Below are 72,089 nucleotides of genomic sequence, written 5' to 3' on the forward strand. Positions count from 1 at the left end.
GCAAAGTGGAGTTGAAGGTACTCACCAGATGGAAGGGCCTTGGGACGTTTTTTAATTTTTCAATGAAAGCATCGATCTGAGCGGCTACTTCTGGTTGCAACGCCTACAAAACAAGAAGTAGTAATGGGAGGAAATAAACTGCAAATGCAACACACAAAATTTGAATTGTAGTGACACAAGTTTACAGGTGTCATAGGAATAAACTGAGTGTACCTAGGGATACCAGGTATGCGCAGAATTATGAAAATCAATTTGCTTTATGTAAACTTGCTTTGAAAAATAGAAAACAAAACAACAAAAACAAAAACAAAAACAAAAACAAACAATTTTACCTTGCTAGTTCTTACTGGATTTAGAGAGAAATCATATGCCTACACTGTCAAAAACAATATACGAACAAATACAAAACATTGAATTTCTACAATAAGAGTAATTTTGTGCACCATTGGCCAGAACAAACAGAACTCAACATCTCTCACTGAGCATAAATTCTTCAAAACCTCCATTAAAATGAATGTTTATAAATCACTTTTATACAGCTGTCGCAATCTCTGACAAATTAGTTGCTCAGCACTTTGCAAAGTAAACAAAACATTACAAACTAGAGAAGCACTCTGAGAGCGCAGACCTCCGCCAAGCATGCAAATCATTTTCACCACTGATCTTGTTCTTCCGTAGAGATATCAGTGATTTCCACCCATACGTACTGCATTGTGTGCTGAAAGTTGCCAGATTTCCCAATATAGAAGCCTTTGTTACGTCATAAACCCTCAGCTGCACGGCGCGCCTCATCCCAGCAGAAACTAGAGCACGCACTTTAGTGCGCGCAGGCAAACCTCAAATACGCGCAACCTGAACTCCCAAGTTCATTGACCCTACCTGCCAAAATATCAAAAATCCTTCATAAATTCCCCAACAATTCTCGGATCAATGCTAAAAGTTAATTGTTTGGTACTTGTGTCATTCTCAAACTTTCTTGCAAGTTTCATTCCAATTCGTTCACTACTTTTTGAGTTATTTTGCACACAGACAAACTAACTAACTAACAAACCAACGGTAACGAAAACATAACCTCCTCCCTTGGCGGTGGTAAATATACTTCAAAGTATATTTCATATAGCGTGACCGTCGTAAAGTTGTTGTAGTTGTTGTTGCTGATGTTGGTGATGGTGGTGGTGGTTGTTGTTGTTGTTGCTGTTGTCGTCATCGTCGTCATCGTCCTCATCGTTGTTGTTGTATTACTGGATCTAGGATGAAAAAGTGAGTTTTACTTACCCTCCTGACTGGCTGGTCTTGCTCAAGACCTGCAGCTGCTCTCTGCAGTAGTCCCTCCACTGTTGTTAGGGCTGAAAGGGTTAAAGGAACACAACAGCACATTTGATTTATATCTGATCTGGGTCTAGGAATCTAAAGAAATACTACAGAAATTTAAATAGCAGCATGAAAATCAATTATTCCTCCTCACCTACAAAGCAATCTACTGTTACTAGCAATCTACTGTTACTATAGTTATTGCTGGTACTAGAACTACAATCATATAGCTTCCACTTCTATTTCACTACTACTATAATTGTTACTAATTTCTACTACTACTGCTGCTGCTGCTGCTGCTGCTACTACTACTACTACTACTACTACTACTACCAATACTACTACTACTACTACTACTACCAATACTACTACTACTTCTACTACTACTCCTTATCACATTCCTTTTGACTTTTACTATAGTATTAGTAGTTTTACTATGTATGTTACCATTGCCACTACTAATACTATAACTACTTCCGCTACAGTTACTTTCCTTTCTACTACTACTATCATGTCTACACCTACTATGATAAACTGCTTCTATCTCTTCAACTTTTTCTCTCTTTTATTCATTCTTTTTCCCTGTTTTGCAAGGTTGTACAAATCATACCACATCTTTGCCCAACTCTCTTTTTATTTGAGTCTTGGCATGGTAGCTGTACATGTTACATGTACATGTAAAGCCCACATTAGAACATTATTTTCTTCATTTACCTATTATGAGCATACACAATGCTGACCAACATAGGGCCTACCACTTCACATGATGGATAAGTGTTCCCTAAAAGTGCATGATATTTGGGACTTTTTGTATACTATTCTGCCAATTTGCACATTCTAAGTGTGTAACACGAGCATGTGATATTAAACGAAACTAAGCCATTCCCACAAAGCTCTCCTAATAATCTTGCTTTGTCACCAAAATTGTCATGATGCATTGAAAAGTGAAGTTGAGGTCATATCTGAGATGGTATCTACATAAAGCACTTACTCCCTTTCTGCGTGAAGGCTGGTATCTCAAAACCCAACTCAGGGATCTCGGCAGTGGCTGAATCTGTCTTCACAACTTGCCTGTCCATGTCCTGTGGGTCAAATGAAAACATCAAATCAGCAGTAGAGGTCATAACTAAGTACTTGACAAAAGCATAGTATGAGAATAATACCATTTGATTGAATTTTCCTTGTCAATGTACTACATACAAGGCACTGCAATTATGACAAACTGTGAATAAGAGGTGATTTTAGTGCAATTTCATCAATTTGTAAAAGGTGATTTTACACTTGTTTGTTAGTGTATTAAAGACAATTCAAACATGTGGATGAGCAAGGGATAAATCAACGAGTAATTGCACAGAATTTCCCCTTACCAAATTCAGAGTTCACTCCTCAATTATTAATTTGCATGAAAAACTCTCAAGTCTGATCTTATCGCAGGTACCTGAAGACTAAAACAAACTGTATAACCCTAATCAGGCTAGGGGGGGGGGGGGGGCGGAATCCGCCCCCCCCCCTCGACGTTTCGTGCAATATCTTCGCAGCGCGATAAGCTCCCGCTGCGATGTTTCATGACTTTCTTATCGCGCAACTTTTGAGACCAAAATTGTTGCGCCCGCGCGTACCATTTTGACGCGACGCCCGTTCGAAAAAAATTTGTCAACCCCAAAATTGCTCCAAAACGTGATTTTGTGTACAAATCCAGTGCAAATTGTTTTTTTCAATTAATTCACATAAAGATTCATATCTTGACTTAGAATGGACGAAATTAATCTATTTTAGCATAATACAGCTTTGAAAAATGTCTGTGACAAATTTTGGCCAAAAAACAAACAAAAACAAAAGGTCGAAAAACAAGGAAATACATTTATAAGAAATTCAAAAAACAATCAAATACGTAAGAAATTAATTTCGATACAGATTTTTTTTCATCCTATGCCTCAGGAGAATGATACAAGAAACATTTTTAAAAGAAATTAGCTTAATTAGAGCATTAATAAGTGATGTAGAGCCCAAAACTGATTTTATGCATAAATTACAATAATTAATTAATATAAAATATAAGAAAAATTTTTCGGAGTAAGCAACCATACATTTTGATAGTATACATCGCGGGCGTCGCGTGTGCCGATTTTCGGTGCGATCACGCGTTCCATAGGCGAGATCTGAAGGGGGCGGAATCCCCCCCCCCCCCTCCCGATATAGAATAGCCAAAAAAGCCCAGCCTGATTAGGGTTAAGAGAGCACTTATCTGCAGCTAATTCAGGGAACTGCGCAAAAGAAAACGGCAATCCAGATTGAACACATCTACTCCACATGTTGTCAGTAAAGTATTTTTGTTCTCTTTTTCAGAATGAGAACCCTCCCCTTTCCACCCAAAAATATATCATAACTTCATATGAGATAGATCATTGAGTAATACCCTTATTCAACAGAAATTTCTTCTCATCACTCACTCGTCGGAAGTAAAGTTTGTTGCTTCCAGCCACCCACCGAAGTGTATCGGGTCACAGTCTGATGAATCCGACTTGTGTTGGTGGACAATCGGGTCAGTCTCAGACCTGTCTTGCGTGATCCTCACGGGACGATCTTGCCTCATCGGATCACACCCGGCATGCCTGACACTGACCAGACAGTCAACCATAACAAGTCGGATTCATCAGACTGCCATCCAACACACTTCGGTGGGTGGCCGGAAGCAACAAACTTTGCTTTTGATCAGTGACCGATGAGAAAAGAAAAATATCTGTGGAATGGGGGTATGACAGGAAAGTAGGGTGTGAATTTTGCCCATTCCCCACCTCCACTGTCTTAATCTCCACATCGAAGGTACAGCCCTGGGGTTGCAGACTGCTGGCGGGCTGGATCTCGTTGTTGCTGTAGTTGCAGTGATCGCATTCAAAGGAGCTGATCACGACAGACTTGAAGAACGGAATCTTGGTGAGGAGGAGGCGGGTCATGCCCTACCAACGAAAAAAAAAAGAAAAAAGATGATGGATGAACATTTTGAGTCATTGGAGGATTTGTACAGCAAGACACTACAAATGACATTCTATTTGTAGTTAAAGAAAATGAACTCTCCCTTTTCCTTATATGACTGATCAATAATCCCATTGAAATGTGAATAAAATGCTCTCCATAACATATCACTCACATCTCCATCATGGTAACCATCTGAAAGCACTTGTTGGATGCCATTTGAATGAAATTGAAGAATTATCAAAATTTTGTATTATTTTTTTTCAGGGCCATATAAGATCTGCAAACTTTCGCTGTGTGTCCTAATAAAAGTTTTGATTGTAACAATTTCACTGTAAATATGAACTTCATTTGCATCAATCGCACAGGTACGAATACTGACTCAGAATGATAAGAATACAGTGTAACAATGACTAACTTAATAAATGGCTTTTGATACAATAAACACCTTAATCCATCGAGGACGAGTACCGAGTATACTCGGGCAAGTGTCAGATGGGAAATGCATGTTGCAGCACAATCAACACATTCTCAAGGGGTTAAGCATGGGTCTTAAACTACGTATGGTGCCAAATGATATTTCAATCGAAGCTATCATAGAATGTAGAAAAACATTTTCTTGCAAATATAATTGCTGTTATTCACAATGAAATGATTAGACATGGAGATATATTCTGACACAACACTAAAATTTTCCTAACATGTTAGAGGTTTTACAGCTCTCTGTCTGCATTTCAATCCATCTCCACACAAAAACTCCTTGCATCACCATTGGGGAAAAATGGAAAGACTTCATCATGTCCACCCCCCCACCAAAAAAAAAAAAAAAAAAATGTCATACCACTCTACATTACACCACCCTTGTTAGCTGAAACGAAGATGCATCATGTGCAAACACACACTTCGGCCTTTGGCAAGTGGTGGGGACAGCATGCATCTGTGCATTAGCTAACAATGGAAGGGTTCGGTAGAGTGGCATGGCAAAATAAGTGGGGTAGGGACTTCGGAAGTTTTATACAGTATGAAAACACATTGTTTTTTGACCTTTGAACTCACATTTTCATGACAATTCATGCACAGACTCTCGATCTCTGTCGTTTCGAGCTCGTCGTAGTTCTCGGCGGAGAGGTCTTTGAGCACCATCCGGTCGTTCCCACCCTCCTTTTCCGCCATGACTCTGGGTTGGGCCAGAGAATCTCCAGTGATGTTGAAGAAAGGCCTTGACGAAGGAACGGGCCTACAGACAGAGCCCACTGCTTTGTTGTTCTGTTACAGGACCAGTCCTCTACTTCCGTGTCACTCTAAGATGTGATGTAACTTGTGATGATGTGATGATACCTGTGTCATTTCAAGACTCTCAAAGAGTGACAAAAACACACGTTACGGTCTTTTAAAATGTATTGTTATATCGCCTCTTCTTCTGAGTCTTGAACATGTTCAGAGACTCCAACCCCAAGCACCTTCTGATCTGGAGATTCTCCCGCCCGAAACCCCTAGCAAACGGGAGACTCCAAGTTGATGTGTGCGAAGTGCGAAGTTCCTAGGATTCTAGATGTTCTCTGGTGCATGGTGCTATCTAAGGCTTATTTTTTCAACATACGATAGAAATAAGTAAGAAATCCTTTCCACCGGGAGACACAGAGCCAGGGCGGGAGAAATCAAATCTCAAACGGGAGAACGGAAGATTGTGCAAAAATGGGCTTTCGGCGGGAGATCTCCCGTCGAAAACGGGAGAGTTGGAGTCTCTGCATGTTGAACCAACCGCAAGATAAGCGCAGCAAGCTTGCTTGCACAGCACACACAGCAGCACAGCACATAAGTGGACGCACACTTACAAATCAATCAGCTTGCGAAGAACACATGTCATGAACTCACCAATTTACGTCAAGTAACGGTTAGAAGACTCCACCTTTGACCACTTTAAGAATGATTGCACGCGAGAGCTCCGCAAAGGAATAGGAATAATTTGTCCCATTAACAGGAGCAGTTTGTGTAAGATATCAGATGAGCTAGGCATGCACGCAGAGCCTAACTTCGCACTTGTATACTACTTACTAAGTACGTAGTATATAGCAGCGGACTGCAGATCGAATCTGGCCGGTGCAGCGACGGGGGCGGCGCGGCGAGAGTTGACCGTGCGTGTGGCGTTTTGAGTGGAGCGAGCCGCCGTGCACGCAGAGCAGCATGGATCGGATGTACAGATATACAGAGGTGAAATTACGGGACTGGTGATCAACATCCTTGGTTATCGAATGTATGCTCACGTGTGGATGGAAAGGGCACATTAGACTAAGAAATTGAGTACAGTCTGAATGAGAGACGTTTCTCGAAGAACACGAGATCCCAAGTGGATGGCAACTCCAAATCCTGTGACGTAAGTTGTGCAATAATCTCGGGTTCAATTAAAGGGATAACACAGTTTCTATTGATATGGGGCTTAAGGTTTCCAACTTTTTAATGATGATTTTGTAGATAATGAAAAACCTCTCATGAAAAAAGAACATATAATTCTAAGAGGAATCAAAAGTCTATTTGGTGGAAATTGGCTTTGAAATTTGATTTGATTTTTCTTGATTTGATTTATTGTCCAATAGGGAAATTCGTTTTTCATACGGTTTGACAGTACAGGTACATAGATATGACAATATGCATATATACATACACATTTCGATAATTCATAAACAGAAATTGTAACACGTAAAGTAGATGCAGTGACGATCAAGTGAACATAATAACACTGTACATGATATGAATTTCATGATAATTTTCAATATCATGTATTCATTATGTCATGTCCTATGTACTCGTACCTGTTTGTATATGTGTGTGTGTGCGTGTGTGTGTGTGTGTGTGTGTGTGTGTGTGTGTTTGTGCATGTGTATATACAAATATACATGTGTTTATAGGTGATGTTTGTCCGGGTGTAATATAAACCAAATTAATACATTTTGATGAATGTCCCATGCAATCTGATTAAATTAAAACATTAAGTTACAGTTATGTTTTAAAACTATACTTGAAAGACAAACCACCTAACCTGTGCATTAAACAGATGATGGGAACGAAAGATCGCTTGAAAGTAGTTTTCTATATACGTGCTTGGTGCACATATATAGGCGTATACCTGAGCGGTTCATTGAAATTCTCGTTTAGTGGATGGGTTGGGTCCTGAAAAACCTGTCTCAGTTTGGAGAAGACTCTTTCTGAATAAATGGCTGAGATATCCAGAACAACGCGATCCTATAAAGACGAGACCTACCTTTCAATAGCATCGCCTTGTTTTACTCTGTTTTTTGATATCTTACAGAAAGTCAATAGCTGAATTTTCACCTCCACCAATACTTATTCATCCTTTTTTGCAACGGGAAAGCTTAATTTCCTTTATACAACTTATCTTTGAATGCCTTTTATTTTAAATAATTTTCTGCAGCACTCTCGTAATCTTTATTCTTTGCTGTATATCGTACAATATACAGTATGCCTATCACAGGCAGAAAGCTATCACAACTTCGAGTACTAGTTTTCAAGATGTAGGACCTACTTATCTTGAATTGTATCAAGCCATGCATGTGCTTCTCTTGATCTAATAAATGATATTGCTGAAAATGGAGGGGACTGCTGAAAAGCAGGGCTTGTAGAATGCAGTCCCGTCATAGAGAAAAACATATATATAATTGCAACAAAAGGAAAACAATACTATTTCCCTATAGGCAGTGTAGTAGAAAAAAAACACAGAGTATACACACATACATGCACACATTACCAACGCACATTAACAAACACAAGGCGGCTCTCTTGTAAGGAAAGATTGATGAGAGGAAAAGGTGGGTCATAAACAGGGCACTAGAGGCACAGAGGCATTATTATTATTTTGTTGTTGTTGTTGTTGTTGTTGTTGTTGTTGTTGTTGTTGTTTTATCGTACGGGGGACTTCACAGGTCAGCTTTGCTTGTTTTTCTCTCCATATACATCTTCTGAATTCATATACTTATATAATAGTACATATATATGCATATATATATATATATATATATATAAATATATATATATAACTACCATATGCCTATAATGACCTCATATGGATTATCATATTCCTGTTATAACACATATACTACAGCATAACATTGTTGGTAATGACTCTGTTATGTCAATACACACTAACATTATGTTCAACATGAAAAGCTTAAAATAAGAAGTACAAAATGGCTCAACACTCAGTCACAAAATTGATCATGTTCATAAAATATGAGATATTTATGTGATTTCTCGCATAGTAAAGGTCCTTTACTGATTTTACTTGAAATCAATAAGTAATATCGATATTATAATGCGACACGCAAACAATTCATGCAAATTAGCTGACGTAATGATGCTACAGACCTATACAACCCTCCCAACGGTTTCTGCAAAACAACATGTTAACGTTTTGTCTCCAAAATCCCGTGACCTACTTATAATGTCATCATCCTGTTGTTAATGAAACAAAGAAGATACAATTATTTTTTTTCTATGAACAATCTCACCTAGAAAATATTCACAGCCGAGCTACGAATGTGTAGGTGTATATAGGTCTATCCTGTTCTAACGAATTGCATTTAGTTTGCTAAGAGTCATGTGATAAGATAGACAATAATGTATTATTGTATTTAATTAAGAAAGACGCGAATGAGCATTATGATTACCCGGTACTCATCTATTTTACACTGATATCAATGATAACAAACATTTTCCGTGGTTTACATTCGTATCCATTTTGAACTGATCTACAAAGCAAGAAACGATCAAGAAACATGGATGATAGACTCGACACCAAAGTGTAGGCCTAAGTATAAAGGTGGCATTGTAATAACCAAAAACAAGATTAAAACAATAACAAAACGCACCCATCAAAGTTTCACCAAGTTTTAGTGAAGCCCAGTCTAATAACAAAGTACACTACATGATTATTGTATTTGGGCACCACAAAGGCACAACCACCAAGATCTTTGCAGTTATAAGATTTTTTTCTCTCTCTCTCCTCATAAAACCAATGCAACTTTAGTCACCAGCGGGCCGAAAAAGAATGAACGTTCAGAGCGCCCACACATGGACATGGTGGATGATTCAATGAACTTTTTTGACTGATCATGTGCGGCACAGACTATTATATTGGCTATTATACAGACAATCCTGCTACCCCTCCAATCCTCCCTTATTTTTTTTTTCTTCTTTCCTTCTCGGCCAAACGGGTCGACTTACCGAATTTAAACAACTTCTCTTCATACCTTCGATGAGATCGTCCTGACATTAATTGACTTGCTCATCTAGTAGCATTGGCATCCAGGGCACCGTAGTAGTCTCCATGGACCCTTTTTCTTCGGTGCAGCACTTATTTTTGGGGGATCGCGCCCTCACTCGGCTTAACGCGGTCCAGAACTAGACTATACGGAAGCGGGGGAGCAGAGGGGCACTTGAACCCCCCCCCCCCCCCATGTGCTCCTTTGTAACTTACAATTAATCAATCATTTTAATGACCAACTGAACAGTAAAGGCACTTTTCTTGTCTATAAATTGTCAATTTCCTAACTGAAAATGCAAAATTTTAGCCTCTAACCTTGCACTTTCAGTTTCACTTATAATGAAAAGTAAATTTAGTGTGTAGATGACAGCCTCACGTCCTTGGACGAGTGTGCCCTCTGTATGCGTAAACCCTTTCATTTTTTTTCTATGTTTTTTTTTTTTGGCAATATAAGAACATCTTTCATTGAGCGAACAATGCGTAAAGCTTTTGATGAATACATATTTTCAGACTTAAACCAAATGGCAATGTGAAAGTGGCTCACCAATACATGCTGGCGCTGCATGACTAAGCCTATGCACGCAATGCACCCAGCGGCTCATCCGCACATTAAGATTATTGTAGAGGTTATGGCCAATCCCAAGGTGGTGAACGAATAGCACTTTAGTAACTTTACCACGAACATTTCCAACAGTTTCGGCTCATTAATAATGAATTATTGTTAGAGGCACCCAGTAGTGTACATACGGTCCAGGGAAACGAAACTTTACTATGATTCTGAGCTCTCGCTCGCGTCGTTCGCGCTATTGTGTATAAATGGAAAAAAAATTAAACAAGTTTCTGAAAGGTTATTGAATGACAATTGTTACTTCTGTTATTCTGAGTCAATAATAGCGAAATATGAATTCAGTTGATCAGTAAAAGTGTATACATTCCAAATCGCTCGCTCGCTCTGCCCGTACTTATAGTAAAAAAAAGTTTTCATAAGTTATGATCATAGTCCTTTGCAGTGATTTCTTACTATGTTTAATTCCCTTTAAATTTACTTTTAAATGCTCTGTAAACGCGACTATTATGCTCAGTGTTTACAAAAAGTCCCTACCGTGGGAGGGGGGGGGGGGGGTATCCCCCTTCCCAAACCCTCCCCCTACTTGGTGGATCTCACACCGTCACATAATGTGACATTATATAGTTATAATCATAGTCCTTCGCAGTGATTTTTTTACAATGTTTAATTCCATAGACATTATTTTAAATGCTCTATAAAGGCGACTTTTATACTACGTTTTTAGAAAAAGCCCCTATACCACGGGGGGGGGGGGGGGTTATCGTCCTTCCCACACCTCCTACACTCCACCCCATCCCCTCCCTCACCTAGGATCTTACACCGTCAAATAAAATTAAATGCACACCCTTATAAGTTAGAATCATAGTCCATTGCAGTGCTTGGGATTGGTGGGGGTGTCCCCCATCCCACACCCTCTTCCCGCTTGGCTCCCTCGCCGAGGACCTCACACCGTCACATGTAATGTGCCCCCGTCGAAATTTTGCCCCCCCCCCAGAAAAAAAAAATTACAACAACAACCAAAATAAAACAAAACAGGAAACAAATGAAAGTGTTCTGGCGCTCTTGTTGGCATCATACACTACAAGCCATTGAGTTCTTGGCGGATATCACTGAAGAGATAATCATTTTTACAATCATTAAATTGGCAGCTCTGGAATTCAGCAGATAATTATCTTTATGTCGGAGATAGGTCACTAGTGAATAGAACTGGTTGAATGCGTTTAATCGGCCACGGAATTGAAGATAATCGAAAAATATAATGCATAGCCACTTTAAGAATCAGTGACGGTGGAGAAGCTGTAGAAAATTCTTCAACCAAAACGAACCAGGGATACTAAGAAGGTGATCTCTTCCCACCTACCTGGTACAATGCAATGAATAGCAGATGGATCAAATGGAAGAATCTTCTTCTCCATCTCTATGAAAGGTGAGCGAAATAAATTCCTTGCATGCTTCCTCATCAAACAGTGACTATTTCCTCGGTTCATCTACAGGCAGATCAGTGGCTGTGCGTAATTTGCAGGCTTTGCCAGCTCATTGCTGGTTCTGAAATATCTTAATTCCTCACAGCAAAGATATACACTAGTCATGGAACTGTGTTTTTTTTAATGAAAATATTATCGTACCCTGATCCATGTACGGACATACCAAGTCCCTTGCCTCAGGGGTCTATCTCACGCTTCTAACGCGTTGTCTGATTTACAGCCAGGTCTCGCAAAAACAGGGATTTCAAACCACACAAAAAAAGTTAACTTGAGAGAAAATAATCATTATGACAAATTCAATTTTTGTTATACTGTCTTGTGCTTATACAGAAATGCGATTTTTCATTACACCGTCAAGCCCCCAAGAATAACAGATGATTGATCCATGTTCACCGCTTAATATTACGTAATTAGTTGAACATTCTTCAATTTGGATGAAACGTAGAGAACTGAAGTTGTAGAAATCAGTCAACCTCATCAGCAAGTGACACTAAGGTTAATTTTATATACACGGTCATACACATGATACACATCGGTATGAATGAGACATGCTAAAACTTTTGTGGTCCGAACCTTTGGAAACGGCCAGTATAAAACACAAAATTGCTAATATTATATACCCTTATCACCTGTTTCTCATTTTTCCCAAAAAGCTATGTCTTCACCATGTCTTGTAATTGTCACGTCAAGTTAAGAACACCGCGGACACTGCATGGCAGGAGAGAGAATTCATTTGAATTAGCGTCGGTCGCTGGGAACCTTTCTACTTGAGATTCTTTGACAACGATGTCGAGTTTTCCCCTTGAAAGTCGACCCATGTCGCCGCTGACCTCGACCTTGGTATTGGATTCTTCCTCTCCAATAGTCACGTGCAAAATCCCGTTGTCGTCGATGTAGAATACGACGTCGATCTTCAGCACCCCTTTAGGGGCAGGCGGGATGCCGGATAGTTCAAAGTACCCGAGCAGGTTGTTCTTTCTAACGAGGGTCCGTTCTCCCTCGAACACTCTGATGTGAAAAAAAGTCTGGTTGTGTGAACAAGTCGGGAAAGATTGCGATAGGCTCGCCGGTATGCCCATGTTCCTCTCAAACAAATGTGAAACCATGCCACCGGTAGTTTCGACACGAATGGACCGAGGGATTGCGTCTGTGAGGGTGACGTTACGAATCTCCCGGCTGCCGTTACCGGATAAGATCGCTGCCTGAATGGCTGCTCCGCAGACCACTCCTTCGTCTTCATTGAGGGATATATCAAGTTCTCTCTGATTGAAGTAGTTGTAAATAGTTTCCCGCAATTTTGCCATGCGGGTCGCTCCCCCGACCAATACAACCGAATCGATGTCTTCTTTCTCAAAGTCAGACGCGAGAAAGAGTTTATCCAGTAATACAATGCATCCTCGGTAGAGATCAGAGCATTCATCGTCCAGTACATCTCTGGTGATGGTGGCGTTCAAGCTGATTTCTTTAAAAACTGATTCCACGTTGACGTCTGCCTGGGAGCTGCTGGACAGAGTCCTCTTCGCATGCTCCGCTGCTGTTCGAAGGCGGCAAAGTGCAGACTGGTTGTAGGTGATATCCCTCTTGTAGGCATACCTGAACTCCCTCACTAGATAGTTGACGAGCCTGATGTCGAAGTCCTCACCGCCCAGATGCCTATCCCCCATAGTCGCGTTGACCTCAATTTTGTCGTCTTCTATGGAGATAATGGATATGTCAAGTTTGCCCCCTCCAAGATCGAAGATCAATACCCTTCTATTGATTCCTTTGTTATCAAGTGCATAGGCCAGGGCTGTCGCTGATGGCTCGTTTATGATGCGCAGGACCTTGAGCCCCGCAATCACTCCGGCGTCTACTGTGGCCTGACGCTGTGCGTTGTTGAAATGGGCCGGTACGGTGATCACGGCTTCGGTAACCTTGCGACCCAGGTACACTTCTGCTGTCTCCTTCATCTTCGTCAGGATCATGGCGCTAATCTCTTCCGGGGCAAAGATCATAGACTGTCCCATGTGGTCTACTTGAAACACGGGTTTGCCCTGTCTGTTAACTACATTGAATGGCCAGTGTTTCTTGCCCGCCATCACCGCGTCCTCCTTGAATCGTCTTCCGATCGCACGCTTGACGTCGAATATTGCGTTTCTTGGATTTCTGCACAGAAAAGAGAAGAAGAAAATTAAACTTCATAGTCATAGTAACACTGATTGTGGTCCTTTTAAGGTACTTAGCGGGAACCCATTGCTGCATATCTTTCGTATACCAATCAGGTAATAAGCTTATTATCAACATCTCTAATCTTCAGTATTTGTTTTCGTAAATATTATGGTAATTGCATATTCAATGTCCTTCGATTAGCCTGAAATTTCCCCCAGTTTATAGATTTCTAAAAGGTGTGATACTATTTTGTTCAGAAAGTTCCCTGTCTCCAAAAGATTACCTGTAATGCAAGATGTTGTCACTCACACGCTTTCTAAACTGTTTTAGCTCAAGATAATAGTTGATTGGAATGGTTTGGAACATCACAACTGCGAGATTAATCCACATTTTATTGGTTCTCCTAGAATGGAGGAGGCACATGCACATCATCTCAGTCTCCATAGTCTCTTAATTCTCAATTCTCTCAGTCTCTTAATTCATTTAAGCATAAAATTACATATGGTTTTTTTTTTTCTGAATTCATACTTATAGCTATTTTTCAATCCTCCTCGACATTCTGTGTTCATTTGTGTTTCTGTCATTGCATCTAACATGTGCGTCGTTCGCGATTTCTTATACCTCTGGACCTTCTTCGTGCATAGTTTGTGTTCCTTCTATTGTACACTATCTGAACTATACCTCGCTCAAGTGATCACGCTACACCCTAGAATTTTTCTACAGGGGAAATTGTTTTCTTTGTCTTCTTTTGTTTTTTTTTTTTTTTTATTCTTCGACATGTTTATATCCCCAATTCATAAATTGTCATTCCTGTCAAATGTAAATATGAAGTAACAATGAGTAAGAATTAATTTCGTATCAGCATCTGGGAATCTACATCCTACAAGCAATGCTTCTTTGTATATATATTCCACATATCATTTCACGTATTTAATTGTCTTAAAAGCTTTATCTGACAATTCACTCGTGTTTTTTATGTTTATGATTTATTTTTTGAAATGTGGAATGTGGAACAATAAAATAAACAAGCAAACAAACAAACAAACGTCTCGAATGAAGTATCCATGGATTGTCATTAAACTTTGAAGCGTGATCTCATTCACAGATGACAAATCACATCTTGTCACAAGATGGGCATGCCATTAAAAGGGGTCTAGGGCAATTACCCCCTGGGCAATTACCCCGGACCGTTCTCCTGGCCCTAATCCTAATCCTAATCCTGAACCTAATCCTATGCCTAACCTAAACTCCTAACCCTAAACCTAACCCTAACCCTAATCTTAACTCTTACCTTACCACTAACCAGTATTTAGCCGGGGGGGTAATTGCCCTCTGGGGGTAATTGCCCGGATACGCATTAAAAGTCAAACAATGCCGTGAACAAGTTCAGGATTCCGATCACATGTGTATCGTGTTACTTTCATCAACACGTAACAAAGCGTTTGCAAAAAAAAAAGCACAAGTTATGAGCTGTGCTTTCAATGTATAAAGAAGCAATCCTGGAAGAACTGTGCTAAGATCTCAGAGTGAGAGATAATGGACCCCATAATCAAGATAGGCGTCGAAATCAGGATGAATGCAACATCTTCAATTATCTTTACGCCATCCTCGCTGATCCTGCTGGTGTGTCATGACAGTACTGCTGTATACCATTCTGAAGAACCATCTCAACAAGATGTGGACTTATCAGACATTAATAGGATCAGGGCAGCGTTAGAAGACGACCATTTTGGCTCTTCATTGTCTGGTGACTGTTAATCAGCATGAAGGAGAACATTAATGAGTGAAGTCGGTTTTCAAAGAGTCTAGTCTAGTGAAAGGCACACACACACACACACACACACACTATACAGAGAGTTCTGCTCCATACATATCGACTTATACATTGTGGAATATTATGTATGTCGTGATGGCGTGTATATATACATACACACACACATACACATGTATATATATGTATATATATATATATATATATATATACATAAATACATGACACATGTATTTACATGTACACACTCCCACGTACAGTATACACACATATATTTACGTAACTACAATATGAACAGTTTGGTCGCAAAATGGGCTAAGCGTAATTTTCAAACATTTTATGTCCATTATCATGATAAAACCTTTCCATTTTATCGTGAGATAACAAGGAACATTCTTAAAGTTATGATTCAAAGAGTAGTCCTCACTTTCTTACTGTTTCCTTCGTTTTCGAGCAGTTTTAATCGAAAACGTCTCAACTTAAGGGTTCCTTCACATATGCTCCTGCGACAATATTGGCGCCATGAAATATCTTCACGCTAGGGCAAACATAAAAAATGTCGCATCACCCAACAATTTAGAAGAATGGGTTCACTTCATTTTGCTATCAAATTCTTAATATATATATATATATATATATATATATATATATATATATATAGACATACATATATATTGTATATAAATACAGTCAGAGAGATAAAGAGTGATTACTTGTAGGCTTGGTTCTTTGCTGCATCTCCAATGAGCCGTTCCATGTCTGTGAAGGCGACGTAACTCGGTATATTCCGGTTTCCCTGCTCGTCTGGAATTACCTCGACTTTCCCGTCCCGAAAGACAGCTACCCTCGTGTACGATGTTCCCAGGTCGATCCCGATAGCTGGTGCTTTTCTCGGAGTCATTTTCACCTATCGTGCTGTCTGGAAATGTGCTCAAATAAAGATGATAATCAGATGGAATAATAAGATTGTTGAGAATTGGATGAGATAGGCCAGCAACATATAGCAATACACACCGTGATCATTGTGATCATGAGACAGGCTCGATTCATAATATAGACAGAGACGATATCAAATTTATGGCGAGCAGTATTCGTCCGTCTCGAGGCCATCTTTTCAAAGGCTTGATGACCTTCGGATTCGAATCAAAAGATTAAGTACTGACTAGTGGTGGGTGCACACAACTGCGTCTGTTGGGAGGGTTTACATTAATTCGGTTCCTTCATTTCTCACCTATAAGAGCATTCATTTGTTTTCAACAAAGGCCGCTGCATACCAACTATCTTTGTCTTTCTCTCTCGTAAAAGGTGGAAAAAGGGCAATAACTCTTAATTGACCTTTCCAGCAACAAGCAGTTCATACAACCTATTAAAACTTAAAACATAAAAACTTCATAAATAAAATGAAACGTAAACAGAGGAGGCTTTTCAGGTTAGCATGGTTTTAGGGTAGACTTCTCCCTCCTAACAAATGCGTTGATTCAGAAAACAGAAGTACTATATAGCAGAACGGATCAATGGAAATTTAAGATGTGCGGCTAACCCACAAACTGATAAAAGTATTTTATTCTTTTTTTAGTTTTTATATTATATAATGTTTATTTTCATATTAGTGTACCATCGTGATAAACAAAAAGTTACAGAAATTTTTCAGTAAAAAAGGACTTCGAACTTTGATTGTTTATACATGTACTTATGTACTTTGAATCTACATTGTATTGTACATGAATATGACTTGTACTCCTGTATCACCATGACATATATTCCTAGGAAATACATGTATATCATTTAGTACACACATTTCCAATATCAGGGGACGAGTACCTCCAGTTATCGTCGACGGCGGCCAGACTTAATATAATACCAAAGCATCAAGGTGCTGCACCCTGAATGGTGGTGGCCTCGTAGGTCTGTGCTTAAAGCGAGTCGGAAAGTGTAGTTACGAAAACATCCTTTGTGAACCACCACTCTTTTACCCGGTCTACCAGAACGAGGTCAGACTAAGCTTCTTTGTGAAATGGGTGAGTTGTTTTACCTGCAAAATCTTAACGGCCATTCCTTCCCCCCCCCCCCCCCCCACTCCTGAATTGAATTTGATTATCCTTAAATGGCTGGTGTGTGGAAAAGGAGCAATTTTTCACAGCAAATAAACCCAGTTCTATACAAGCTCACAGTGACTCTCCTGAGTTAGAGCACCCAGTTATCACTCAAATGTGATAACCGCTTGATCAAGCCAGGAAAGAGGGGGGGGGGGGGGGGACTCGCTGGCGAGCAGGGTCGGCTTGAACAACAGGGAAACTGAAAACTTGTCCCCAATGCTCCATAATGCAACAAAAGAGTGATATTTCAGATTTTAAATGTACCAAAAGAAGTGATCAAACTCCTCCGTATATACAAATTACCTTGATAGGGATATCACCCCCCCCCCCTCTATTCCCGCATGGTTGAGGTCTGACCTCTGATTGAATGGTTGAGGGTGATATCTGAGAGACGGTATGACCCAAATTTGGCAAGGGGGAGTACTAGTTCTACCCCTCCTTAAGATATCGCCCCCTTTTTTCTCTCTTTTGACTAGGGGATCAATGTATTAGATTTTTACTTCCTTGCCACCTTCATAGACAATCCATGTGGATTATTAGTGAATGCAGCAATATTGATAAAACACATCACCAAGAGTTTGAGAGAAAATCGGACAATCCGTTCCAAAGTTATGAATTTCTGAAGTTTCTGCTTAGTCACTGCTAGATGAGAAGACTACTGCAGCTTGTGATGTCACATGTGTACATCGATATAAAGAAAATATAACAAAATACGAGATTTTTTCACTTTTCTCGCATAATAAAAACACTTGACTTCCCTCTTCAAAAAGGCAAGGTGGAATAACACTACCCATAACATACGTCAGCGACGAGTCGAGGAAATGTGCACTCTATATTTGATTATGATATATCGTTGTACGCATGTGACATTATGCACTGTATATAGTCTTCTCATCCAGCAGTGATTGTGCAGATACTTTAAATATGTATAACTTTTGAACGGATTATCCGATTTTCCCTAAACTTTCATTGATGTGTTCTACTATATACTGCTGTATTCACTCATTCCATATGCATATGAAGATGGACTTGCCCTTTAAAGAATTTTTGTCAGTGCCGATGAGCGCAATCCATTTCCAGAGACTTTCTATTGCAACTTGAGATAATTAACCAACGCAGGGCTTTCAATTTTGATTGAAGAAAATCCAAGATATTACACCTAAAGTATGCACCATATCATTATATTTCAATGTGTTTTCAATTGTTTTTTTTTCAATACTTTTTTTAATATTTCAATTTGTTTGAGGGTTTATCTCTTTATTCAACTAATGCTTCTGTTACTTTATTGATTGAAAATCCTTCACATTATAATGCACTAAATCTGTACACGATATCGTTGATTTTCCATTCTAAAAATGGAAAAGGAAATAACCCGTCCCACACCCTCCATTTGCTGTATAACTCACTGCGCCCCTTCCCTGCCATGTTCTTCTAAATAATAGTAATTGAACATGTTCTTGAAATTCAAGAACATATTGAACCCCTTACCTTCTGAAAATATTTCTTTGTACAACCACGATGATTGAACTCCACAAATGTCTTACACTCCTTCACATTCATTACCAGAAATATCGATCAACTTGAGAGATGCTAATCTTCCGACAACGCAAATCCAAGAGGGATGATGCAAAACTTACTTTTGTCTGCAAATTGATGCAAATTGTCGTCTTAAAGATGTAAACATGTGGCGCCAACATGATTTCTAACACAAAGTAAAAAAAGACGTAAATATGACGTCATTCTTACCAGTCTCTGCTCTAAAGGAACTTCATTAGTTAGTAGCTAGACGCGAAGAGGCAGGTGGTGAGTGGGATTATTTGCCGCTGCCCGCTATCGTAACAGGTTTTTGTTAACTGTCAACGTTGACCATTAAAGGTAATCCCTCATGGTGGACATCCACGAGCTAGATGTTTAAAGGTATTAGCCCACATTTGCAAACCCACGAAAATCAAAACTGCATAATAAAACAGGTTCAATACGACTTCAAGTACAAGTTATAACAGTAACATACCTCACCTGTTGCTCTTTGTCTATACCATTCGATAAAAGAGAGAAAATCATCGTTTTAAAATCAATTTTCAAATCGGGTCAACCCGACCCAAAATCGAATTACGAGCGCGGGCTAGCTACGTACATGTAACTTACACATGTATGGCATGCATTACGTACGTGGACCGGAGCTATCGAGCGTTATACGCATGCATACGGTGCATTTTCATTTATTTTTATGAAAGTAATGGACTAATTGGAACGAAATTTTGCACAGGTGTTACTGCAATCATACCCAAACTCCATGCTAATTATGAGACCAATTGCTGCAGGTTTACAAATGTGGGATAATACCTTTAAGCCAGACACCCACGAGTCACACTGCCACGAGTCATACTGTCCGCGACTTATAAATCTGACGAGTCTTACAGCACACGTGCTATATAAGTACAGCTCACGAGTCATTAGTAGACAGCCCACCAGCAGGATACTTAAGCCAGACACACACGATCTGAGTCATACAGCTCATGAGCTATACAGCGCAGCTCACGAGTCATACAAGTCTAGGTATATATAGCCCTCAAGCTGGACAGTGAATGTGTCAACAAGACCTGCGCGTTCGATGTAAAGTCAAATATAGACCCACGTACTGCACCGTCCACGAAGAATAGACTGGTCGTATTGGACAAATTTCTATCTCACGGGTTGTACATAAATGACTCGCGGGTGTATAACCCATAGACATAATAATAATCTATGTCTACCTCGGGGGTCGTATCGTGAGTGTCAAAAGCTCATGGGATGGCCCCGAAGAGTCGATGCTAACAGTCAACAACCACTTTCAGGGGCGGATCCAGGAATTCCGTAAAGGGGAGGCGCCTTTGCAAAATTAAAGGGGGCGCAGGCAACCCCCCCCCCCCCCCCAACACACACACGTTATTATTTATTTGTTTGTTTGTTTGTTTTGGTTTTCTTTTAAACAAAAAATAAAGAGGGGCGCGCGCGCCCGGTGCACTCCCTCTGGATCCGTCACTGACTTTGGCGGCAAACCTAAGACCCTCTCAAGGAAAAAAAGGGAAGGAGACAAGAATCTTAATCCTACTGAATGACGAATTGCCATAATAGCTTTTTTATGCTAAGCCCTCTTTTCTTTCCAACCTGTTTGTCCTTCCAAAGAATTTCACACAAAGGCTCAATTCCTGATGGTCCGTATCCTGGATTCTTTGCCCTCTTGCAAGATTTTATGTTCGAGGAATTCGTCCGTGTGCGTTTTATACTTTGAGAATTCCAGTGTGTTGGTTTACACATACATATGTATATATATATATATATATATATATATATATATATATATACATATATATATATGTATATATATATATATATATATATATATATACATATATATATATGCGTGTGTGTGTGTGTGTGTGTGTGTAAATGACCACCTGGGTCTTGTGGAGCCTCCCCTCGCATTTGATCTTTTTCCCCTCTCAGGTCTAATTACGAGTAAAGTTTGCTTACTGCAAAATTCCATATTTCCGGCACCAAGAAAGAGCAATAAGTGACTTGCCTATGTCAGAAAGTAAGAGAAATAACATTACCTTAAATATGTTTCAATAACAAATAAAAGGAATGTGTACTTTCCATTAACGATGAAATTTTGAGGAATCTCTTTTATTTCTCTTTATATCATTGTTCTGCAGTGACGTCACAAACTGTTGTAGTCTTCACACCCAGAGATGGCGGCACCGAAGCTTTCAAAATTCATAATTTTCCTCAAGCTTCATTTAAGTGTTTTGATAATATCACTGCATTCACTTACACTGTAATCCAAACGAGTCAATTTACATTTAGTGAAACTTCTCCTGAAATAGTTTGAGGATGATTTTTTTTTTTTTTTGAAGTTTAATGTGCCGGCATCTATAATCCTGATTCCTAGTGAAATGCTAAGAGACAAGAAAATTTAGGTCATATAATTATGCAACACAGCCGTAATAAAAGAAACACAGAAATAAAGAGACAAAATAGAATAGTATATTTTTGCTTTGTTATTGACGCTGCTGTTGTTATTCCGGGCCACCGTAATTCTATAATCAAATACCTAAGTGGTGCCATCTGAACACCAGAGGAATAATGGTCTGGGACACTCATAACTCGGGGAAACAGAACATAAAACGAATACGCACACAAAACGCACACACAGACAGAAACAAAGCTGCTCTCTTATATACGCCTGGAAAGAATAAATAGGAGGTCAAAGGCCAGAAGGGGACAGGAAGACAGAGGAAGAGAGAGAAAAGGGCAAAGGAGGAAGAGTTCAAGGGTCAATGATAGGGCACATGAGACTTTGGTCTTACCAAGAAGTGCACTATCTATAAGTAATTTATATAACAGTTATGAAATAGATTAAACAAAGTAAAGACATTAACAGCAATGAAATCAGTTAGCAACTTTCGAAATGCAAATCCCCAGTGATATAAGAATTGATAGACATTTTCTTTAATTTCAAAGTAAAAGTGTTAAAACTTAGAGATTGTTTTATGCTGCTGTCAAGGGAATTCCAAAATTTAGGTCCAGCGAAGGAGAACTAGACTTTGCAAAAATCGTCCTAGACAGTGGTAAATGGAATTTATTGGTTTGTCTAGTGGGGTATGAATGTACAGTTTTATTTTGAATAAACATGGAGTCAAACGCAAAAGGAAGGGAATGATTTATCAATTTGTACATAAACTGACATAATCATAATGTAGATGTAATAAAAAAGCATTAAAACAACATACCATAAAATTACCCCACAAAATATATGCATAAAAAATAAACATAACATATCATGAAACATATGAATGCACATAAGGATTTTGAAACATCAAAATACAAAAAAAAAATAGTGTATTTCGTGAAAAAGGTCAGATTTACGTGACATTAGTACGATGAATAGAAAAAAAAAATCCGTTAGTGGCTGTTACGAAACATAAATTTTGCTGGCACTTATACATCAAACAAATTTCGTAAATTTTTTCTTGTCAATACACCATAAGTCACTTTCTTAACAATATACATTTCTCTAAGATATGAAGACTGCAAAATATCCTACAAAAAAAAAATGATGGAGATACGATACATTTTCGGGAGAAATAGCAAATATTAAATGGAATTAAACGTATATTCTTGAGATAGTTTCATGAACAAGATTCTAATTTTGTGTCCTTTTGCCTTCTGTGAATCAAAAGCAAGTACATCACCTACAGTCTCTATTCAAAAAACCCAAATGGAAAATAACTCCTAGAACCGTCCCCAAGATATCAAAAAACTAAGTATCCTTGCTGCTTGAAACTCGTCGCAATAATGGCTGTGGAACCAATGCGCTTAAAGTGGAGATTAAGAAAAGTTATTGTTTCGTGTAGGCCAATTTTTCTAATTAATCAGGTATTATGATTTACTTGCCATTGATAGAAACAAAACACACGCACTGCATTGATATGGTTAGTCCTGAAAGAATGGATGAGCAATGAACCTCTGAGGAGGCAAATGTGATTCAGTCGTCACTCGTCATCATGGCCGGCGGAACCGAGGAGGGTTCCGCACTTTTTGTGCACCATACAAAGGAATACATAAGGTGTCACCACTTTGGGGGTCTCCCCCACCCCCACACTTTTTAAACCCGGAAGTACGTATGTGGAACTAAAAAGAAATAGATAGAGATCTTGAATAGTGAGCATGAATAGTGAGTAATAGTGTTTCTGCGTGGCACTTCTGAAAACGATCCGCCGGCCCTGGTCATGTGGAAGTCTAGTCCACTTCTTCAATAGTAGGACCACCGCTTCCGGTAGAGCCGGCCGCCTGTGGACCCGTCTCCTGGGAGCCTGGAGACCTTGCAGCCCCACCGTGCAGCTTGGACATAATTGGCACGCATTTCTTCTGCAGCTCCTCAAACTGATGCACGTATTCTTCCTTCGATGCCAGGTTGTTGGCGTCCACCCACTGAATGGCTTCGTTCGCTGCCTGGAGGACGGTCTCTTTGTCGTCTGCGGTGAGGACACTCTCCGCAGACTGGTCGTTGATGGCGGCCTTTACGTCAAGGGCGTAACCCTCGATTTGGTGTTTTGCGGCGATTCTCTCTCGATTCTGATCGTCCTCAGCTTTGAACTTTTCGGCCTCACTGACCATGCGGTCGATTTCCTCCTTGGAGAGTCGGCTGCCGTCGTTGGTGATCGTGATCTTGTTGCTGCGACCGGTGCTCTTGTCTTTGGCGGTCACGTTCATGATGCCGTTGGCGTCGACGTCGAAGGTCACCTCAATCTGTGGCACCCCTCTTGGAGCAGGAGGAATATTGCCTAGTTCGAAGTGTCCAAGTCGGTTGTTGTCCTTGGTCAAGGCCCTCTCTCCCTCATACACCTGAATGTGGACACCCGGCTGGTTGTCTGCGTACGTAGTGAAAACCTGGCTTTCCTTGTGTGGAATAGTAGTATTTCTCTTGATGAGGGGTGTCATCACGCCACCAGCTGTTTCAATGCCCAGAGACAGAGGAGTTACGTCAACCAGCAGGACCTCCTTGATTTCCTCGCTCTGATCACCAGATAAGATGGCTGCCTGGACTGCTGCACCATAAGCCACAGCTTCGTCTGGATTGATGGACTTGTTCAGTTCTTTGCCGTCAAAGTAATCCCTCAGAAGGTTCTGCACTTTCGGAATACGGGTGGATCCACCTATCATAACAACAGAGTCAATCTTCTTTTTGTCCAGTTTAGAGTCCACCAGTGCTTTCTGAACTGGCTCGAGGCATGACTTAAAGAGACTACCGCATAATTCTTCGAAGCGGGCTCGGGTGATGGTGGTGTAGAAGTCGATTCCTTCGAACAGAGAATCCACCTCGATGCTTGCCTGTGTGCTACTCGACAAAGTCCTCTTCGCTCGTTCAGCCGCGGTCCGAAGACGACGAAGGGATCGTACGTTTGATCTAATGTCCTTCCTCTGCTTGCGTTTAAACTCGTCTACCAGATGATTGACTAGCCGGTTATCAAAGTCCTCACCACCCAAATGAGTATTCCCTGATGTCGATTCCACCTGAAAGAGTCCTTCATCAATGGAAAGAACGGAGACATCAAATGTTCCTCCTCCGAGATCGAAAATGAGTACGTTTTGTTCCTGGTCCACCTTTTTATCGAGCCCGTACGCCAGGGCCGCCGCTGTTGGCTCGTTGATGATGCGCATGACGTTCAGACCTGCGATCACCCCTGCGTCCTTGGTCGCCTGGCGTTGAGCGTCGTTGAAGTAAGCCGGTACGGTGATGACCGCATTGGTGACCTTTTGACCCAGGTAAGCCTCGGCTGTTTCCTTCATTTTGGTCAGGACCATTGAGCTGATCTCTTCCGGGGCAAAGGTCTTTGTTTCTCCCATGTACTCTGCCTGCAACATGGGTTTGCCGTCGCGGCCAACCACAGCAAAAGGCCAGTGCTTCATGTCCGATTGCACCACGTCATCTGCGAATCGTCTTCCGATCAATCGTTTAGCATCGAAGATTGTATTCCTCGGATTCCTAGATGAAAATTTGGGGGAAAAACGAAAAGGCATGAACTCATAAAATCATGAGGAATGATTCTTGCAGAGAATATCATCGTGTCTCTTCAACAAATGATGGAATCTAAATTTTACTACCTATCTGAGAGATTGGGAAAGAGTAGGTAAAATTGGTTACTGTCATAACTTTGATTGGCACAAAATCGTAGACAACATTACAAATTTTCCGGTCTGATGGACAAACCAGAGTCCTGTTTCATCAATTGCCACATTTTTATGACAAATTTACTCCTTGCCAATCAGATGCAAGGATTTCTGTAGCTTATAACAACTATGACAGCTTGTCACTGATAATAAGTTTTATGAAACGAGGCCCTGAACTTTGTTGACGTGATCGCGTGTGTACGTAAACACAATATCAATCGCACACACACACACACACTGTAGTATGATTATAGAAATGTTATGATTATAAACAAAATATGGCTGAAATTAAATGAAAAATTTGTTGCTCTCTTCCTCATGTTAAACTTTTGACAAAAGGGATTTCTCAAAATGTACATGAGGTCGAATTGTAAAAACAGACCTGCTATGAGCACTAATTATCTTGTGTTTCTGCGACATGTAACGTGAACACGAGAGGTCATCTGCAATTTGATTCCTTATTTTTTATTGTCTGTGTGTTTACTTTAATTTTCATTGTTGTCTTGTTTTACTTTGATTTTTAGGATTGCATATGAGAGGACAAATGCTTTTTTTTTAAGAATATCAAATACTGAATTTGTGCGTTAGTGGCATCATTGTGTTCCTGCCGGTACTTATCTCCTCAAACTCAATTACTTTATCCTTCAACTCTTTGGAAATTCAGCTCACAGAAAAAATTACAAGCTTAATTCTCCGAGTAAGGCCATTAAACTATTTTTGTGTGTTTGGTAATACACCTCTTTTATCATTTCATTTTACTCATTATTGCTGTTTATCCCTTTCTGTACCAGAGAAAGACAGACGTTAAGTTCTCTCTTGTTGAAAGCCAACAACTATTCCTCGAATCAAAGCTTCGAATTTAGTCACTATAATTGATTAACTGTCATTTTGTATCCGCGTTATATCACGGAACCTGGAAAACAAACTAAAGCTAGTGATTGTTTGTCACCAGAACATATTTGGGATTAGGGCAATACATGTCACTAAAGATAAAAACAAGTAATGTCAATGCATCTGAACAGGTAAACTTACATAGCAACTTGGTTCTTTGCGGCATCTCCGATGAGCCTCTCCGTATCGGTGAAGGCGACATAGCTCGGTGTGGTTCGGTTTCCCTGGTCGTTGGCAATGATTTCGACTTTACCGTTCTGGAAGACACCGACACACGAGTAGGTCGTTCCCAAGTCGATTCCAATAGCTGGAGCTTTCCCCTGAGCCATTTTTCTTTCGATGTTGAGAGACAGGCGTAAATGACAAGATAGTGCTGGCTAAGGTTAAGTAATGACCTCTTGAAGATGAGGCGAAAACAAATCACCAAACTCGTGCAGACTGAAAGATGAATTGAGTATAAGAGAGTTATCGGGTGTTCTCAATCTTAATTCTGTGACTAGTCCCTTCAAGAGCAGTTGCGTGGTGGTGATGGGTGTTGGCTGTGAATAGCATCATAAGGATTGCAGGCCGCAGTCCCGTTAATCCTGGATAGAAGTGCGCAAGCGCGTCTGCGTTGCAATAAATTCTACCTTCTCATTGGAGCAATTGCCTTTCTTAATTTCCCCCTTTCCACATTTTTCGTGTCATTGAGTACTTTAACTACTTTAATTTCCTGTAGTGTTTGTCTGTTTGTTTATTTGTTCGATTTTTTTTCTTATCACATGCACCAGTAGATATTTAGGAGGTCCTTGCAAAATACCTCTAACTGATAAAAAGGGGATTTAATTTATCAACGCTCCATTAAATTCAAGGATGAAAGAACGTTCGACAACGATGAAATCCCCATTCTTTCTTTTATTCTCTGCGAATCTATTGTAGACAAAGGTATGCACACAACACAAAGGACATTAGTTTCACTCCCCCTCTCTCTCCGTCTCTTTTACACACACACACACACACACACACACACACACACACACTTCCCCTCTCTTATAACGACATAGGTTTACACCAAGTAGATATTAACTGGAATTCATCGACATAATCGAGAACTGACGAATTTAGGAGCAGGTGGGGAAAGAATCATAGGATGAAAAAAAAACGCAAAAAAAAAGAGTTTAATGTAAAATACACTTTCAGTTTCGGTTGACTTTAAAGAGAGTAGTTAAATATATCAAACAGAAGAAAGGAACGGATATTTCATGAAAAGTGACTGAACTATTTTGCCCAACAGTATAGAACTAGAGCTCTATATCTTACATTTTTTTTCATACGAAGAGGAACAAGTACAGTATACAAAGATTAACTGCTTTGATGCACATGGGTAACTCAGGGAGGTCAGAATCTATTTGCCCGAGGGTGATCTCTACGGTGCTATACCCGTAGATGGAAGAATACAACTCTACCCCCAGATAGATTTTGATGCTTGAAAAATACAATAAAATGTGCTTGAAATGTTTATTCAACTTTGACATGAGGACAGGGGGTGGCTTAAATGAAAAAAAAAAGTTTAACACAACTCATGCTTGTCTCATGAATGTTGCGTAACTTTATATACGCACAAGTTACCAGAAATAGAAGTTTTCCACAAAGCTGTATCACGAGTAAGCCTCGCGTCCGCCTCACAAGCCATGCGTATTTATGCATGATCTTAAGCCAGGCATAAAACTGCGAGTCAGAATTGAACTATTATATACACATTATATCAGGAAAGCAAAGTTTCACGGTGAAGGCAGACTAGATTTCAGCAAGGTGAAGTTTCATTGTAAAGTAGCAGACTGATATTTAACTGCCAAGATGCAATTATCATGTTATCTGCATGTAATTGGTAGATGGATGTAGGTTTAATAACATATATATATATATATATATATATATATAACATCATATGTATATATATATATATGAATTATTTATATCTGCTGGGGGACCGCATTAAATTCCTTAAGAATCCCTACATAGCACTACCCCTTTACCTACTACCTGATGTGAAATTATGTAAATTGTCTTGAATTATTCTTTAATTGGTTTCGATCAGAATAAGGACGCGGACATTTTTCTCTCACCCGAAGATGTGTATTGAAACCCCCGGAGTGCTTAGGAATGAAAAAGACAGTGAACAAAGTCTTTGAAGAACATGTGCATAGGTTGCCCAATGAATTTCCATGTTCTAGTGGACCCCAGGTTTGACGAAATGTAGAGAGGACTCGAAAACTGAGCATAGACTCACTCTTATATATCTCAAGAATTACGGACAATATCAGCAACCATTTTGAGGAGTATTAAAATGTTCTAGTCTAGAGTAATAAATGGTATTTATTGGGGAAAAGGTAACGCTGTCATTGTCAGAACCTTATATGTCTTTTATTCCACGGATACGAAGACAAAATAAACGCTTATAATATCGGAATAGCCAAAAAAAAAAAAGAAACATTACAAGGAATGCCGATGTAACATATAGGCATATGGAAATATAGAATTTATTAAAATTAGAGTCTTCTTCGTGAACCAAAATTTAGAATTGGCGTGACATGTATTAAAGAATGTAAATAATCAGCAGTGATTCTCTTATCTATCAGATATAAGTGGCAACCGTCTCTCAAAGTATGTTATTATCTGTTCAGGCTTATCCGGCACATTACTAATAATAGCATACTTTGAAAGACAGGCGGCCAGTTGTATTGAATGTAGATTAAATAGGATAAACCATCCTGCACCATCCTGGCGTACATAGGTGTTTCAAAAAATGTAAATTCTTCCTATATATATATATATATATATATATATATAAATCAAATATACAACGAACAAGCATTTAATTGCCTTTAGAATTTGTTACACTTCTTACACTTTTACCAGTACACATTACAGGGGTTATTTGGGTAACAATTAATGTAAACATAACAAGGTGTTCTACAGATATCAAGACTTACAGTGTTTATTTAGTAAACTTTGATGAAGATTATAATTATTATAACATGTCTTCATGAAAACAATTAACATGAAAGTTTCATCAGGAAAGATGTCATGGTGTATACATCTATTTCGATAGGCCCAATAGAAATTTTCAGAAAGTATCATACATTGTATCTCCTGAATACCCAAATCCAAAACTTTTGACAAAGACTTCCCAAAATTCCATATACCAAGGTTTCTTTCGACTTCAAACTCGTCGCAAACGAAGGTTGCACTACCGATCAATTCAGGTTGACATTCACAAAAAGTGCTTTTCGTGAAATTGTTATCTTTTTCACCATTCCATTGTCAAAACAAAACACATTGCTTAGATACATACAAACTTATGCAACATTATAGACGAGCTATACAACCAAAGAGAGTGGAGACTGAGGACAAAGTGTCGTCTATCATAAAATTACTTCTTCGACGGTAGCCCACCTTCACTTTCCGAAGAGGTGGCCGCCTGTGGATCTCCTACTCGGAGACTTGGAGTCGTATTAAGTGGGCAGCTTTAACATGACTGGCAAGGATTCTTCTGGATTTCGGCGCATGTATTCATCAACTGATGCCGGTGAAGTGACGTCCAACGAATGGATGACGGCCTTAGGGGATGCATCTCCGTTGCTTACACTGAGGGCCCCCTGGGGCGATTTTCTCTTGACCACGCTCATCTTCAGCTCTTTAATTTGCTGCCTGGCTGACCAATCGGTCGATATCCTCCTTTTTGGCACACCTCCTAACGTTGACGGGACCGGTGTTCTTGTCTTCGGCGGTCACGTTCAAGACGCCATTGCGGTCGATGTCGAAGGTCACATCGATCTGTGGAATCCCTCTCGGAGCAGGAGGAATACCGGTTAACTCGAAACCTCCAAGTAAGTTGTTGTCCTTTGTCATTGACCGCTCTCCCTCGAAAATCTGAACGAGTATACCTGGCTGGTTGTCTGCATACGTTGAGAAAGTCTCAGTTTTTGTCGTTGGAATAGTAGTATTTCTCTTGATGAGGGATGTCATCACGCCACCAGCAGTTTCAATACCAAGAGACAGGGGAGCTACGTCAAGTAGTAAGAGATCCTGGATGTCCTCGCTCTGATCACCAGACAAGATGGCTGCCTGGACCGCTGCACCGTAGGCCACAGCTTCATCAGGATTGATGGACTTGTTCAGTTCTTTGCCTCCGAAGTAATCCATAAGAAGCTTCTGTACTTTTGGGATGCGGGTCGACCCTCCAATCATGACAATGGATACAATCTGTCCTTTTTCGAGGTTAGAGTCCTTCAGTACTTTCTCTACGGGCTTAATGCAAGACTTGAAGAGATCTGAGCATAACTCTTCGAAGCGAGCTCGGGTGACGCTGGAGTTAAAGTCAATTCCTTCGAAGAGAGAATCCACCTCTATGTTAGCCTCTGTGATGCTCGACAGATCTTTCTTCGCTTGCTCAGCTGCCGTCCGAAGGCGACGAAGTGATTGTGGACTGGAGCTAATTTCTTTGCCATGTTCGAGTTTGAATCCCTTAACCAGATGGTCAACGAGCCGGTTATCAAAGTCCTCGCCGCCTAAATTGGTATCCCCTGATGTCGATTTAACCTCAAAAATTCCTTCGTCAATGGTGACAATAGAGACATCAAATGTCCCTCCTCCGAGGTCGAAGATTAGCACATGTCGCTCGCCTTCCACATTTTTATTATGCCAGTACGTCAGGGCCGCCGCTGTTGGCTCGTTGATTAGACGCATAACGTTCAGACCTGCGATCGCCGCAGCATCCATTGTCGCCTGGCGTTGGGCGTCGTTGAAATAAGCCGGCACGCTGATGACTGCATCGGTAACCTTCTGACCCAGGTACGCTTCGGCTGTCTCCTTCATCTTAGTCAGGACCATCGAGCTAATCTCTTCCGGGGCAAAGGTCTTTGTTTCTCCCATGTACTCTGCTTGCAACATGGCTTTGCCGTGGCGGTCAACAACAGTGAAAGGCCAGATTTTCATGTTCTCACTCACAACTTTATCAGTAAATAGCCTTCCCATTAATCGCTTGACGGCGAAGAAGGTGTTCTCTGGATTTCTAGATGTAAAGGGATAGAAACAAAGAATATTTAAGGATTAAAAGCGGCCGTAATCTGGCAGAACTGCGTATCTCCTTTAACACATTACGCCAGAAATCGGGTTTAAAGATTCAATGTTACACCTTCCTAAACTGAGATACGATGAGTTGCATTTTTCCTCTTTTCTCGGTCATAATTGGTCTAAAGAATTTATTTCCAGCAAAAAAAAAATGACAATTTGACCTTTTTAAGTAGTAAAAATTACCAATTTAAAAAACTTACGCAGTTCTGCCAGATTAATCGTCGCCAAATTTTTGCGATCGTAATCTGGCAGAACTGCGTATCTCTGGTCACGTGCCCGGGTTGATCAGCCAGAACTGCGTAAGTTTTTGGCCATGCGGGGGGTGTTTCAGGCAGAACTGCGTATCTATCTCTAGGAGATACGCAGTTCTGCCTGATAAGCACGTGTTTCATCAGGCAGAACTACGTATCTCTTTTTGTCGTCAACCACGTGCTTATCAGCCAGAACTGCGTATCTCCTAGAGATACGCAGTTCTGGCTGATAAACACGTGGTTTATCAACCAGAACTACGTATCTCGGTCTATTTTCTGCGGGTTGTCTATCGTATTTTACCATCCACCCCCTTACTATTCAGCGGATGCAGTGTCAAAACAATGAATATTTTAGATCGAGTACAATTTTTTTGAAATATTTGTATTGTATAAAGTCATCATTATTGATTCACATTTAATTTCATTTTATCCATTCTTTTGTATGTGGAAAATAACTTGCTTTCCCCAAATGTTGTCAGTCTGTGTTCATGTTTCAGTATTATTTAGCGGCACAAGAAGTACTGCTACATCAAAAGCCTGGCTGCTGCTTGGGTTATTGTCGATCTCATGAAGCATTGCATTTGGATTAAGAATAATATTTAGACTAGGTTCTAGATGTTAAGCTATATTGTTCATCAAGACTACAGGTACTACACTGTAGACCGTCTAGACCGTAGTCTATTCAGGCCTAACAATACACTAGACATCTAGAGACTAGTAGAGCGGTACTTCTAGGAATCTGCACACGATAGGCCTACTGATCTCATCATTATCCTAGTATTCCTACTCTATGCCCAAAGTAAGAGTAAGCCTAGACCCTTTTGGCTGAAGGCCTAAACTCTATTAAACTAAAGAATACTAGGAGCTAGGCCTGACTAAAAGTTTATTTACAGCTTTATTAGAAAATAAAAAATAGACCCTAGTTCTCGTTTGTGTCGACTCCTACTGTAGGCCTTATTGCTACTACAGTACTAACGTTAGGGTAGTAGTGTTCTAACCGTTACTATCCACGCAGGCCTATTAAAAACGTACGGGAACTCTCGAACTCTGTCTAGGGCCTACTCGATTGTCTAGGTCTATGTAACATCCAGACGTCTATTTTGGGGCGTCATTATAACAGACTAGTAGATCAATGAAAATTAGTTTCTAGATTTTCTAGTCTAGACTCTAGATCTAGACTCTATATCCAGGTAGGGGCTAAATCTACAGCTAGCGAATAGACTGTTTATTGGGGATCAAGGCCTAGAAGGTACTAATGTTATAGTAGATCTAAGAACAACGTATAAAGCCTATTTATCTATATATCCTATATCTATTTCTAGGGCTAAATGTTTATAATTTAGCGTTTAACCTGTAGATTCTAGATTCTTCATATTACAGATTTCAAGAATGTCTGGCCGAATCAAATCTAGAAAAATAGAAAACTGAGTAAAGACAGAATAACCGGCGATTCAGACTAAGTTAAGTAACGGTAGGCCCCAGGATGTAGTCTAGTAGGCCCCTACTGCACAATTCTACTGAGAGTACCGGTACGGTACCTGTATTAAAAAGTAAACTGTAAAAGTGTTAGTATTGGTCAATTTCTGACGTCTGTAGGATTGGATCGAAAATGCCATCGTTATGGACGGTATTCCAGATATTCATTAAACTTCTCGAGATCAATCTCATAGATCCAAGCCCACTAACCGCTTATTACAATGAAAAACAAAATAAGAAGCTATGGTCAATGGATTACAGATACATGTATTGTTGTTCGCGTGACCTACGCTACCGCATTGATTTCACGTACATTAACAATGGACAAGTGCTGCAGCAGTACTAAGTAGGCCTAAAGTTGACTGGAGCGTGATGTCAGACAAGATGCAAACTATAACGTTTGTTAGATCTAGAAATGGTCTAGGCTTAAAAAACACTAGATTGTAGCAAAACTTAATAGTACGGCATACCGCATATCGACCTGTTTTGAAGCCTGCCAGTCTATGAAGGGAAAGAAAGTGGCAATTTCCCCCAAGAGTAACGAGGGTTATTGCTTTAGCGTGACTGTCGTCGTGTACAATACACGCGTAGCGTAGCCGTACGACGTGTCTAGCTAGCTAGCTAGCTAGGCACTGCTAGCCTGAACGCGCAGCGCGTTCGTCACTACCAAGGTCGCGCACGCGCGTGTTAAGATATACCATGTCCGTGCGGGATGCAGGAACACCTTGGTCCAAGCGTTGTCGTAAGTCGACTTACGCAGTTCTGCCTGATTAAAGTGAAAACTAAGTTTCGGTAAGTGCTTGAGAACCCGTCTCGCACCATTTCATTTTTGCTTGCTATATATCGAAAGAGTCCACTAAGAAACTTACCTGGCTGACGCAGTTTGCCGGAATGATAAGTCGGTTTGGAGTATTTTGAAAAAAATAATAATAGTAGGAAAACCGACTTTTATTCCAGAAGGCTCCAGACTAACTCGGTCTCGGGAAAAATTCGACCCTACTTCAGACAATTCACACGCAGTAAGTGATCGCCACATTCTACTGGCTACTGCATAATACCAAATGAGGCCTAACTGAATGGACAGGAAAGTGCGTGCTAACGTAATCTTGTACAAAACAAAACAAAAATGGCAGCGCGCGGTCCTCAGTTGCTGAGACGCGCGGTCTTTGGAATTTTTGTTGTTGTTTATCAAGCGCCTTTGATTGTTTTAGAGGTGCTTGATAGGCGCACACTGATTTTGCATGCGCGCACAAGAGGTTTTTGATGCGCGCGTTGTAACAACTCGGACCATAACTGCGAGTAGCCAGAATACGAAGCGCTAGTTTATACAGGCCGCTCCCATAGGACAACACTGTATAATCAGAGGGACAACCATTACAACTCATCCCGCCGTCAAAGCGAAGCCGAGTTATCCCCGAGTCCGAGGTTAGCCTGACCCCGTTCGGGTAAGTACTGAGACTGAACCTTTTTGGTTAATATTTCGCATTTTCGTCGTTACCCATCGAATATCTTGTAATAACATCGTTATCCTGCACATTTCTTAAGCATACGTTCACATTTGGGAGCGAAATTTGACAACTTTTGCAGGCGTACCAGAACTTTGTTTGGGCTTTAACATCGGAAAATTCATTTCAAATCTCGACTTACGCAGTTCTGCCAAATTAATCGCCCTCTCTCCTCAGGAATTTTGCCAAAATTACTTTCTAAAAATAACTTTATGTACCGATTCACAACTTATTTTTTGGCCCACTTGAAAGAGCATGAGAAAAAACACACAAAACACTCAAAACCTGAAAATCGACCAAAATCGACTTAGGGAGTTCTGCCAGATTACGGCCGAAAGGATTGTATAGTTTTGGTTGCGACCTAATTTCAGGTTTCTAACATTTGCTGGTGAGATAATGAGAAACCTCTCATGAAATATGAAAGAGCATGCAATTCTATGAGGTATTCAATGTTTATAATTATGATGAAAATTGGTTTTTAAATGGCTGAGATATCCAAAACAGAGCGACTCTAATTGAGTGTGGGACCCACCTTTTATTACGATCGCTTTGTTTTACTTAACTTTGTTTTTGGATGTTTCAGTCATTCCAAACCCCATTTTTTATCAAATAATTTTTGAATTCCTCATAAAATGGTATGTTATGTGCTATTTCATATGTATTTTCTAGGTATCTCGCAAAAAGTTAAAAGCCCAATTCTCATTTCCACCAATATTGTACCATCCTTTAACACCTCAAGTTATGGCCTGGAGAATGTGTTGAGGTCCAAGTCCAAAGTAGAAACCTTTCTGGAAAGAACAGTGTGTTGAAGGTGTGGTCACATGGTCGGCTTCATGGAAACGATTGAATTTAACAGTGTAAATATGATTTCACACTGTGGAGTGGTTTTCCATAGAGTTTCATATCACAGTAATGTTCTGTTTTACACTGTGAATTGATGATTCAAAACAAGGATCGCATTTAACCACGGAGATAACGATGTGAGGACATTTCACACTGTGCTCACGTTGTGTTTCACATTGAGTTTCAGACTGTGGGACACCGTGTTCTTTCCAGCAGAGAAAAGCAAATGACACTGGTTATAGTCATTCCACTCCGCAGAAAAATCGGAAAAAAGAAATGACGATTTGCCATCGAGAGAAATAAGAAGCAAGAACATTTTAGGAAAGGAAAAAGTGCTGCCAGCATGAGGGTCGGACATGAGTTGGGTAATGAGAGGATCGGTATGTACGTGACATTGACATAGAAACAAAATTTAACTGCGATGAAGATTTTCATTACACTGTCCAATGAAACACCTGCAATCACTAGTAGTCAGAACATCTTAACACGTCTTTAAGATTAAAAAAAAAAGAAACAGAACTACCAGTTTCTCACGGAACATTGCTTACGTGGATTTGGTGTATCAAGAAACCTTTAAAAAAGGTATCTCAAATAGCGGGCTGTAAATAAACGGTGGAAACGCAGTCGTGTCATGCAATCACACAATGAACCTATCACGCTTGGCCTACTGAACTATGTCAATAAGTATTTCTTATTGCAATGGGCATGCCAGAAAACGTTGCCGTTTAAAAGGATGTTGCTGCTGAGGTTGTTTCATCGGGTGCTCGTCAAGAGACTGACACCCACGAGTCATACAGCCCACGAGTCTTAGAGCTCACGAGTCATACATCCATGAGTTATACAGCTCACGAGTCATACAGCCCATGAGTTCGACACCACGCTAACAAGGCCCATGAGACCGATACCTTAAGCCCCGAGTTGTATCTGTCAAACACGTGGGCTGTTTTTACCTAGTGTCGCACTCATGTGCTTTATTTTCCTAGTGTAGAAATCATGGGCTGTGCCGACATGACTCGTGAGCTGTATGACTCATGGACCTGTTTTCAATGTCGCACTCGTAGACTGTATGACTCGTGGGTGTCGGTCTTGTGGGATGACCCCGTTTCATCTACGTGCGTCAGTGACCTCACTGTCTTCTTCTTGTATTCATCCAATAGAACTCCATTTTTTGTCCGTTAAATACTTAGAAGTCTTGCTCACAACAGACCACACATACTTCACTTATCAACTACTAGTATTAATTTCTGTGTCTTGGTCATGCATGATTCTATCAACGTCTTTACTATTCATTGCTATGGTTTTACTAGGACACTTATTAAAAGAGTGATATTGCGTCTTTCTTTTAAGTCCTTCTCTTCGTTCACGTATAATTTCATGAATTTTTATAACATGTTAAAATAAAGTCACAAGTCACTGTACAGGCATGCTAACCTGGAAACATTAAACTGCACATTACTTGAAAATGATACCATTCTGAAGCAAATAATGTTTTAGTCAACAATACTACATTGTACTCTTAAATGAATCCCACAAGGATTTGAACAATCATCCACCAGCATTCCACTGATACCCACTGATCAGTTACTAGCCATCCCCTGATAATAAAAGCTTAATATTTAGATCATACTTGGGAATTCAAAATGAAATGTGTTGGTACGCATGAATAGAGAAACTTACATGACGGCCTGGTCCTTTGCAGCATCTCCAACCAGCTTTCCAGTCTCCGTGAAGGAGACGTAGCTCGGTGTGGTTCGGTTTCCCTTGTCGTTGGCAATGATCTCGACTTTGCCGTTCTGGAACACACTGACACATGAAGATGTCGTTCCCAAGTCGATTCCAATAGCTGGAGTTTTTCCTTGAGCCATTTTGTCGTACTACTTTAGGAGACCGGTATAAAAGTGTGCCGACAAAGGTTAACAAAAATATTTAAAAGTAGAGAAAAAAACCTAAGCAACACTCAAGTTCATGACAAAATCGCCTAAAACAAAAATGTAAACAAGTCGTCGGCTGTTCTTAGCACTCCTCCCTTCCGAAACAATTTGCGTAGTGGTAAAAGTCACTGCCTGTGAATATGGATAGCACAAAAAACAATTGCAGCCCCGACAATCCGGGCTAGAAGAGAGCAAGCGTATCAGCATTCGCCTCTATTTTAATTTCCTCCCTTTTGAAGACTACTCCACTGTTTTTATTTACAATATTGCCTCTTTGTGTGTGTGTGTGTGTGTGTGTGTGTGTGTTTGTGTGTGTGTGTTTAGCTGCATGCTTTTCTCATCACATGCACTATTGACCCTTTAGGATGCGATTGCAAGTTATCCAAAGCTGATGAAAAGATTAACAGTAGGCCTATTAACGCACCGGGGCATCGCAATGTGGAAGAACGCTCATAGCGGAGTAAAATGCCCAAGAAACCTTTTTCGTTTTCTGCAAATCTATTGTGATTTCAAGAAGCCCGTTGTGGGGAGAGCTTTGCACTAAACACAAACGAACGAACAAACACACACACACACACACACACACACACAAAATCTCACTCTCTCTCCACTGCTCTCCCCCTCCTTCTCATTGTATTTCTCTACATACCAGTATTACGAAATTTATTTTAAGGGAGCGTATATCTTTGGTTGAAACTTAACTTCAGGTTTCTAATAATTTTGGTAAGACAATTAGAAACCTCTCATGAAATATGAAACAGCGTGTGATTCCAAGAAGGATTCGACGGTTTAAAAAAAAAAAACAAGACTGCTTGGGAAATGGCTGATATATCAACAAAAAAGAGCATTCCTAATGGAAAGCGGAAACCAACTTGTATTATCCTTACTTTGTTTTACTTTCATTTTGGATGTCTCATCAATTAAAAAAACGAGTTTCATCATAATAAGCTTTGAATCCTTTTAGAACGGTATGCTCTGTACTATTTAATTTCTTTGTAACTCGCAAAAAAAATAAAGGTCTTATTTACCTTTGGCAACAGTAATGCAAAAAATGTTCAGGATATCATTTTTTATGCATGTTTGAAAGTCGTTGGTATCACAAAACATCCTACAATATAACATTTTAGCAATAAAGCCTGATATATAAGAAGATATCACAATTTTTTCGTTGAACTATAACTATTGTTTACATTGTTTGCATATTTAGCAATACTTAGCATCGACTATACCGGTTCAAATTTTTGCATTGATTGGTTTTATCTCTAACTCACATTTTAGAACTATTACGACTTTTGAAGCACTAATACTGGGTTTCTGGGTTCATCTGCAAAGGGTAAATTATACCCTAAAAGCCCAATCTTCACATCAACCCATACTATACATTCAGTATATCGCCAGTTCTCTGATGCACGTCATGTGCACTCTACATGAAATCTGCGTAAAATGTTGAATTTGTAGTTCAAATGAGTACGGATGGCCATACATTCACTATTAGAGCCAAGCATGCATACTAAGGAAAGAGTACGGCACTTGACAGACTCGACTGGGTGTAATTTCTGTGACATTTTGACTGCTTTTGAAAGCTTCCCAAAATGGTCAACACCAGGGGAAACCCATCAACGGTAGCTGGAAAAGAGCAAGCCCGACCCGCTGGGAAGGTACTCGACGACTCGAAAAGCTGCCCCTCAGATGGCTTGCCCGTGGGCGGTCAACCAGAACTTGACGCCAAAGTGGACATTGGATCTATTGTTGAGGCAATTATCCAGGCATTCACGGACAAACAACTTGTCGAAAATCGCCTCGCCCCTGCCCTAGAACCGGTGCTAGCTCCAGCGCTACATGACTGCTTCATGCTGGAATTAGAAAAAAAAGACGCCAAAATCAAGCAACTTGAGAGCAAGCTGTGCAATGCTGAGGCTCGTGTTGAAGAACTGGAGCAATACTCCAGGCGTAACTGTCTGGTCATCCATGGGATCAAGGAAAACCCACTGAAAAGCACAGATGAGCTGGTCAGCAAACTCGCAAAGGATCAACTGGGAGTTGAAATCCAGCCTCAGGACATGGACAGGTCTCACAGGATCGGCGAGAAGGGGAGACTAGACAGGAATGACCGTGCTCTACCTCGCCCCATCATCACCAAGTTTGCCACCTATGGTCCCAGATCACGTATCTATAACGCCATCAGATGGAATTGATGAGGGTTATCGAGACAAAGGTAACAAATCTACAGAACGAAACAGAGGATTTGAAAAATGAATTGAGCCACCTTGCTAACCCACCTTCTCAACGAGATTACGAAAACAGGCAGGGAACTGAAGTGCCTTACCAAAATCAGGAGATAAAGAAAAATGAAGCAACTAATGACGGGGTGCCCATCTTAGAGGAGTATCAAAATAGATAGAAGATAGGAACAATGTTATCTTACACAATGTTGAGGAAAGTAAGTCTCCAACAAACAGTAAGCGGCTAGACGATGACAGACAGCAGGTACAGAAGATCTTCACTGTTCTCCAAATCAGAGACACAAACATAGTTAGAACAAGAAGACTTGGATACAAGCAGCGTGACAGTGAGATACCAAGAGTACTCCTCGTTCATCTTGATGTTCCACGAGGAAATACTATCAAAAACCAGGATGTTGAAATATCACGCAACATACAACAGAATCTTCATAGACCCAGATCGCACGCCAATGGAGAGAGCAGCCCACAAACACCTACGAGAAGAATTGAAACAAAGAAGAGCAGATGGACAAAACTGTGTGATTCGCAGTGGAAGAATTGTGTTGTTAGGTGAAAGTTACATGTCCCGGAATTCAGGTACACACCTTCTCAACTGTGCCATTCCAGAAACGTTGCCCTAAAGCACATCTACAATGGATATGAGAAAGGAAACTAGGCAACTGAGGCCCAAATCTCCCTCAAGTCACAATAGAAATAAACTTCAGCAAGATAATGATGTGTCCCCACAGGTAAACACACAAAATCCCAACAACTCAGAGACTGACAATGCCATGCCTGGCACACAAAATGAGAATAGCAGTTTCTGGTCACTAACTGCAGCTACTCAGGAAAGTCAGGACACATCTGCTAACCAAATCGTCAATTTGGAAAGAGTCTCAGAAACAAAGACAAATGGAGCTGAAAATACCACTCTTTCTGGTAAATCGGCAAACTCGGTGTTTTGTAGCCCACCTAGAACAGAGAAAGAGGCTGAAGAAACTGAAGAAAATGCACTGAAAAATGTAACTCCTGAAAAGTTTTCGACAACCCAAGATGGACCCATTACCATCACAGATTGTCTGACAACAGGGAACAAGAATGACTATTCACCTGAACGTACTACTAATTCCACCTCAAGAGCAGACCAGCAGACACAAATGCATGTAGTAGATATCCCAACACACCAGGACACTGGACCACCAGGATCATTGTGACTACATGTAGACTGTGCAGTTGAAGACTCTTGTGAGCAAGATTTTCTAGGAAATGTTACAAGTCTGATGGATACTGAAAGAAGCAACGATCGAGAGCTTGGTGCCAGTGAGAGTGATGTACATAGTAGGAATGACACTTTTACACCCAGATCTGAGAGTACTGACGAATTCACTGAAGATGGAAGTATTTACAGAGACCATAGTGACAGAAGCAGTGTTAGTGCTTTTGATCTCAGCTTTTCTAAGAGTAGTGATGATCACACTGAAGAGGAAAGTGATCTCACTGAAGAAGAAAGTGAGGATGGAAACCCATGCAGCAGTAAAAATGGAAGTGATTATACTCTGCAACAACACACATTGCTACTTCATAAAAAGGGGAAGTTGAAAGTGTTCTACACAAACTGTGACTGTCTTCTTAACAAAAGGAATGAACTGCTCCTGCTTCTAGAGGTTCACAATATAGACTTGGTATTTCTGACAGAAATATGTCCCAAGAATGTGAGAAACCCATTACGACAAGACGACTTCAAATTGGAAGGATATGACCTGTACTCTAATGTAGGAGAGGGTATGCGGGGAGTTGCAGTCTATGTGTCGCATCAAATTAGCCAACTTATAACTGACTGGGAATTCCAAAGCGATTTCAAAGAATCAACATGGATCTTAATGCGACTGGCTAACTCTGAGCAGCTCCTTGCTGGTTACATATACAGAAGCCCATCTGTAGACAATCATCTCCACCTGCGTAATTTGATGACAGCAGCGACTGATTTAAATCACTCCCATTTGTTAATTGTAGGGAATTTCAATTACCCAAACATCAACTGGGAGCTGTGCACAGGCAGAAGTGAAATAGATCAGGACTTCATCGAAAATGTGGCTGACTGTTACCTCCATCAACATGTCAAATTCCCCACAAGGCAACGAATAGGGAATAAGGACGCACCCTAGATCTGGTGTTCACTAATGATGAAGAAATGATTGAGGATCTGGGTCCCTTACCAGCACTTGGACTCAGTGACCATCTTGGACTCTATTTCACACTAACAGTATCAGCCACACACATAGCAAAAAAACCTCCAAGGCCACAATACCGCTTAGGACAGTACGACGACATCTGTAGTGAGCTTGTTGAACTAAACTGGGAAGACACACTCAAGGACATGGATACTGAAGAAGCCTGGCATTTCTTTCACACAACCTTGCTGCAGAAAGTAGAGAAATTTGTTCCATGTTCTACTTCTCGCCGATGTCGGAAAAAAACATGCATGGGTAAACAGAGAGGCCCTTAGACTGCAAGCTCAGAAGCGTCGTGCCTGGCAGCAGGCAAGAGACACCAAGCATCCAGTTGATCTGTCTAGAGCGAGACGACTTGCTAAGTCACTACAGCATTTACTGAGGGAGCTGCGGAAGAAGTTCGAGAAGGATCTAGCAACGGATGTCAAGACAAACCCTAAAGCATTTTGGAGATACGCATCTGACAGACTCAAGACAAGGTGTGGAATACCAGACCTCAGAATGCCTGATGGAACTATGACTTCATCTGATGAAGAGAAAGCAGACACCCTTAATGCTTTCTTTGAAACCACATTTACCAAAGAAGACACGTCAGAAATCCCACAGCTGGAAAGGAGGAAAACTGAGGAATGTTTGATATCACTAGATATCACTCCAGAAGATGTACTTTCCAAACTAGAATTACTATCAAAGTACAAGAGTGCAGGGCCAGATGACATTCACCCTTGTGTCTTACATGAGACAGCCGCCTCTGTAAGTACACCCCTCGCAATCATCTTCTCTAAGTCGTTTCATAGTGGGAAGCTCCCATCCACCTGGAAAATGAGTCATGTTGTTCCAGTACACAAAAAGGGAAGTAAAACTGAAGCAAGTAGCTACCGCCCAATAAGTTTAACATCCGTCCCTTGTAAAATCATGGAATCACTCATCAGAGACAAGATAGTGGAACATACGATGTCAAATAATCTCATCTGTGACTCTCAGCATGGATTTGTGCCTGGTAGGTCATGTGTCACTCAACTGCTTAACACCCTTGAAAAGTGGACTGCCCTGCTAGACCAAGGAGACATGGTTGATGTCATTTACCTAGATTTCCAAAAGGCCTTTGGCAGCGTTCCGCACCAACGGCTTTTGGCCAAACTTGAAGCATACAACATCTCGGGGAACTTCAAGGCCTGGATAGCAGACTTCCTCAGTGGCAGAAATCAAAGAGTAACTGTTAATACAGCTAGATCACAATGGTGTAATGTGATGAGCGGATCGAGTCCCTCAAGGAAGTGTATTGGGACCAACATTATTTGTATTGTACATCAATGACCTTCCTGAGGTGCTACACAATACTGCACGAATCTACGCAGATGACATAAAGGTATCCTCCAGTGCCTCCCTCCCAGAACAACGACAAGAATTACAAGCTGACCTGGACTCCCTTTTGGAATGGTCCTCCATTTGGCAATTGCAATTCAATGCCAGATTGTCTGACAACAGGGAACAAGAATGACTATTCACCTGAACGTACTACTAATTCCACCTCAAGAGCAGACCAGCAGACACAAATGCATGTAGTAGATATCCCAACACACCAGGACACTGGACCACCAGGATCATTGTGACTACATGTAGACTGTGCAGTTGAAGACTCTTGTGAGCAAGATTTTCTAGGAAATGTTACAAGTCTGATGGATACTGAAAGAAGCAACGATCGAGAGCTTGGTGCCAGTGAGAGTGATGTACATAGTAGGAATGACACTTTTACACCCAGATCTGAGAGTACTGACGAATTCACTGAAGATGAAAGTATTTACAGAGACCATAGTGACAGAAGCAGTGTTAGTGCTTTTGATCTCAGCTTTTCTAAGAGTAGTGATGATCACACTGAAGAGGAAAGTGATCTCACTGAAGAAGAAAGTGAGGATGGAAACCCATGCAGCAGTAAAAATGGAAGTGATTATACTCTGCAACAACACACATTGCTACTTCATAAAAAGGGGAAGTTGAAAGTGTTCTACACAAACTGTGACTGTCTTCTTAACAAAAGGAATGAACTGCTCCTGCTTCTAGAGGTTCACAATATAGACTTGGTATTTCTGACAGAAATATGTCCCAAGAATGTGAGAAACCCATTACGACAAGACGACTTCAAATTGGAAGGATATGACCTGTACTCTAATGTAGGAGAGGGTATGCGGGGAGTTGCAGTCTATGTGTCGCATCAAATTAGCCAACTTATAACTGACTGGGAATTCCAAAGCGATTTCAAAGAATCAACATGGATCTTAATGCGACTGGCTAACTCTGAGCAGCTCCTTGCTGGTTACATATACAGAAGCCCATCTGTAGACAATCATCTCCACCTGCGTAATTTGATGACAGCAGCGACTGATTTAAATCACTCCCATTTGTTAATTGTAGGGAATTTCAATTACCCAAACATCAACTGGGAGCTGTGCACAGGCAGAAGTGAAATAGATCAGGACTTCATCGAAAATGTGGCTGACTGTTACCTCCATCAACATGTCAAATTCCCCACAAGGCAACGAATAGGGAATAAGGACGCACCCTAGATCTGGTGTTCACTAATGATGAAGAAATGATTGAGGATCTGGGTCCCTTACCAGCACTTGGACTCAGTGACCATCTTGGACTCTATTTCACACTAACAGTATCAGCCACACACATAGCAAAAAAACCTCCAAGGCCACAATACCGCTTAGGACAGTACGACGACATCTGTAGTGAGCTTGTTGAACTAAACTGGGAAGACACACTCAAGGACATGGATACTGAAGAAGCCTGGCATTTCTTTCACACAACCTTGCTGCAGAAAGTAGAGAAATTTGTTCCATGTTCTACTTCTCGCCGATGTCGGAAAAAAACATGCATGGGTAAACAGAGAGGCCCTTAGACTGCAAGCTCAGAAGCGTCGTGCCTGGCAGCAGGCAAGAGACACCAAGCATCCAGTTGATCTGTCTAGAGCGAGACGACTTGCTAAGTCACTACAGCATTTACTGAGGGAGCTGCGGAAGAAGTTCGAGAAGGATCTAGCAACGGATGTCAAGACAAACCCTAAAGCATTTTGGAGATACGCATCTGACAGACTCAAGACAAGGTGTGGAATACCAGACCTCAGAATGCCTGATGGAACTATGACTTCATCTGATGAAGAGAAAGCAGACACCCTTAATGCTTTCTTTGAAATCACATTTACCAAAGAAGACACGTCAGAAATCCCACAGCTGGAAAGGAGGAAAACTGAGGAATGTTTGATATCACTAGATATCACTCCAGAAGATGTACTTTCCAAACTAGAATTACTATCAAAGTACAAGAGTGCAGGGCCAGATGACATTCACCCTTGTGTCTTACATGAGACAGCCGCCTCTGTAAGTACACCCCTCGCAATCATCTTCTCTAAGTCGTTTCATAGTGGGAAGCTCCCATCCACCTGGAAAATGAGTCATGTTGTTCCAGTACACAAAAAGGGAAGTAAAACTGAAGCAAGTAGCTACCGCCCAATAAGTTTAACATCCGTCCCTTGTAAAATCATGGAATCACTCATCAGAGACAAGATAGTGGAACATACGATGTCAAATAATCTCATCTGTGACTCTCAGCATGGATTTGTGCCTGGTAGGTCATGTGTCACTCAACTGCTTAACACCCTTGAAAAGTGGACTGCCCTGCTAGACCAAGGAGACATGGTTGATGTCATTTACCTAGATTTCCAAAAGGCCTTTGGCAGCGTTCCGCACCAACGGCTTTTGGCCAAACTTGAAGCATACAACATCTCGGGGAACTTCAAGGCCTGGATAGCAGACTTCCTCAGTGGCAGAAAGCAAAGAGTAACTGTTAATACAGCTAGATCACAATGGTGTAATGTGATGAGCGGATCGAGTCCCTCAAGGAAGTGTATTGGGACCAACATTATTTGTATTGTACATCAATGACCTTCCTGAGGTGCTACACAATACTGCACGAATCTACGCAGATGACATAAAGGTATTCTCCAGTGCCTCCCTCCCAGAACAACGACAAGAATTACAAGCTGACCTGGACTCCCTTTTGGAATGGTCCTCCATTTGGCAATTGCAATTCAATGCCAAGAAATGCAGTGTGCTTCATCTTGGAAGTAGAAACCAAGAGGAATCCTACACACTGGGAGGTACAGCCTTGAATTCAGTAGAGGAGGAAAAGGACCTGGGAGTAATCATAGATGCCAACTTGAAATTCCACCAACATGTAGCATATGCAGTAAACAAGGCCAACAAAGTCCTCATAAGTATCAGGCGTACATATCAGTGTCACGATATCTCCACCATCCCCAAACTGTACAAAGGATTAGTACGTCCCCTCCTTGAGCACGGTAATGCAGTCTGGTCTCCCCGCTACACTTCAGACATCAAGACAGTGGAGAGAGTGCAGAAGAGAGCAAACAGGATGATCCCCTCTCTCAAACACCTGCCTTATACAGAAAGGCTTAAACTCCTCAACCTACAATCCCTTGTGTACAGAAGACGAAGAGGAGATATGATACAGGTGTACAAGATCATACATGAGTATGACAGGATAAACCCTGATGACTTCTTTGTACTGGCAGACACAACTACACGGGGCCACAGGTACAAACTCTCTAAGCTGAGATGCAGAACAAATGTACGGAGGGATACATTCACACATCGAGTAATAGAGGACTGGAATTCCCTGCCGGAAGAAGTAGTGGAAGCTCCATCTATCGATGCTTTTAAGTCTAGGCTTGATCGGCACTGGGAAGACCAACGATTACTGTCCCCCTATTCCCAATAGTCAATTCTGATGTGGGATGAGCAGTAATTACCAGCCTGTCTGCCTTGCCTTCTTTTGAACTGACGATACAGTGTAGATGAGGATAGACCTGGAAGCTCGACTGCTGCTACACAGCAATCTTCCAGTATCTTCGGTAAAGGTAAAGATCAAAGCTTATGTCAACACGCATCTTCATCCATGAAAATCTCACCATCGAAAGACAAAAGCTGCTTAGAAAGGTGAGAACAAAGTATCCTCCACCAAATAACACAGGATGGCAAAATCAAGATCAGAAATGCCAACAATGTGTTCACGATTGCCTCCCACGACGACTGGACGGAACATTGTAAGCATACACATACCTAACATGACCGCACCGGTTTGTAATACAGGTAGGCAGTTACTATGGACGCTAAATCGCAGGCTGTTTTTTTTTTCTTCAAAATGTTAACACAAACGGCTCCGTATGCCATTTTGTTACCTGAACTTGTGAACTTTTGACTTTCTTGTATCCGTATTTATCCTTCCCAGCAACTTGTTATGTGTTATGTAACTGTACAAGTGTTATGTCCGTATGAAGTGTACTTTTTGTTCAAACACCTTAAGATCGAATTACAAGATATGTGTATGTGAATTGTGCGGAAAGCAATGTCATGAGACATGCTACATGTCAAGCTGTTCGCTGCACTTAAACCCAAAATGTTATATTTGTCCTCCGTGTATCTCTAACAAATTGCCATTTAACCACATACTTGAAGATGATGATTTTCACAGAGAATTATTCTCTTTTTTTTTCACTACTCTAGCAGTGTTATATCATTCGAATCAGACCGTAACTCCCCCGTTTTTGAAATGTTTGGCATGAATAGTGATGATAATGTTTCCATGAATAATCTAGAAAGTCCATGCAATTATTATTTCAATGACACTTTCAATCACAAATTTCTGAAATGTCAAAACGAGGCTGTGTTCTCCCTATTTCATTTGAATGCTCAGAGTTTGTCTGCAAAGTACGAATGTTTAGCCGACTATCTTAGTAGCCTTTGCCATAATTTGCAATTTACGCTTTCACTGAAACTTGGTTTAACTCGAATGAGTCCTCCCTTTACAATATGCAAGGTCATTCTCTGTTGCATAGATCACGTGAAGGAAAAAGAGGAGGAGGAGTTTGTCTCTATGTGGAATCTGAATACGTGTTTAAAGAAAGAGATGATTTGGTGTTTTGCAACGAATATACAGATACATTATTTATTGAAATTGAGATGAAGTACGCGAAGAATGTTATAATTGGTGTGGTGTACAGAGCTCCAAATTCGAACCCTAGTGATTTCAATGTTATGCTAAAAAAAAAGTCTTTGAAAGCTATTGCCATGGAAAACGAATTGTGTTACATTGTTGGTGATTTCAACTTCGACATACTTAAATACTCTGTTAGTGTATAAGCGAATTTATTAGCCTAATGTATTCGCTCGGTTTATACCCACTTATCACTAAACCAGTCCTACCCGGTTAACAGCGAGATCATACACTGTATTGACAACATATTTACCAACGTTGTTGACAAACCAGCGACTCCAGGGATCCTTTTTTCTGATGTTTCTGACCACTTACCAATTTTTCCATCTACAAAATTTGGCAAACAGCACCAACAACAGTAAAGGCTTGAAAGTCACGACCAAAAGCCACTTTATGAAAATTTTGATATGAAAAAGCTCTTTCGGGAATTATGCTCAGTCAATTGGTCTTTTATTGAAAATGGGAGTGATGTTAACTCCTCATATGATATTTTTCTTGAGACTTTCACCAAGATTTGTGATAAACATGTTATTCACCGTTCACCACTCAAGAAGACCAAAAATATACTATAAGAAAGCCGTGGGTAACAAAAGGAATATCAAAGTCAATCAATAGAAGGCAAAGGTTATATTACAAACATATTCATGTTCCCTCACGTAAGAATGAAGTTGTGTATAAACGATATAGAAACAAATTGAATATGATTCTACGCGAATCAAAACGACTTTATTATGCTAACTTGATAGAAAGAAATAGATCAAACCTTTGTAAAACATGGACAATTGTAAATGAGATTTCGGGGAGAAGTAGCAAATCTGTATTGCCACCTTTTATTGAACTTTGTGGTCAAAAAATTGAAAATCATAAAGAAATAGCAAATGTTTTCAACCAGTATTTTGCGAATATAGGAGTCTCAATCTCAGAAAACATTCAAAGCTGTCCAAAGCATTTTACAGATTATTTGAGCTCGAAAACATCAGGTTCCATTTCTTCTATCCTACCAATGAGTCGGAAATAGTTGAAATTGTGAAAGACATGAATTGTAAGATTTCATGTGGTCATGATGGTCTTAGCCCTAAATTTGTAAAACAAGTTATTGATTATATTGCTCGTCCCCTGGCTTTTATATTCAATCAATCACTATGCTCAGGTAAGGTCCCAGACTCCATCAGACTTGCAAAGGTAATTCCTGTTTATAAGAAGAACAATAAATTTTTGATAGAAAATTATAGACCAATTTCTCTTCTTCCAACTTTCTCCAAAATAACTGAACGCATTGTACATAAACGATTGTATTAAGTATTTGTCTGAAAATGACCTTCTCATAAAAGAACAATTTGGTTTTCGGCCCTCCTCTTCGACAGAATCAGCATTGTTACACACCTTGGAACAAGTCATTTTATCCCTCGAAAAGAAAGAAATTCCTTTGGCTATGTACATTGACCTGAGCAAATTGTTATTAAATGACTCACTGGACCATAACATACTCTTGCACAAGCTAGAACACTATGGTATTCGTGGTGTGCCCCATTCTTGGTTTGTTGATTGTTTGAGTGGACGGTAACAATACACCAGCTTCAATGGTGCTAAGTCGGCCCTCATGCCCGTATCTCATGGCGTGCTCCAAGGTAATATCCTTGGCCTTCTTCTATTTTGATTTATGTCAATGATGTTATCGATTCATCGAAAGTTTTTCATTTTGTAATTTATGCTGATGATATCAATATTATATACTTACATTCTGATCAGAAAGTGCTTAACCAAATTGTTAATGAAGAAGTGCCATCTTTATGGCAACTGTACTTAGACTATTGTAATCTTGTCTGGTCAGGGACCAGCCAGAGACAATTAGATCGGCTAACGGTCCTCCAAAAGAGAGCCATTCGCCTTTGTACAAATTCCCTCAATCTTGCCCACACCCCTCCATTATTTAAAGGACTTGCAAACGTTAAATTTTCGAGACAGAATTTCATTCAAACTTGGTATTTTTATGTATTAATATGTTCGCTCAGTCTTGCCAGATATATTCAATGATTATTTTTTCTACTCATGCCAAGAAACAATTCTTTCAATACTAGAAATAAACAGTGTTATGTCCTACCATTTTTTGTTTGAAAATTAGTCAATCAAACTCAAAAAGTACAAAGGGGCTAAATTGTGGAATATGTTAAGCATGAAACTGAAAACTGCTAACACATTAAATCTTTTTATGACTCAATATAAGCAGCTTTTCTTAATCTGTACTGATTGTTTATTATATATGAATGAATGATGAAAATATTGTGCAATTCCCTTACAAACCTTTGACAATTACCCTGCACGTTTGTTTTGTTTGGTATTGTATTGTATTGTATTGTATTGTATTGTATTGTAATATATTGTATCAGTTCAGTCGTTGTTTTGTTTTATGTTTTCCTGTATCTATCATAATGTATTTTTTGATTTTGTAATGGTCTCTGATATAAGTTCTTTTTTGATATATATATATATATATGTTTTCATTCAAAACTGTGATTTTAGACTATATTGTAAGGGAATCTCCATTTCCAAGCCCTGGGCTTTAGCGTGATTTCCTCCTTTGACTCACACAATATTTTTAAATGTGATTTTATGAAATGAATAAATTGAATTGAATTGAATTGAATTACCATCCCTTTAAGTTTGAAAGTCATTGGTAATCCGAGAGTAAACGAATGAGCAAGGGAAAATTGATATAGGAGGATTAAAAGCTAATCTTTATTTTTTTCTTATATTTACAATTGCTCATTCAGTTTCAATTGACTTAAAGGAAACCAAAGCCCACGTATAAATGTATAGTTTAAGTGAAAGTAGCAATATTGATAGAACACAGTTCTGAAAGTTTGAGGAAAATCGAACAATCGATTAAAAAAAGTGATGAGTTCTTAAAGCTTCGGTGCCATCGCTGGTTACGAAGACTACTGCTGCAGGACACAAGGTCATTTTCGACAGCAATGTCAAGAAAATGCAAGAAATCCACAAAACTTCATTCGTCGTTGAAAGTACACATTTAATAAACTTTTTAAGGGTTATAACTACCCTTACTTTCCGAAAGAGGTAAGTCAATTAGTCATTCTTGATACTAGACAAATGAACATATTTGGAATTTTCTTCGTATTTTTTTTTCAATCGTTATTTTGAGGTTTATCACTGTGAACACCTTTTGAAAAAGTGGATTTTAAGAGTATATATTAAATGAATGTATATATATATATATATATATATATATATATATATTCCAAAGCAACCGAACAGACCGAAATAATCGTTTAGTTTGGTTTTTCTGTTTAGTGCATATGGCTGATTCGATATCATGACAATCAATAAACATTCAAACCAAGAGATACACAAAATGTATCAAGTATGATATGTCATGTATATTATGGCTATTATCTGAACTGCCATTTTTTTCCCTGAGAACGGAGTCATTCGTAGCTATGTATTCCAAACAGAACAGAAAACGTTAAAAGAACGGCAACATTGAAAAAGGATGAATTGCGTTGAATCTTCTTAATACATACAAATAAAAAATGAAGTTATATTACATCAAAGCTAATATAGATTACATCAATCTTCATGGAGTAGATGTTAAGAAATGTAAATTCTCCTCACGTACAGCTCATATATATCATAACTATATTTTATTGTTTTCAGAATTCATTGAAATTTTCACAATGAACACAGTCACTTAGTTGGGGTTTTTTGTGTGTGTGGAATCTAACCACATTTTGATTTTTAAGCCCCAATGAAGAACCCACTATCCCCTATGAGCAAGTCTTAGCCGAGAGTTAATGAATTTGAAAGTTTGATTTTCAAAATAGTTTCATAAATAAGGTTTTGATGTTTTATTTCGATCCTGGAAATCACCAGAAAGTATCTCAAACTGTACCTCTGGAACATGCAAAACGAAAACTCTGAAAAAAAAAGAAAATTCCAAAAATCTGCATACCACGGCTGGTTAACACTTCAAACGCGTCGCAAACAAAGACTGCGTGATCAATCCATTTTGGGTGCAGATTTGGGGATATTGCTTCCGGTAAAATTCTTATGTAAAATGTATAGATCATCATTTCTCAACACGTAAAGCAAACACTGCGTTGATATGCACAATCTTAAATTCACCTCAGCAATTTACATGATATCTACGACTAACGGATCTGTTGGCTTTCATACCTTCTAATACAATGTTCTTATCAGGTCATTTCTTTTAATGATAGGTCTACATGCAAAATAAGAAGACGACTAGTCATGAATAAGTAATGTCTTGCTACCGCACAGTGCTATTACTCTCACTTCGCTCTGTTATCTCCAATACGGGTACTCTGGTTTTCTTTCCTGTCCACTTCACACTTGGATTCACATTCCAACCCTACCTTCTGAAAGTCATCATTATCACTTATAGTGCTCTTTTTTTTTCTTAGGGATCCTCTTCAACCGGCTGTGTTTTTCTCTAGCACCCTGTCAAAACATTCAATGTATAATACTGCTTTTATTATGTAACTGATTTATGTACATCTCGCCAAGTGAATATGTGTAAATGGCAACTATAATGTTAGTGAAAATAAACTTAAACGGAAACTAAAACTGAAACCACATAATTAAAGAGGATTAATATAAGTCATCAGAGCGCAAGTGAGGGTCAATTCATGGTTCGGATTTTCTCGAGTTGGACCACCTTCTCCAGTGGTGGCCGACGTGAAATTCTTATACAATTCGTCCAGCTGCTGGAAGTATTTTCTCCCAAGATGCTGGTGTGTTGGTGTCCATCCAATCAATATTACCACATTTGGTTGTGACATTCCTGCCTGTCGCAAACGCTGAGGGCGCCCTGCGGCAATTTACTCTGAACGGCGTCGGTTTTCGGCTCAGAGCACTTTTGCCTCTCCCGCCATGCGGTCAGTTTCCTCCTTGGAGAGCCGTTCGACGCCTTCGACGCACCGGACATTGTTGCTGCGACCGGTGTTCTTGTCTTTGGCAGTCAAGTTCAAGGCGCCATTGGCGTCGATATCGAACGACACATCGATCTGTGGCACCCCTCGAGGAGCAGGAGGAATATCGGTCAACATGAAGCCTCCAAGTAAGTTATTATCACTTGTCATTGCCCGCTCTCCCTCGTACACCTGAATGAGTACACCTGTCTGGTTGTCTGCATACGTTGTGAAAGTCTGAGTTTTTTTCGTTGGAATGGTCGTATTTTTCTTGATGAGGGATGTCATCACGCCACCAGCAGTTTCAATGCCAAGAGACAGGGGAGCTACGTCAAGGAGTAAGAGATCCTGGATATCCTCGCTCTGATCACCAGACAAGATGGCTGCCTGGACTGCTGCACCATAGGCCACAGCTTCATCTGGGTTGATGGACTTGTTAAGTTCTTTGCCGCCGAAGTAATCCTTTAGAAGCTCCTGTACTTTCGGGATGCGGCTCGACCCTCCAATCATGACGATGGATCCAATTCGTCCTTTTTTGAGGCCAGCATCCTTCAGTGCTCTCTGTAGGGTCTTAAGGGACGACCTAAAGAGATTATCGCATAAATCTTCGAAGTGAGCTCTGGTGACGGTGATGTTAAAATCGATTCCTTCAAAGAGAGAAGACATTTCAATGCTGGCGAGATTGGTGCTAGATAAAGTTCTCTTTGCTTGCTCAGCTGCCGTTCGAAGGCGACGAAGGGATCGTGGGTCGGAGCTCAGGTCTTTCCCATGCATGCGTTTGAATTCCTTCATCAGATCGTCGACGAGCCGGTTATCAAAGTCCTCTCCACCTAAACTGGTATTCCCTGATGTCGCCAAGACCGCCAAAACTCCGTATTCAATGGCGAGAATAGAGACATCAAATGTCCCTCCCCCTAGGTCGAAGATCAGTACATGTCGCTCACCTTCCACATTTGTATTATGCCAGTACGCCAGGGCAGCCGCTGTTGGCTCGTTGATAAGACGCATAACGTTCAGACCTGCCATCACTCCTACGTCTTTTGTCGCCTGGCGTTGAGCGTTGTTGAAATAAGCCGGCACACTGATGACTGCATCTGTAACCTTCTGACCCAGGTACGCCTCGGCTGTTTCCTTCATCTTGGTCAGGACCATCGAGCTAATCTCTTCCGGGGCAAAGCTCTTTGTCTCTCCCATATACCGTGCTTGCAACATGGGTTTGCCGTCATTGTCAACCACAGAGAAAGGCCAGTGCTTCATGTGCTCTTTAACCACTACATCAGCAAATCGTCTTCCAATTAATCGTTTGACATCGAAGATTGTGTTCGTCGGGTTTCTAGAAATGAAATGGAGAGGTAACAACGAAAACTCAAATAGAGTCGACACAGTCATCCAGTTCTGGCGTACGTTGCCGCAGAAAAATAATTATCATCTCCTTTTCAGAATTGGCAATTCCGATTCTTACTGCCATCTAATGCAGGGGAAAGTATAGAAGACCTGTTTTAGCCACGCATCTTGCACAAAATCAGAATGTAATAACTTTGCCATAGTTACAGAAAAAGAAGAGTTTTTTTTTTTTCTATCGAGTAAAATGTGCTGCTGATATCGGAAACATTGGCAAAATTGAGAACATTGACATTAATATAAACATTGGTATATGGACTGAAATGAAAAACAACTCTGTTAAACTTCCGTCAAATCACCAGCAATGAATAGTGTCATTTATAATAATGATAAACTGTATGTATGATACATAATCAATACTGGATGAGATTAAATTCATAACACACAGTACTAACTGACGGAATCGTAAACATCACACTTTTTTTTTTTACTGGGATGTTTCAGATGTCAAGTTGAATAGTGATGATAGAGTTGTCATGTGAAAGTTGTGTAATGCAACCACATAAAAAGTTTAACCTGCCTGGCCATCTTCAGTAAATTGTAGCATAGTTCAAAATACGTATTTAGTCTGGCGGAAGCGCCTTAGTTTATTGTCCATGGGTGTCGTTTTCAGTTTGGCTGTAATCTATAAAAAAGGCAGAAAATATTTGAGAACATTTTTTTCACACTGGGTCATGATCATTGATGACTTCCTTCTGATTTTGTTCTCGAAAAAATGTTGAAGGCCTCATCATACTATGCGCACGACGTCCGCAACCATGCAAAAAGAGCGACGTTAGATCTAACACCATGGGTTTTAGACCCAACACCGATCAAGGGTCAATGGACGACCACGACAACAGGTGTAGAGTGTACACTTTGATGGTTTTGAAAAGAGATCACCTGGCACTTCGTGGTGATAATGTGACACAGTAGCTGGTGATATTTTGACAATGCATTACTATCAATTCAACAATGACACTACGTTGTGTTGATTTGATGTTTCCGGTGTTAATGTCAATAGTAAAACACCAGCCCAGTGTCAATAGGAGACCACACCAACTGGTGTAACATGGTGTGTAAATGTTTTTACAACTTTTTTTAATCAAATACTTTATCGGAAAGTTCTCGTTAGTCTTGTTGAAGTTCCAAATCAACAAGGAAAACAAAGAATAATCACCTGGCTAAAGAAATAAAAAATAAAAAAATAAACAGTTTTATATTTTGAGGAGGTATTAATCTTACACCGCAAATGAGCACACAAAATTTAACACCAGCTCGGTGTTTCATCTTCATTACAAGACTTTTTTGCAGCGAAGACGTGGGCGAAGTTTACAAAATCTTTGCGAGACCCCACACAATTCTTCCGACCATTTTTACGACCTATCCGCAAATTGTTTTCGAATTTTTGATACATTTTCACGAGCGTTTGGCGCATATTAGGGGGCAAATCAGTACGACAGTAAGACGCGTATCGATGAGGTGTCGAACTTCACAATGACTTTATTTCATTTCACTACAGTTATTAGGTCTCCACAAATCATGATAACATACTTCTACACATCAAACAAACATGTAGCAACGCATTTAAAAAAAAAACGCGCTATTGCAAATTGTATTTGAATAATTATGAAGTTCATTTGTGGGGGAACATTGCTCATGTATGTGACTGGCAGAAGTTTTGCAGTGGTATACGAGGACATCCGTATACGTTGTGAGAAAAAAGAAAAGGTTTACGGCTCCACACACTCGGAACACACTCGAAAAAAAAAAAGATCTGAATGTTGGACTTTGCTATTTTTTTTTTTACATTCGCGCCCTTCCCCAAAACAATCGCTCGCATGGTGAAAGAAAAAGGCATCCTCTGTGCTACTACTGTGGAGGTTGCCACACCTGTTTCTCGAAGCAAAACATGTAATTTTAGTACTACATACTTTGGTAGTATGTTGTTATTGCATCCATGACTTTTGTCAAATGCATGAAAAAAAAAAATCTACCGACGAGAAAGTCCAAAAGCTACTGATTGTAAATCACAAAACATAACATATGGTTTAAAGTCATAACTTTAAAAAGATAAAAGCAAAATGTGGCACTGAATCTAAACGGGTAAGCTTACGTGACAGCCTGGCTCTTGGCTTCATCTCCAACCAACCGTCCCGTGTCGGTGAAGGCGACAAAACTCGGCGTGGTCCGGTTTCCCTGCTCGCTGGCAATTATCTCTACTTTGCCATTCCGGAAGACACCGACGCAAGAGGAGGTTGTTCCCAGGTCGATTCCAATAGCTGGTGCTTTTTCCTGAGCCATTTCGTCCTACGATGTTGGGAGACTAGTATAAAAAAAAAAAATAAATGCCAAGATTGTGACGACAAGGATTGAAAGAAAAAAAATCCAAAGTTGAGACAAACCAAGTTACTAAACTCGTGGCAAACTCTCCTGATTTGCAAATCGAAGAGAACTTATCTCAGCACTCATCCCTTGTATACCGTATATATATAGTCTGTGCTACAGTGGAGAAAGTTGATTGCAATATAGTGTATAAGCCCCTACAGCCCTGATTAGAAGTGCGCATGCGCATCTGCTGCGGAGCTGCTGCTAGATGAAGCCCATTGGATCATTTACCTCTCGTGTGCGCGGATGGGGGAGGGGCTATTTTTATGTGATCTTCGAAGTTCCCATTTTTCTTTATACTGTCTGTTCTATTGTTTGCTTCATTGCTCTACTTCATCTAAACCGTCTATACACATAGATCCTTGGACAGCGATTGTGAAAGATCGCCGAGTTGAGCTGAAACCGGACTTAAAGTGTATCAAGGCTCCGTGGTATCAAAAGGTGAAAGACCGTTCGAGGACAACATGATTCCCCGTTTTTTCCTCATTTCTTCCGAACGAATTGTTAATTCCAAAAGTCATGTAAAAAAGAATAATAAACAACTAACACAAAGGGACATAATCTCCCCTCCCCTTCCTCTTCACCCTCTCTCCCCCACCCCCTCTCTCATTGCAATGTAGATTGAGTGGAGGACCCTGGGCCGCACCGGGCGATGCCTTTAATTTTTTTTTATATTTCCTTGATTAAAAAGACTTATAAAATCATACAATTTTTAACCAAAAGTATGCAAAGAATAAAACACCAAGATAACTTAAGAAAAAAATCTGTCCCCCCCCCCCCTCGCTCGCTTCGTTCGCTCGGTGCGGTGCTACGCTCTCTCGCTCGCTGTTCCCCCTCCCCCCCCCCTTTTACAGAATTCCTGGGTCCGCCCCTGAGATTCAAACTAACAAATTTGCCTGATGGAAAGAACACAGTGTCCCACAGTGTGGTCACAGTGTGGTCACATAGTCTGTTTTGTGAAGACGGTCGAATCTAAATGACTTCACACTGTGGTGTGGTTTTTCATGGAAAGTATTGTTCTGCTTCATACTGTGAATTGATGGTTCAGAATGTATTCGCTTTGTTGAAAACGTTCGAATTTAACATTGTGAAGAGATTTCACTCTATGTTAACAATGTGTTCACACTGTATATTTCATATTGTGTTTCACCCTGTTAGACACTGTGTTTATTCCAGCGGGGTAATGGTCATCTAAGGACTGAAGAATTCATGAAAAATGAAAAAGAGGAATTTATAAAGCCAATAAAATGATTACATTACTACGAAATGTCCTTTTGTGTTTCTGTCGATTTAATGATAATAATAATAGTATTATAACAATAGTTTTAACTATAATAAAAATGGTAAGGTCTTATCTACCCAGCGTAGTCTCTTATTATTATTAAAGTTATCATTAAATCGACTTGATTCGGGTAGTGTTTTCGTGATTTCGTGATGTGGCATAAAAGGTATAGACGGCTATCATGTATGGATTGTATAATATAATAATGTTAAATTGTTGACTGATTTTTTGCTATTCCAAACACCACTAGTTTGCCGAAGCTTCGATATTTCGAAATTTCGTAATGTTCGTTCGCCTGTCTGAAATGAAATAAGCAATTCCAAAGCTAAAAAAGAGAGTGGTTTGCATACTTATCTTGTTCCATTCTTCTGAAAATTCGTTAATACAATAATTAAATAGTTTTTGTTGTCGGACGGGTGGGGATCACCGTCTCTCTTTCTGCTGAATTGCCATGAGGAAGTTCGCAATTGAGAATTGAGGACTTCGAAAATGTCAGTCATTACTTCAAAAAATTCATTAATCCAAAAATTAAAATATATCATAACGTTCGTTATCCCAAAGGTTCGTTACATCCAGAGATAAAATAAGGTTCGTTACTTGGAAGGTCTGTTAATCCGAATATGGGATCATGTTCGTTATTCCGAAGGTTCGTTGATTCGACCATGTGATAAGATTGTTAATCCGAAAATGAAATTAAGTTCGTTAATCCAAAAATTTGATAAGATTGTTAATCCAAAAATGAAATAAACTTCGTTAATCCGAAAATGACATGAAGAACTAAGGGTAAGGGTGTCATGCTGAGGAGAAGGAAATTTAAAAAATCGTAATTTCGAAGGTCCGTTAATCCGAAATACGAAATAATATTCGTTATTCCGAGGGTTCGTCGATCCGGAAATGACATAACACCATTTACCCTGATATTATATGAAAGCATCGTTGCGATAATAGCGTTGATCCGAAAAGTGATAAGATCTTTAATAGCACCGTTGATACATGTTTATCTGTGTGGGAGTGCGTGAATTAATCGTTCATTCATTTTCATTGGGTAATATCCTCAACCGTATTGTTTTTTCATTACCACACACATACGTTATCACTAATTCAAGCTTTTTTTTTCATTTTCGTAATTAAAAACCGGTCATTAAATATTTTTCGGATTAATGAATTTTTACGGAACAACGAAACTTCTTTTTTTGTTGTTGTTATCGGGGGAAGGGGGTTATAACCAAACCTTCATTTTCTGATTAACCTACCATTGGAATAACGATCCTTAGTACATTTTTCAGATAAATGTCCCTTTGGAATAGCGAAGCTTCGGAATAATGAACTATAACCACTGCTCAAATTATGTTGAGCCCCACATAGTATGCAGATTCCCATGTCGACGAAATGGACAGGAGGGGGAGGGGGGGGGGGGGTCCTGTTCCCTTCATGTCTGTGGTACACGCTATGAAACTTGCTTTTCATAATACACAAGATTTTAGAAGACTGTAACATTTTGTCTTCAATTTATTTTCATTTTGGGTATGAAATACTGACAGAGTGTTGTACAAAGCACAAGACTCCGGGTGGTGTACGACCTATTGCAGCTGAGCTCAGTGGCTGTAGAAACGCGTCTAATCATAGTGCTAGGAAATGTCAACTATTATATTCGATATTCCTGGATGGATGGAATCATTATGGGAATTCATATAACAGTGCCATCTTGAATACAGGGTCTGGATCCCTTGAAGTGAAAGTCAATATCAAAGCAAGTCCTCAACTCAAAATATCAAGAATTTACGAATTTCAGCGCTTGCTTTTTCCAATGCATAGAATTTTACACTAGGTCACTTCACAGGTAAACATTGTATGATAGACGTGAAGAGAAATTGTGACAGTGAGAAATATAAAAGGGCGGTGATCTGGCTCATCAGTCGGTAGAGCGATAGTCTTTTGTCAAGGCGCTCTCTCTGGCTGGGCTCGCTTCGCTTGCTGGATTGGAATTTAAAGTTAAAATGTATCTTTGGGAAGGGTCCTAAACCCAATAAATAGAAAAGTTTTCATCTCCTCACTTCAATTTGGAATCTTTGACAATGGGAAAGCATCGAGATGTTGTGAGACGAATTCGTGAGAATCAACTGTCTAGAAGTTATTTCCTTTGATTCCGTTTACAGTGCGAGGCTCGGCCGCGGCCCAGCCCACCTTCATTTCAGTGTAAACGCGAAAAAGGCAAAATGCGAGGCCGAAATTGGCCTCGCATAAGGCCACAAAGACCCCGTTTACAGTGCGGGGCTGGGCCGAGCCCAGCCTCGATTGCGAGGCCGAGTCCCGCAATTTTGTGGTTTACACTGCCGGGCTCGGCTGCGCTTTTGATTCAAACCTTTCAATATTTTGTCGTAGTGGCGCTCTGCTTATAAAGAAACGCAATTTGGTATTGTCTGGTTTTCAGACCCTTTGCCAACTGAATTCCGTGGCGACGAAGTCTCCGTTCGGGCAAAGAAGAAAAAATCCTTTCCAGGTCCTGGACAAAACGGCTTGTGCCGAAAGGGTGGGTTGGGTGGTGGCGCGTCGCGTTAATGGGAACACCACCCTTCGTCCAAAGCCCCCCCCCCCCCCCCCCCGGTTTTGCCGAAAGGGTGCGTTGGTACTTTTTCTCATGTAATATTAAAAGACGAGTTTTGAACTTATGTTTAACCTTCAAACAACCATTTCAAAGAGGCTATCGGCCGGATCGGTTTACATTCTATTACCACTTGGTCTACAGCCAGTTGGTCTAATATTAGACTGTTTAATATCAGTTGGTCTAATAAGCAGTTGGTCTAGTCATCATTTCGTCCAATTACTGTTTGGTCTAATTGTTATTTGTTGTTTGATATCAGTTGGTTAAATATAAATTCAAAACTCGTCTTTTAACCCTATAAGCCCAAGGGGGGGGGGGGCACATTGTGCCCCCTACCAGATTTTCATTCGCCACTCCTTCGCCCTTAATCCAGTTTTAACCAAATTTGGTGACTTTTCCTTAAATCTTATTCCGAACATTTTGATATATAATTTAGCTATATTTGATATTGCTGGTTGCCATGGCAACAATAAACTGACAACCATGTCAGTCAGATTTTGCATATTTTTCTGTTCCAATTCCAATTAACCATATTATAATGTATAACTAGCAGCACCCGTGGAAATCCACGGGTCTGAGGGGTTGTTTTTTTTTCTCATAATACGATTTTGCACATTTTTATTGAAGAAATAAAAAGAAAAGTCTTCTCATTCTTTCGTTAATTGTGCTGTCTTCTAAATGACCACCCTTCCCAGAAATTTAATTCATGTAATACATTTATGTAGTATGTGCCCGGCAATCCGGTCCATTGGTAGGGATAATTCCTGCCACTACTTGTTTTTATTATAGAACTTGAGTTTCGAGGGGTTATTTGCACCCGTTGAAGTCCAACAATTTTCTTGTTGCCCCTCACCCCTCCTCCCCCCCCCCCCGTCACGCACACACACATTTCCACCTCCGCAGGGCAAAAAAAAAAACCCAAAAACATTCAGGGAAAATTACCAAAAACGCTAATGAGATTCCCCGTAAGTTCTGCCCACAGATAAATCATTGTTCCCGTCGAAACGGGAAGATAATATTATTAACACTATGACTTTGATTACCCCCTGCTCTTGTATCCACTCAGGCACCCGCGGGAATCCACGGCTGGTCTCAAGGCCTCGGTTTGTTTGTTTGTTTTTTTCATATTTCTTTTCCCCACGTTATTATGAAAGCGGAAAAAAATAAATATTTTCGTCTTCATTTGCTCCCTCCTTTTTGTTTTTAATCACAAAAACTCATAGAACCATCATCTGCTTCAGACTGCATACATTATCATAATTAATATTAGGCCTACAGTTATTGCTCCTATTATTGTTATTATTATTATTATCATTATTATTATTATTATTATTATCATCATTGTCGTTATTTGAGGAGGGGGAGATCATAGTCATCAGGTTGAATAGGCACCCGTGGGAGTAGGGTCTCACGACCTCGTTTTTTTTTTCTTTAATATTTTTCCCATGTTATGGAAGAAAGAAGAATATATAAATTATTCGTCTTCATTTGCTCCCCCTTTTTTTTATTGTCACCAAGACTTGGTTTGATAGACCATAGAACCACACATTCTATTTCCACTTGTAATTTTAAAAATAGGCGGTCGGCAGAGCGAGGTTTTCCCCTACGTCCGCTCATCTTATGAATATGTATGATTACAGCAGCTTTGCAGTAGTAAACGAATGGACACAGCTGCGCGTGTAATCTGATATGGAAGGGTACGATCGGCAAATATATTTAGCCGTCCTAAACAGTCTGCGTAATACAATGACATCGGACTTGAGAGCAAACGGCGAGCAAACTAAATGACGTACTACTGAGCTGCATATATTCTGCAGTTGTGCAAAATACAATTAAATAACAACGTTCGTTGTTTTCATTTGGGGACGCCAATGGCGAACTGTACGTAAATGCCCTTGTAGTCCATATCACACGCACGCAGATATAGTGCTTCGTGTAACCATCGTCAATACATTACATATACACGTACCAGGGGCGGATCCAGGAATTCCGTAAAGAGGGGGCGCGTTTACAAAATTAAAGGGGGGCGCACGTACCCCTCCCCCATTTTTTTCTTTTTATTTCTTTTGTTTCAACAAAAAATAAAGGGGGGCGTGCGCCGGTTGCGGTCCTCCTTGGATCCGCCCCTGCGTACAACAGGCGGAGGCAAAGGTACATCACAGAACTAATACACACAGTGTAGAGTGTGTAGAGTTATGTGAGGTACATTGTGTGTGTGCGTGCGCGTCCGCCGGAAAATGTCAGGGATTTCGCTGCACCATCATCTTTAGTATCCTCCCCAGTGTCTCTGCAAGCTAAAAGGTGGACGATCGAGAAAGCAGGAGGCCATGGCAGCGCAGGATCGGTGAATATTGAAACGCTCGGCTCTTTCGTCACGCACAAAAATGCATTATGCATCTGGTTAATTATTTTTTTCTTTTTCGTCCTCGACGTCGACACGGAGGCGGAGCGGGGACGAAACCCGCGCCATTCGATGTAGGATACTCTCCTGCAGCCGACGGCACCGGTCGCAGCTGCCCAGAGCCGACGGCTCGGGAGGAGATAGACAAACCAGCAACGCCGGAATAAAACAGGAAATACATAAGGCCACGACAACAACAACAACTTCGAGTATTATAGTAGTAGAAGAAATGGGCGTTTCTATGCTGAAATTTGCTGAAGGAGCAAAATGTGAAGTAATTATGGCCCTGAAATGTTTTTCCTATTATTTCCTTTGTTTTTCTGTGACAATGCCATAAAGCAATAGATATAATGGAGATACTTGAAAATAACAGTATTTTCCAAAGATTGCCATTCTATTTTGTGTCCTTTTGATTCCTTCACCCAAGTTATACCTCTAATATCAGTTGTTTATCACATTATCAATCTGCAAACTTAAAATTCCGATATTATGGGAATATGAAATATGATAACTATGCATGTACCTATCCCAAGCAATACATCACAGGTCTCATAATGTATTTCTTTATTTTTTATGAATAGCGCCCCATATGGTTACCTTGAGAAATTGTGGGGTTCCAGTCAACGCAACGCGATCCAACGCTCCTAACGCACCCTTTCGGCAAAACTGGGGGGGGGGGGCTTTGGACGAAGGGTGGTGTTCCCATTAACGCGACGCGCCACCACCCAACCCACCCTTTCGGCACAAGCCGGACAAAACCACCTTAAACTATACTAGTTTTCGACGTTGAGGGGGTTACAATCCTTAATAGCGAAATAGTACAGGCAGAGGATTTGGTAGCCAGACTAAAATTGGCCACGCATTTGGCCCAGTTTGCGTTTACACTAAAAGGGCCGGGATCGGCCGACCACCTCAAGAGTGTGGCCAAAATACCCGAATGCGAGCCCAATTTTGGCCTCGTATTTGGCCTTTTGCGCGTTTACACTGAAATGGAGGTGGGCAGGGCCGCGGCCGAGCCGCGGCCAAGCCTCGCACTGTAAACGGGGTCACTTTGGAGGTGGTCTTGGCCGCGGCCGAGCCCACAACGTCAAAAACTATTATAGTTTAAGGTGGTTTTGTCCTGCAAAGGATTTTTTTTTCCTTCGGGAGAGGCTTTGCCCGAACGGAGACTTCGTCGCCACGGAATTCAGTTGGCAAAGGGTCTGAAACCAGACAATACCAAATTGCGTTTTTTTACAAGCAAAGCGCCACTCCGACAAAATATTGAAAAATTTGAATCAAAAGCGCGGCCGAGCCCGGCATTGTAGACGGATAATATTGCGGTGCTTGGCCTCTCAATTGTGGTTGGGCTCGGCTGCGGCTCGGCCCCGGCTCGGCCCAGCCCCGCACTGTAAACGGGGTCTTTGTCAAACTTAATCTGTGAAGTCTAGTTCAAGTCTAGGCCTGGTTGTTGTCCAGATAGCATGGATAGTGTTAGGATTATCTATGAGCTGCTACTTGCGCTATAGATCAGTGATAACATTGTTGCTCATTCAAAGTGAGTGAAATAGGTGTTTCTGTTCATATGAACAGGGTGATGAGAATGTGCATGGGTACATTTTGAGATTTCCATTGTTGTTCTAGGCTACATCTGATATCTGAAAAGTGTGTCTCAAACCTGCCTCAGATTCGGATTGGTTGATATGACATTGTTAATCGGTTATCGAGCTCCAACATTATGTGAGTGGACGTTAAGATTAGTTGAAAATAGGAAGAACTAGTTGGAAAAGTTGGTTAAACTTGACAATCTGGAGATATATGTTTTTTGCTGTTTTCACATCTTGATCGGTGAGTTTGTGCGTGATTATATTGTGGAGTAAACACTCGTGAATGTAATATTCTAGTCGTATTGGAGTATGCACTGACAATGATACCTAGCTCCCCTTCTCTCTCTCCATCTCTTTCTTCTTCATTCTTCCTCTAATTCCTTTATTTCCATATCTGACTTATTGAAGATGATAATTATGAGCGTTGTAAGTCTATAAAGAAAACTTACTATGTCCAGTTTTTAATGCATACTGTTGGTTCTTTTGAGCAAATTGAATCTTGCTTCATTGTGTTGAGTTGTATATGGACATACTTCTGCAAAAACTCTCTCAATACGGAATTAGAGGCTTGGAGCTTCAGTGGTTTACATCCTATTTAAAAGATCGAAGACAATACGTTCACTTCAAAGATTCTGATTCTGCTACAACCCTGATAACCACAGGTGTGCCACAAGGGAGTATCCTGGGCCCTTTATTGTTCATCTTATACGTGAATGACCTTGTGAATGCGTCTGATCTTTTTCGTACATGTTATATGCAGACGACACAACGCTATTTATTTCCGATGATAATCTTCAATCACTTGTTGCAAACTCCAATAGAGAATTAGGGAAAATAGCAACCTGGTTTCAGACAAACAAACTACTCATGAATACCACAAAAACCAAATTCATGACATTCAATCCCAAAGGAAGTAAACAGCCACTCTATGCCAACATTGAATTACTTGGATTGCTCATTGACAACAGACTAAATTGGGACTCTCATACAACTCACATTTCAAAGAAAATTAGCATGGCAATAGGTATACTGTGTCGTGTAAGGTCTTTTTTGCCAACTACCACCTTATATTCTCTATACAACGCCCTGGTAATACCCCACTTAAATTACTGCAGCCTTGTGTGGGGCAGAGCATCTCAGAGCCGATTGCACAAAGTTATTATACTTCAAAAAAGAGCTATACGTATATGCACCGGTGCACATTTTAGAGCTCATTGCGGAGCCGCTCTTTACGACACTTGGGACTCTCCCTCTTACAAAACTCATATTCTTTAAGACAGGCATATTCATGTACAAGTTCAAAAATGAACTCCTCCCCGCAATATTCTCTATTTCATCCAACAAAACAAAATTCACTCAAAATACACCAGACACAATAATGATTACAGACTACCGATATTTCGTACATCCTTTGCTCAAACTCAATCGATAAAATACCACGGCGCCATCAAATTCCTCTCACCTCCCTGGAACAATCGAAAAAGTTCGCTCAAGTCTCTAAAGCTCACTACTTTTAAGAAGACATTAAAGATGTCCCTCCTTTGCAATTAACGATGAATAGGTACATTACCATTAACACAGTATAAAATTTTACTCTGTTTTTTGTTTTTGTTGTTGCAATGCTGAGTAATCCTTCATGCGAGGTGCCCACTTTATTATGATTTCTCATGCAATGCAATCTGATCTCCATCATTTCCAGTCACTGTTATTACATGATTGTATATTAGTTTATTGTGCTGTATGATTAATTGCGTTTATATGATTATTTGCTTCAATTTATATTTTCGTAATCAATATGTCCCATTACCAGTGGGTGTAGACATTCGTATAGTCTCATCATCATTGCATGCATTTCATGTATTCTATAGCTTCACATAGCTATGATCTCTGTGCAATACTGTGCTTCGTTTTTCCCCTGGTTGCAATACTGTGTATAATTCTCAATGTAAAGTGCCCTGTTTACTATGATTTATCATGCAATGCAATTTGATTTTCATCATTTCCATTCACTATTATTATATCATTTTATTGCGCTGTATCATTAATTGAGTTTATTTATGTTCATTTGCTTCAATTTATATTTCCGTAATCAATTTGTCCCATTACCAGTGGGTGTAGATTTTCATAAGTCTCATAAAGTAGTATCACATTGCATGCATTTCATTATTATATCATACTATAGTTTCACATTGCTATAATGATCTTTGTGCAATACTGTGTTTCGGTTTTTCTTTTTCTTTTGTTTGCCATTCTGAGTATAATTCCTAATGTATTATTACCTTATTTATTATAATTTATCAGTGCCACAATAGTATTTCATCGCATGCATTTTACGTATTTTACATATGTTATTAGTTCACATTATTATGATCCTTGTGCAATACATTTCTTTGAATTCACGTGTCATCGTATGATTTCTTCCGATTTGACTCTGCAACAAAAATCAATGTTTCCCATCTACACTTCCTTTTTATCTGGCAAATTATGATATGAAATACTGACTAATTGTTTTTTACATGATAGTAAGCATGCTTTAAAAAATTGACATTATATTTCATTTGTATAAGTTCGAATAAGTATCTGCTTTTAATATTTTGCATGCTATATTGTGTTTTTTGTGTTACTGTTCAAAGTTCATTTTAATAATTATCACTAGATGTTAGTGCTGATTAACATCGGTATTATTATTTTTCTATAAAAATCAAACGAATTATATCATTGACGCTTATGATATATTTCGAATGCTGATTGACTAATTGAATTATTTTTTACTGTTTACTTGGCCTGTTTAACTTATCCAATCTGATATTTCACATCTTTTGAGTCAACGTACGTTTCAACCAACATTAATTTGTTTTGATGCCTCACTTACCCGATATCCATTATTTTTTTTATTTGTTGTCTTTGTGAATTTATTTTGTATGTATGTACGCTGTATTTTTTTTTATTTTAGTCGCTTTTATGTATATTATATCATTATTTATGTTCATTATACAGTTGCAATAGGGTGCACCTTACCCGACAAGCGTTTGCTTCTTATAGGTGTTACCCAAATGAATCCTTGTAATATTTACCTTGTTTTAATATCCGAAATAAATGTGAATTGAATTGAATTGAATTGAATAGGGGAATATTAAGGTATCAATATCAGATCCTATCATTGCTGGATTGAGTTGCCATCATGCTAACTTCTATGTGGGCACATTGTATTTGTTAATAGTGTTTACTAATTGCATGTGATATAATGATTATTATTTAGATGCATTATTCTGAAATATGTGATTACTTGCTCAAGTTAGTTCAGGGAGGTCTCACCTCCCTGGTTAGTGAGACACTAATATGAACTTCTAGAGCATTGTAAGAAGATTCATTCACTGTGACGTCAAGATTCTAGTACGTCTGAACGTAACGTTAGCTCGTAACGTAACTACCTTTAGTGAGCAGACTTTGGACCTAAGGTTATTCAATCCTCTCTGGTCAGTGGAAGAGCATTCTTGACACATTTACGACCTAGGAGCTTTCACATGTACCGCCTGTTAGAGAACAATAAGGCTACAGTTAAGCCAATTCATATTGAAGAGTGTACCAGTTCTTTCGACATAAACTGAACTCTGTATAAAGAAGCCTAATGCGAATTAGATATTTGTCATTATAAATACGTAGGCCTACTTATAATGGAATAGCTATAATATGCAGTTGAAACAAATACTCAATGAGCATAGCATGAACTATCAGAATTTTACCATTCACTGTTGAAATGTCAATAATCAACGACTATGCGTCAATTACGAATTGCAGTAGGCCTATATGCTATTAAAATGTCGATGTAAATCTGAATGCACCATTTGGAGAAGCAAAATATTAAGAATGAACACAACTGAATTAAAACTGCGTATGCTGAATCTATGAACCTCATTCATTTATGATGTCAAAAATTGGTTCATGTGTTCATTGACAATGCAATGCAGGGGCGTCACCAGCTTTTTTTCAAGGGGGGTGCGTTTTGACCCTAATGTAACGAGATTTTTTTTTTTGACAGACATTTGGAATATGGGAAGCTCTCAATCCCTAGACTTTTACAGTCGTTGAGGGAAACCAAGCGGGGAAAGGGCACCGGCGTAGCTAGGATTTCATCTTTTACAGTCCAAAAAACTACCATTTGGAGCTATATTTTTTCGCTTTGGAAATAAAGGGGGAGGGCGCACCGGGAGCAGCTGCCGGTAATTACTGGCAGCAACATCAGGAGAAAGGCATAACAATTAAATGCGAGCGAGCGGAGCGAGCGAGCTTGAATATTTTGACATTTTACAGTAAAAAAAAAAACAACCCTGCCGTTTGTTGCTATATTTTTTCGCTTTGGAAATAAAGGGAGGGGGCGCATCGGGCGGAACTGCTGGCAATTACTGGCAGCAACATCAGGTGAATTGCATAACGATTAAATGCGAGCGAGCTTGAAAATTTTACATTTTACAGTCCAAAAACTGCCGTTCTTAGCCATATTTTTTCGCTTTGGAAATTAAGAGGGGGGGTGGAGCGCATGCCACCGGGCGCAACTGCTGGCAATTACTGGCAGCAACATCGGGTGAATTGCATGACGATTCAATGCGAGCGAGCGAAGAGAGCGAGCGAAGAGAGCGAGCTTGAAAATTGTGACATTTTACAGTAGAAAAACTGCCGTTTGTAGCTATATTTTTTCACTTTGGAAATTAAGGGGGGCGCACCGGGCGCAACTGCAGACAATTACTGGCAGTAACATCAGGGGAATTGCATAAAGATTAAATGCGAGCGAGCGAAGAGAGCGAGCTTGAAAATTTTACATTTTACAGTAAAAAAAACTGCCGTTCTTAGCCATATTTTTTCGCTTTGGAAATTAAGGGAGGGGGCACACCGGGCGGAACTGCTGGCAATTACTGGCAGCAACATCAGATGAATTGCATAACGATTAAATGCGAGCGAGCTTGAAAATTTTACGTTTTACAGTCCAAAAACTGCCGTTCTTAGCCATATTTTTTCGCTTTGGAAATTAAGGAGGGGGGGGGGGTGGAGCGCACGCCACCGGGCGCAACTGCATGCTGGCAATTACTGGCAGCAACATCAGGTGAATTGCATAACGATTCAATGCGAGCGAGCGAAGAGAGCGAGCTTGAAAATTTTGACATTTTACAGTAGAAAAACTGCCGTTTGTAGCTATATTTTTTCGCTTTGGAAATTAAGGGGGGGGGGTGCGCCGGGCGCAACTGCAGACAATTACTGGCAGTAACATCAGGGGAATTGCATAAAGATTAAATGCGAGCGAGCGAAGAGAGCGAGCTTGAAAATTTTACATTTTACAGTAAAAAAACTGCCGTTCTTAGCCATATTTTTTCGCTTTGGAAATTAAGGGAGGGGGCGCACCGGGCGGAACTGCTGGCAATTACTGGCAGCAACATCAGGTGAATTGCATAACGATTAAATGCGAGCGAGCTTGAAAATTTTACATTTTACAGTCCAAAAACTGCCGTTCTTAGCCATATTTTTTCGCTTTGGAAATTAAGAGGGGGGGTGGAGCGCATGCCACCGGGCGCAACTGCTGGCAATTACTGGCAGCAACATCGGGTGAATTGCATGACGATTCAATGCGAGCGAGCGAAGAGAGCGAGCGAAGAGAGCGAGCTTGAAAATTGTGACATTTTACAGTAGAAAAACTGCCGTTTGTAGCTATATTTTTTCACTTTGGAAATTAAGGGGGGCGCACCGGGCGCAACTGCAGACAATTACTGGCAGTAACATCAGGGGAATTGCATAAAGATTAAATGCGAGCGAGTGAAGAGAGCGAGCTTGAAAATTTTACATTTTACAGTAAAAAAACTGCCGTTCTTAGCCATATTTTTTCGCTTTGGAAATTAAGGGAGGGGGCACACCGGGCGGAACTGCTGGCAATTACTGGCAGCAACATCAGATGAATTGCATAACGATTAAATGCGAGCGAGCTTGAAAATTTTACGTTTTACAGTCCAAAAACTGCCGTTCTTAGCCATATTTTTTCGCTTTGGAAATTAAGGAGGGGGGGGGTGGAGCGCACGCCACCGGGCGCAACTGCATGCTGGCAATTACTGGCAGCAACATCAGGTGAATTGCATAACGATTCAATGCGAGCGAGCGAAGAGAGCGAGCTTGAAAATTTTGACATTTTACAGTAGAAAAACTGCCGTTTGTAGCTATATTTTTTCGCTTTGGAAATTAAGGGGGGGGGGTGCGCCGGGCGCAACTGCAGACAATTACTGGCAGTAACATCAGGGGAATTGCATAACGATTAAATGCGAGCGAGCGAAGAGAGCGAGCTTGAAAATTTTACATTTTACAGTAAAAAAACTGCCGTTCTTAGCCATATTTTTTCGCTTTGGAAATTAAGGGAGGGGGCGCACCGGGCGGAACTGCTGGCAATTACTGGCAGCAACATCAGGTGAATTGCATAACGATTAAATGCGAGCGAGCTTGAAAATTTTACATTTTACAGTCCAAAAACTGCCGTTCCTAGCCATATTTTTTCGCTTTGGAAATTAAGGGGGGGGTGGAGCGCATGCCACCGGGCGCAACTGCTGGCAATTACTGGCAGCAACATCAGGTGAATTGCATAACGATTCAATGCGAGCGAGCGAAGAGAGCGAGCTTGAAAATTTTCACATTTTACACTAGAAAAACTGCCGTTTGTAGCTATATTTTTTCGCTTTGGAAATTAAGGGGGGGGGCGCACCGGGCGCAACTGGACGATTACTGGCAGTAACATCAGGGGAACTGCATAAAGATTAAATGCGAGCGAGCTTGAAAATTTTGACTTTTTACAGTCCCCAAACTGCCGTTTGATGCTATATCTTTTTTTGCTTTCGAAATTGAGGGGGCGCACCGGGCGCAACTGCTGGCAATCACTGACAGCAATATTAGGAGAATTTAAATGCGAGCGAGCGGAGCGAGCGAGCTTGAAAACTGTGACATTTTACAGTCCCCAAACTGCCGTTTGTAGCTATATTTTTTGCAGTACGGGGGGGGGGGGGGGCGCACCGGGTGGAACTGCCGGCAATTACTGGCAGCAACTTCAGGAGAATGACATTACGACTAAATGCAAGCGAGCGAGCTTGAAAATTTTGACATTTTACAGTCCAAAAACTGCCGTTTGTAGCTATACTTTTTCGCTTTGGAAATTAAGAGGGGGCGGGGGGGGGGGGACGCCCGGTGCGCCCCTCCCCCTGGATCCGCCACTGGTAGTCAAGGGTGTCGGTTTATGTTCATGACTGGGGGAGGTATGACCAGCGAGGTGGCGTCGAAGTGACCAAGTATGGGAAGGATGTCCAAAATCTATTTATATAGTCAATACTGTATAGAATACACTTGCACTAGTAGATAATTATGTATAAAATCAGTGCTGCCAGAACCAGGGGTGCGAATTGCTTTTTTGTCCCCAATGCAAAATTTCAAAAAAATAAATAAATAGATAAAAAATAATAATCATTTAGTGTCCGGCGTTGAGGTCGCTCGCAGACTGAAGGTTTTTTTTTTTTTTTTTTTTTTTTTTTTTTTTTTTTAGGGTCTGAAGGGGGGTGCGTTCGCACCCAACGCACCCCCCCTGGTGACGCCCATGCAAT

General features: G+C 40.3%; 3 protein-coding genes and 2 pseudogenes across 3 annotated transcripts in view; all 5 read right to left on the reverse strand.

Moving 5' to 3' along the window:
* Positions 1 to 5,583, reverse strand: part of LOC139730093 (zinc finger protein ZPR1-like) — a 15,064-nt gene extending 9,481 nt beyond the window's left edge. Inside the window, exons 1-5 of the mRNA XM_071641000.1 lie at positions 5,341 to 5,583; positions 4,107 to 4,268; positions 2,303 to 2,393; positions 1,276 to 1,346; positions 26 to 103 (exon numbers count right to left, since the gene is read on the reverse strand). Of these exons, the coding sequence (XP_071497101.1) occupies positions 26 to 103; positions 1,276 to 1,346; positions 2,303 to 2,393; positions 4,107 to 4,268; positions 5,341 to 5,457 (519 nt within the window). The 5' untranslated portion in view covers positions 5,458 to 5,583. The remainder of the gene's footprint in view (positions 1 to 25; positions 104 to 1,275; positions 1,347 to 2,302; positions 2,394 to 4,106; positions 4,269 to 5,340) is intronic.
* Positions 5,584 to 12,294: 6,711 nt separating this feature from the next.
* LOC139730101 (heat shock 70 kDa protein IV-like) lies at positions 12,295 to 16,434 on the reverse strand. Its single transcript, XM_071641008.1, has 2 exons — positions 16,247 to 16,434; positions 12,295 to 13,759 (listed from the first exon to the last, which is right to left on the reverse strand). The coding sequence occupies exons 1-2, from the start codon at positions 16,432 to 16,434 to the stop codon at positions 12,295 to 12,297; spliced, it is 1,653 nt and encodes a 550-aa protein (XP_071497109.1).
* Positions 16,435 to 23,410: 6,976 nt separating this feature from the next.
* On the reverse strand, positions 23,411 to 26,562 carry LOC139730094 (heat shock 70 kDa protein IV-like). Its single transcript, XM_071641001.1, has 2 exons — positions 26,375 to 26,562; positions 23,411 to 25,157 (listed from the first exon to the last, which is right to left on the reverse strand). Exons 1-2 carry the CDS (start codon positions 26,560 to 26,562, stop codon positions 23,411 to 23,413), a joined length of 1,935 nt encoding a protein of 644 aa, XP_071497102.1.
* A 3,271-nt stretch (positions 26,563 to 29,833) lies between these two features.
* On the reverse strand, positions 29,834 to 37,288 carry LOC139730103 (heat shock 70 kDa protein 1-like; annotated as a pseudogene).
* Positions 37,289 to 52,501: 15,213 nt separating this feature from the next.
* LOC139730104 (heat shock 70 kDa protein-like) lies at positions 52,502 to 56,515 on the reverse strand (annotated as a pseudogene).
* Between the last annotated feature and the right edge of the window lie 15,574 nt (positions 56,516 to 72,089).

This window comes from Diadema antillarum, unplaced genomic scaffold (assembly GCF_040938485.1).
Source record: "Diadema antillarum isolate AM-2024a unplaced genomic scaffold, OU_Dant_1.0 seq00000291_RagTag, whole genome shotgun sequence".
Lineage (NCBI taxonomy): Eukaryota > Metazoa > Echinodermata > Echinoidea > Diadematoida > Diadematidae > Diadema > Diadema antillarum.

Coding starts and splice junctions, on each gene's coding strand:
- LOC139730101 (XM_071641008.1), bottom strand. CDS start 16,434: ATGACTCCGAGAAAAGCACCAGCTATCGGGATCGACCTGGGAACATCG. Junction 13,760..16,246: donor GCAAAGAACCAAGCCTACAA/GTAATCACTCTT, acceptor TTTTCTGTGCAG/AAATCCAAGAAACGCAATAT.
- LOC139730094 (XM_071641001.1), bottom strand. CDS start 26,562: ATGGCTCAGGGGAAAGCTCCAGCTATTGGAATCGACTTGGGAACGACC. Junction 25,158..26,374: donor GCAAAGAACCAAGTTGCTAT/GTAAGTTTACCT, acceptor ATTTTCATCTAG/GAATCCGAGGAATACAATCT.